This window comes from Ammospiza caudacuta, chromosome 2, assembly GCF_027887145.1.
Source record: "Ammospiza caudacuta isolate bAmmCau1 chromosome 2, bAmmCau1.pri, whole genome shotgun sequence".
NCBI classification, from domain to species: Eukaryota; Metazoa; Chordata; class Aves; order Passeriformes; family Passerellidae; genus Ammospiza; species Ammospiza caudacuta.
In genome coordinates this window covers 117,988,984-118,051,546 of record NC_080594.1, presented here as the reverse complement: position 1 = coordinate 118,051,546, position 62,563 = coordinate 117,988,984, and the positions used below count along the sequence as shown (strand labels likewise).

At 43.7% G+C, this 62,563-nt stretch overlaps 1 protein-coding gene across 1 annotated transcript; it reads left to right on the top strand.

Moving 5' to 3' along the window:
• Positions 1-4,639: 4,639 nt before the first annotated feature.
• On the top strand, positions 4,640-61,848 carry PCP4 (Purkinje cell protein 4). The gene is made up of 3 exons (XM_058825728.1): positions 4,640-4,698; positions 26,017-26,068; positions 59,855-61,848. The coding sequence occupies exons 1-3, from the start codon at positions 4,690-4,692 to the stop codon at positions 59,980-59,982; spliced, it is 189 nt and encodes a 62-aa protein (XP_058681711.1). The 5' UTR covers positions 4,640-4,689; the 3' UTR covers positions 59,983-61,848.
• The last annotated feature ends 715 nt before the right edge of the window (positions 61,849-62,563 follow it).

Genomic DNA, 62,563 nt, shown 5'->3' with positions numbered 1-62,563 from the left:
TCTTCGGCAAATTAGCTGATAAGTCTGAGATGACCATCATCCAGCATCTGAGGCTATGCTTGTTAAATCTGTTGCTACCATGCCTTTAATCACAGCATATTCTCTGTGATTAGGGCTGTGATCCAGATACTCTCCTGATTTCTAGTATTCAAAAGCACACATCTTTCTGAAACAAAAGCTTTCCATTTGAAATCAACATTCTTAATTTCACCTTCAACATGGACTTTTTTTTTTTTTTTTGCAGAAACTTTGTGTGAAATTGTTTCTTCTGTTTAAAAATTCATAGTGTAAAACCAGCAAGAGGCACAGGTTTCACTTCACTGTACCAATTTCAAATGCTGGGAAACTTCAGTTTTTGCAGTCATGGTCAAAATTCAAATATATTCTACCAAGCAGAGCAGTTCTGCTCTGATGGAATGTGGAATGCTGTTCAAGGCACAGCCATATTTTCATTTTGATCGTTTTGGATTTGATATGAATCAAATTTTGACTGAATAATACAGATCTCCTCTGAGGAGAGATCTTCCCCTGCACTCTGTGGTACCTCCTGAAAGGAGTTTGGAGCCAGGTGAGGGTCAGGCTCTGCTCCCAGGTGACAAGTGACAGGATGAGAGGAAATGGCCTCAGGCTGTGCCAGGGGAGGCTCAGGTTGCACATCAGGAGGATTTCTCCATGGAAAGGATGGTCAGACCTTGGCAGGGGCTGCCCAGGGAGGTTTGGAGTCTCCATCCATCCCTGGAGGTGTCCAAGGAAGGCCTGGAGGTGGCACTGAGTGCTCTGGGCTGGGGACAAGGTGGGGACAGGGCACACCTGGGACTTGATGGGCTGGAAGGTCTTTTCCAGCTAAAGGATTCTGTGATTCTGCCTCTTCTGTGCTTCTGATCAAACTTTGCAGGCACTGACAGGGAAAGAGGCACCTCAAAACTAAAATATGGTGCCATCAGACAGCATAAATGGCAGGGTATAAAGAAACTTTTTGGAGGGATCAAAAGCAAAGCAAGACTGTGCAGTTGTGTGTCACTGTCAGTGACAAAGTCTGAGCACAAAATCAGCTCTGTCCTTGTACAAATACAGCACCAGAAGGGCACCTCTCCTGTGAGGAAAGGCTGAGAAAGCTGGGGCACTTCAGCCTGAAGGACTTTACAGCCCCTTCCAGGGGGCTCCAAGAGAGCTGGAGAGGATTTTTCACATGTAGTGACAGGACAAGGGGGAATGGATTCAAACTGACAGAAGGCAGGGATGGGTGGGATACTGGGCAGAAATTCTTCCCTGTGAGGGTGGTGAGGTCCAGCACAGGTTGCCCTAGAGGTTGTGGACTCCCCATCCCTGGAACTGAAAGCTCTTTGGGGCTCTGAGCAGCCTGACCTAGTGGAAGATTCCTTGCCCATGGCAGGGGTTTGGAACAAGATGATCTTTAAGGTTCTTCCAACCCAAATGATTCCAGGACTTTAACACACACTTCTCCAGTTATTGATTGCTGAGTCTGGCACAGAAGAGCCATTTTCAGTCCCCTTAAACAGGTGAAGCTTCTTGGAAGCCTGAGAGCCTTTCTGTTCCAACACCCAGCTCAGATTCTCTTCTCCTCTCTCTGCTGAATTTTTCAGGTAAGTGGGAGTAAAAGGCAGTAAAATTGCAGTCATATGCCAGCAGACAAGATTGAACACACACTGAGTGCAGACTTGATGAATAAGAAGGTGGTATTTTAATAGTCAATTTTCAGAATATAATGGCTCTTGAAAATAGATTGCTTAGAATATTTTCTGTACTTAGAAGTGCTACTACTTAGATGTGCACTTAAGTAAAAGCAGAACTTTGGGGCACCTTTAAATTGAGGGATTGCCATGGGTTAGAAAGCTGACAGGGAAAGGGGTACCTCAAAACGAAAATGTGGTGCCATCAGACAGCATAAATGGCAGGGTATAAATAAAACAACTACTGGAGTTACCTTTATTGTAAGAACCTTTTGAAAAGCTCAGGTTGCTGCTGCATTCCCAGAACTTGGGATTTGTCCATTTAAGATGGATTTGGAGGCATCTGTGTGTCTGTGTTTGCAAATGGAATAATTAAGTTCAGTCCACACTGCAACTGAGGAGAGGCACAGAGCATTTCAGCCCAAAGTTCATGTCTGGATTGCTCTGGCTGGCTACAGAAATTTTTTTGCAGTGTATGAGATGCAAAGCTGGGAGGCAGGGAACAAGATTTAGAGGGGGAGAGAGAGAACAGCTGCATCTCTGCTGGTCAGAGGCTTTCCCTGGGAGAGGGGAGCTCTGTGCTCACTCAGGACCTGTCTGAGGGCAAATAATGCACCTTTAACTGTGTCTGCACACCACAAAATGTTCAAGCTGTCCTCAGAGCAGAGTCACTGCTCGGAGGGCACTGTCACACCTCAGCATTGTTCCCCTAAAAAGGCACCAGGCTGGGTGCTGTGTTTCCAGAGTGCCACCTCCCAGACACAGCTCAGCCCTCCAGGATGCCTCTCCTAAACTGTGACCTCTTCCAAACAGATCAGAAAATAAGAATTTTGTATGTTCTCCTGCAGCATTTAGTGCAGAGAGCTTTCTCTGCTAACCTGCTTCTCGGGGCACACAGCCTGAATTATCAGCAGGAGATTTTCTGCTTGGATTTGACACATTTATCTTCATGGTGAAGAGTGAGACCAACATGATTCCCCTCGGAGGCAAAGGGACCTGAACAGATTTCCTCTCAGTTTTCTGTGTCCCTTCCCATGAGATTGGGAGCCCTTTGATCAGCAATTCTCTGTTAATAATTTATGTTAGCATTGTGCCTGGGATCCATAAGCTGACAGACCAGTGGCACTCCTGTCAGAACAGGAATACTAATGCAATACACCCACAATTGCTCTTCCCTGGAAAAGGGTGTCACATGAAACACAGCTTCTTCAGGGGCTAAACTTCATCATCATCTTTATTTTGGGTCCTCACAGGGCAGCTCCTGAAGCTGCTCCTGCAATGAACTTTTACCATGTTTGTTGCCTGCTTGGGCCACTCACACCAAAAACGGGGACAATTCATGTTAATTTAAAAAATGCCAGATGCTGGTGGAGGTCCTGGGAATAATAGAATGATGAAAGAGGCAAAAATTGTGTTCAGTATCTCAGATTTCCTGTTTTGTTTCCCAGAAGGGTAAATTTTTTTTTCTCCTCCTTTTCTGGCCAACACACTTGTAGAAGCCCCTATTATTTTTCACATCCCTTGCCAAATTCAGCTCCAGCTGCCCTGATCCCATCCCTACATATTTGGCCAGCATCCCCAAAATATTCCCAGGATACACAACCCTGGTTCCACTGCCTGCGGAACCTCCTCATCCTCAGATGAAGGAGCCCAGCCCCTCCTGCCTCTCCAGCTCCACAAGAAAATGTGATTTCTCATCAAATTTATTTCTCTGCCTCTATTAATACTGGCCCTGAAGACAGGTGCTGGCGAAGAGATGAGGCTGCTGCAAGGTAGTCCCTGGAAGTGGGAGGGCTTGTCAAGCTTCTTGGGCTCTCCAATATAATACTTTAACTTTTTTTATTGATTTGAGAAAAATTTGAGGGAGCTAAGTGCATTCCCAGAGCTAATTGAACCTATATTTCTTCACAGATACGTGAGTCAGAGCATCTGAGTGTGTATTGCCAAATATAGCGATTGTGCTCCATCAAAAGACGGATGCTGGAGCACAACAGCACACATCCCAAAGTCCTGCTTTAATTAACCATTCAGAGAAATGATAGAAAGGGCTGTTTTCTGTGTATCTCTGGAAAAAATGCTGTAAATTTGAACAGGAATGGCAGCAAGACTGATGAGACAGAGAGGAAAGGCAGGGGGGAGGAGAGCAGAGATTCTATGCCTGGTTTATAGGATCACAGGATGTTAAGGGGTTAGAAAAGGATTTTAAATATCATCTTGCCCCAAATCTTCTGCCACGGGACACCTTCCACCATTCCATGCTGCTCAAGGCTCTCACCTGGCTTTGAACACCCCCAGGTTGAGGCACCTTTAAATTGAGGGATTGCCATGGGTCAGAAAGGCTGACAGGGAAAGGGGTACCTCAAAACTAAAATGCGGTGCCATCACACAGCATAAATGGCAGGGTATAAATAAAGCAACTACTAGAGTTATCTTTATTGTAAGAACCTTTTGAACCATCCAAAACCTCCCTGGCCAGCCTGTTCCAGTGCCTCACCATTCTCACTGTAGGAAAAAAGAAAAAAAAAGTTCCCCATTTAATTTATTCATCCAATCTGCCGCAATAATTCCCCAAAACCAGGCTGCCTCTAGTACACCTGGAGTTCGTGGCTCTCCCCTGTGGGGATGCCCGAAGCCAATGGTGCCGGGCACTCGGGGAAGTGCGGAGGGAAGGGGGATGAGTAGGAAGACGAGGAAAAGGAGGAAGAAAAGGAGGAAAAGGAGGAAGAAAAGAAGGAAAATAAGAGGAGCATGAGGAGGAGGACGCGGGGAGCGCTGCCGGCCGTGAGGGCTCTGAGGGCCGCCAGGGGGCGCCGCGCGCTCTCGGGATGGCGGGGAGCGCCGGGATTGGGTGGGGCCCGCGCGCGCGCGGCGCTGATTGGCCGGCGCGGGCCGGGCCGGGCGCGCGGCGCCGCTTCTTAACGGGCGCGTCGCGGGCGCGGCGGGAGCGCTGAGCGCCGGCGGGGCCGCTGCCACTGTCACACCGGGACACTGTCGCGACATGAGCGAGGTGAGCCGGGCTGAGCGGGAACGGGGGGAGCAGGACAGGGCAGGACACAGGGTCAGTGTCACCACACTGCGGGCATCCCGGGCTGGGGGCGCTGCGGAGGTCCCTTGAGGGGGGTCTCAACGTCTCCCATTCGGCGCATCCCCACAGGTGTGCGCGCACCTGCAGAGCGTGAGGCGAGGTGGGGGTTTGCTCTTTGGAGTCCTAATTACAAATCCGCGATGATTTTTTTATGCCTACCCAGCGCTTTCCTGTGTATAAAAGAGGGTTTAGTTAAGTTGTGGGAAAGTTGCCCACTGGAGAGCTCATGGAAAAAACCGCCCTGGTTTTGGTTGGGTGCTGATGTAAACTTTGTAAGTAGCGTCCTGACAGGGATTACAATCGAGGCGAAAAAATGTAAATAGTGCCAAACATGTAAGGATCACTTGTACCCTTGTAAATAAATAAGCTGGAATTTTGTACTTGTGGGGTTCTCTGCTTGCTTTTTTTTTTTTTTTTTTTGTTTTTCTTCCTCTGCAGTGAAAAGTTCAACCTAGAATATTTTTAGTTAAATGTATTGTTAGATTGAACGACTCCTTAGGTTCAGCTGAGAGATCGCACATTCTCCAGCTCGGCTCATTCTTTGGGAGTCAGCAGAGGTACCTGAAACCCAGCACCTATTTTTGGAGGCTGTTTGTTACAAAACACCTGCTACTCCATTAACAAATGGGATTTTCCTTTTTTTAGAAGCAGAATTGAGATTGACACGGGATGAGCTGCGACTCTGTGCCGTGCAGGTGTTACACTCAGCTGTGGAGGTGCAAAGCAGAGATGAAAAGCAGGAGCAGCCTGGGCTGTGGTGCAGGGCTTTGTGAGGAGCAGCTCCTCACAGTTTGGCTTTCAGGTCATGCCAGGTGGGGAGAGCAGAGGAAATCCTCATCTCTGCTGCCTGCAGGGATCTCTACATGAGAGTCCTCTCCTCTGCTGCTGTCTGTATTTCTGTCACCTGGCTGGAGTTCCTGCAGTGTTGGTTTGGGGGTTTTGTTGCCTTTTTTTTTTAATGTTTCAGCCACTGTGACTTTGCTGCCCAGTTTGGCTGAAGTGTGCTGTGAGATGCAGCAGCACTAAAATTTACTTTAAATTTATAGTTTAGGGGGAAATCTCATGGAGAGGAGTGATGCTTGGGTGGTGCTGCTGTAACTATATGAGGCATTCTTTTTCCAGCTTTTTGCTGGTTGTATTTGCTCAGTAATTACCTTTCAATAATTTGAATTAGACCGATTGCCTTTTGGATTTGAAGAGACACAGTGAAGATAAAGATCCTCCCTGCTACCAGCACAGGGGTTCTTTATTCCCAGTGCATTTGTTGGTGCCTGACAGAGCAAACCCCTGGAGCTGGGAGATGTTTCCCTGGTGCAGAGCTGCATCCTGTGCCTGTGACACTGAGCACTGTCTTCAGTGCTGCTGTCCTTCCCCTGACAAAACCGGGGAGTTAATCACCCTCAGCTCCAGTGAAGAAAAGCCTCCCTGCTGTTCTTGCCGTCAGCTCTTCCCCAAAAGGCAGAGGAGAGCAACTACACCACCCCAAACCATCTCACTGCAAAAATGAGGCAAAAAATATCCTGAGCAGAAAGGAAGCTCTTGGGTAACTGTTTGCTGTTGGGGGGGGGGTCTCAGTGGTTTTATCTTGCAATGCTGTAATTGAAAGATATTTTTATTTTTGGTTTAATCTGCTAAAAAAATAATCTATGGATGGGGTGATTGAAAAGAGGCCAAATTAGAGCCTTCAATAGCTTATCCCACATACAGCAGTGTTGGGAGGGTGGGAAGGTGGTTTTTTTTCTTGCTTTATGTTACCAATTGCCTGGATTTGAGCAGCACTGGAAATGTCACAGAAATCTCAGAAAAGAGCTTTCATCTCCCTGAGTTATTTACTGATACTTTGCGTGAGTTCTCATTTTAAGCAAAATTAACTTCTTTCCTGTCTATGGGCGGTGATTAGGGTGATTTATGAGTGTGGTGAGGCTCTCAACAGGTGGTGCAGAGCACCTGTGGCTGCCCTGGATCCCTGGAAGTGCTCAGGGAGAGGTTGGATGTGGCTCTGAGCAACCTGGGATGGTGGGAGGTGTCCCTGCCCATGGCAAGGGGTGGAACAAGATGATTTTTAAGGTCCATTCTAACCCAAACCATTTTGTGATCAGGAAAAAGCTGAAAAGGAAGCAGTTATTCATCTGCCTGTAGTACACTTCTATTTTCTAGCAGCTAGCTTATATTTTTTCCAAGAAGGATAAGGACCTTTTCTGCAGGAGGAACATGACATTCCTTTCTCTGCAGTATTTGTCTGAAAATGTGTTTAATGAGTTCCTTCTGCTGGGCAGAAGTCTGGCCCTGTAAGTAGCCATTGGGAATGTGAGGTGTAAGAGGTGACCTGGTGGCTTGGAAAATTGTGATTTATCCTTCCTGCTGCCTGGTTTGGTGGCAGACATGGGTGGGAATTCCTTGGGAATGTCAGTGTGCATTGAAATGCATCTTTAGCTGTGAAAGTCTGTCCTCAGATACCTGGGGAGCCTTTTCTGTAGGTCTGTGGCTGTTCTTTGTTGTTTTTAATGAGCCTGGAGAGGGGAGCTGTGCTGAAAAATATCAGCTGCTGTCAATGAGCAGCCATGAGAGGCGGCCTGGCTTCCATTAGAGATCTCCACTCACACAGGCTGAACTGGGGAAGAGATCTTGGGTGATGTGCCCACAGAGCAGTGCCACATCTTAATTTACAGTCAGTACTTGTACCAGTGAGCCTCTGGACTCAGTCTGGCACAAACTCCATTCAGCACAGGGACTCCTGTCATCTGGTCACTCATTTAACCACCCTGACACGTTGCAGATGATGTGGGGTCCTGGTACTCCCCTGCCACGAGGCTTCACAAGAAGCATTCAATCACACAGACGTTTTTATCATGTTCACTCCTGTGGGGAATGCTCGTGGTTGTCATTGGAATCAGCTGTGGGCTCAGGAAGGAGAGCACTTGAACAATGTGTTGTCACAGCCCTGGGTGCTGCTCCAGTGCTCAGGGATGAGGAGTCTCCAGCAGAGATTGCCTTGGATGCATTTAGTTCCTTTTTAAAAGGGTCAGAGTGGTGTTGCAGGTGTAGGGACAACTCAGCTTTAACACATCTTATTTAGGTGTGAGACTTCAGGAGCGCCATTTAGGAAATCTCTTTTTGATTGCCTGAGGCACCTATGATTGAGAAACCTGCCCTGGAAGAGCCTTGTGCAGCGTGAGTGAAGTGCAGCCCTGATTGCCAGGGTGCTGTGGTGTGTACTTTGTGCCAGCAGCCTTTTATCCTTGAGAGCCAGCCTGCTGACCAGACAGCAGCGAGAATATTCTGCCTTTCCTTTGCAAACAGGCGTCAAGCAACCAGGCACGTGAAATTCAGAGTGCTGTAAGGATCTGACTCTTAGTTGGGAAGGTGAAGAGTTGGGGACTTGATCTTGAAATGTGGAGTTTTTGGTCAGGCTTTGAAAGCAAAGAACACTAAATTTTTATTTATTTGAGCTACACCAGGCTCTTTGTTTTGGCTTAGGGTGGCTTTGGAACCCTGCAGCCTCTGCTGTGCTGTGCCCACCTTTAAAAGGCTCATGGAGGGTGTTTGTGTGTCCTGTAACTGGGAGGTGCAGGGGATGAGCTGTCCTGGTGGGTCATGCAGCTCTGCTCTGCAGCCTGGACAGCTGAATCTTTGCTCTGGAGCTCACACCACCCTCACTGGGAGGTGTTATGAATAAGAAGCTTGACTAGGCCAATATTCAAGCAGCAATCAATTTATTATTTAATATGGTAAAGTATGAGCAATACAGTGCTGGGTACAATGGGGGAAGTTTTCCCTCACACTGCACACCGATAATTGATGGTTACAAGTATTTATAGGGATACCCATCAGCTTTTTCAGCAGTTTCTATTTCCAATTTTTTTACTCATCAGCAATTTTTATTCCAAATTATTACATCATGGTTCTGTACACTGTTGTGATCTCAGTTTCTCAGGATGTATCTCAAAGGAGGATCCCAGATGGTGGCGGTCCAGTTTCCCTTTGGTCGAAACCATAAACCCTTGAGGTGATGTTCATCTTCCTTTCTCAAGCTGTTTTTCTCTGCTTCAATAAGGCATGAGATAAGCACATTTCCTTTATATATATTCCAAAGCTATAGTTTCAAGGATACAAGGAATATTCTAAAATTATACTTCAAAAGGTAATTATTAAATGAAGTCAAAAAGCAACATCTTTAACACTTTAATTCCAACGCTCCTAAATCAACCAGGGTTAATTGCAAACAAAAGATAGGTTCAAAAGGCCTTTTTCCATGCTTTATTCTCCTCAGTTATTTATTAGAATTCACAGCTCTCCCATTGTCGGGGTCCACACATTTTGCATTCACAGCTACACACATCGCCTGTTTGTACCTGACACGAAACACAGCTTTGCATTTCACAGCGGTGTCCAAGCAGCCAGCTCAGCAGAGATGCTGACAGGGGATAACTCTGGGGTTAAAGATGTTCTTCTGAAAAAGGAGCTTCCCCTGTGCCTGAGGTGTGTCTGTAACACACCCATCAGCAAGGCAGCCTTCCAAAGAAGTGATGCCCCATGGTTTGGGCATGTCCCACAGCCCAAAGGGAGTGTCCTTTCCTTGAGGGAGAGCCTGAAGCATGTCCCTGTCCCTCTGGGCAGGTGTGTTCAGCAGGAGGCTGTTGGAGAGGGACAGGCAATGTGTGCAATGTTAGGTGTCAGTGGAGGTTTTTGGCTGGAACTGTGTCTGCTTCACGTGGTTAAATGGTAAAACTGGGGTTCTCCCTGGGCTGTTCTCCTGAATTCCCTTGAAACCATTCCATTGAAATGGTGTTTAGCATCCTGGAACCCCATAAACACAAGGGAGGATTATACAACCATAATCCTGATGGCACTAGATCAGAGAACTGCTGTTTTAAGGGAAGGACACACCATATTTGTGTAGAGGAGCTCCAGTTCTCTGCTCTGGTGCTTCCAGCCCTGGTGGGTGTCTGAGCCAGCCCCTCACCTTGGGGGGGCCCTTCTGGTTGCATTTTTCAGATATTGCCACGACCCCAATTGTTAATTATTTCCCTTATCCATACCCACAGTGGGTACAGAAACTGTGCAGCTCTAAAAACCCCAGCTAGAACATGGCAGAGAGGAGGAGGAGGAAATTGTGCAGCTGTTCCAGGATGGGGGTGGGATCGATAAGCACATGAACATCAGTTTTTAATTTTAACTCACATCTATTTATTAGCTGAGTGGTAAATTGCAGCTCAAAAGAGGAGGAAGAAGGGAGAACAATAAGTTTTACATCTGTCACTTTGCCTACTCTTTCCATCAGTGTGGTTTCAGTGGGATCAAGCATCTTCTAAAATAGCACTTAGAAGTGATGTTGGAAATTGATCTTAATTTGATGACACTGGCAGAAGCTCACGGGTTTTCTTGCCATGTATAGAATGCCAACAGATTCAGGCAACACACTAAAAAAGGACATTTGGTTTTAATAGTGTGCTCTGGTATCATGTTTCCTTGTAAAAGAGTAACTTACTCCAACCTTCATGCTGCTGGACTTCAGAGTACAATATAATTTCAGGTTGCAAAGGAATATTAGTTTCCTGTCCAATATCCCTAAATTTGTAATGAATTGGCAAGCTTATAGGAGTCATCATCCAACAGTTATTACATTATCTAGATCATGCTAGTGATGAAATGTGAAGTAGCATTAACTTCAGCAGGAACAGCAGTGCCATTTCCGTTAAAGGTTTCTGGGTTTTTTTGTTGTTGTGTTTTGTTTTTTTTTTTTTTTTTTTTTTTTTAATTTGAATAAAATATTGATTTCCAAACTGCCATTTGCTCTTGTCTCAGTTTTTTTGTAGGGATGGTTTGGAAAATGTGTTTGCATGTTTTGCCTCTAACTCTGCTATGGAAGAGCTTGTAACAGAGTGGGTGAACACTGGGTATGTCAGTCCTGAGGCACCCCACTGGCTGAAGAGGATGGGGAAAACAATTCCTTCCTTCAGCCTCTCACTTGGCAACAGAGCCCTGAATTCCCTGAGCCATGTACCACATTCCCTACAAGGCACAGGGTCTTCTCATGGAGATAAACATGCATTCCTCCTCTTTTCTAAGGAAACATCTTCTGTTTCTTCAGTTTTTGGGTGTTGAGTTTCTAAATAAATAAAAAAAACACAGTACATACCTATAAACTAGGTCAAATCACAAATAATCCCTTTTTAACTCTGCCCTCTAATTTTAATTCAGAAACCAATCTCTAGCTGTCTTACAAAAAAGGTGTGGAAGACAGACTATAAACATTAGTCTTGTTAGTAAGATAAATGGCAAGTAACTGCAAAGGAAATCAGTTGTGAAATATTATAAATGACAGGATTTGGGGTCACAGTTTATCCCCACTCTCCATGTCTGCTTCCTCTAAGTCTGCTTAGAGGTAAATTGGGCAAGTGTCACCCAGAGCAGGGCTTGGCTGGTGCTGTCTCACCTCATCAGTTCATACCAAGAGGGATAAAGCCTTATTTATGCACTAACATGGAATTTGGAGGGAGAAGCACAAGTTTAGTCAGAAAAGAAATGAAAATTGTCTGCCTACATGACTTGAATATTAGTTACAGCTGAACTGTCTTTCCTCTTAAAAAGAAAGGTATTACTTTATAGACACTGCATGTTCTTGCATTATCACCTTAGGCTGGAGTGCATGAAATCTGACCTTAACCAGTGGTGTAGCTGACACTGTGAGTGCTGTAACAGCAGACAGAATGCTGTTAGAGAGCTCCTTTGTGAGAGATGAAAGGAAAAAGAAGAAAGTAAAAAAACTTACACAATCTGGTATCCTTCTGTCTGACCTTGGAGACCTCAGAGATGCTGGGCTCAGACAAGGAGCTGCTGAGAAGGGTGGCATCAAATCTTGCAGACAGACTCTAGCTCTGCCAAAAAGTTAGAGGTGTGTATTTAATATCTTTACCATTGAGTCTGGGTGTCCAAATGCCTGACAGAAAGGTCTGAGCTGCTTTGTCACAGCCTCACCTGGTGTTTCTTGGCTGGCACTTGGATTCTTGGTGGGTTGTGGGGCCACTGAGTGGTGCCAGCAGAAGTGGAAAACTGCAGCAGTAGAACCAGAGGAACCTGAAATGTGGGCAGGTTATGATGGTTTAGACTTGGGAGGAGTGAGCAGGGCTGTGGAGGTTCATGTTGGATTGCTGCACAACAGGAATCTCCTAAAGGTAAAAGGGAGAGATCCCTTTGGGGATCCTGCCTGGCTGCACACACTGCTGTGGGTGGATTTGGAGGGATTTTGGGTGCACCTTTTCTGGGAATGATGGAGCACAGTTCAGAAATGCCCAAGCCAGCTCTGGCCAGGACTGACCCTAGAAATAGGACAAATCCTGCTAAATCAGCTTGAGAAGAGTTCATGGGCTCTTCTGGAGTGAATCAGGGGGTGGAAGAGATCTTAAATGAAGACTTGGGGTCTGCACAGCTTCAAAATCCCTGGGCAGAGTGTTGGGAAGCTGACAGCACCCCCTGCTAATATCTGGGGATGATTTCACATCTCTGTGTCTCCACTGTGACCAGCAAAAATCAGCCTGGTTACCCAGCAGGTACCACAGTCTGAACAGCCTTTTCCCCAAATGCAAGTGTGAAACAGCAGATGAAGCAAAAATGAACAGATCTGAGGACATCAGTGATTTCTTGGGGATTTTATGGATATTAGACCTTTTCCTAGTGACACTCAGGACATGAAGGAATATCACTGATTTGTGAGAATGGTTTTCACAGACATCAGAGCATTTTCCCATGAAATGTTTGCCTCACCAGGGCGAGGTTGGTTTGCCAGGTGAGTATCAGGGTGCAATGCCTAGACAAATATGAGAACACATTTTAAAAGGCTGAAGTCCAAGTTTAGGGGAGAGGGTACAGAGGCAGAAAAATAACCCTTACAAAATCACAAGTTCTCCATTTGAATAGTAGTGATTTTCATTCTCTAGCCTTGATGTTTCAAGAAATGGTGTTCTTTTTTCTCTTGGGGATCTTTGTTTCTCTTTTTCCCTTGGAGGAAAAAGGCTTTTCTTTGCAATAGCCAGCATTAAATTACTCTTGTATTAAAATACTGAATACTGTGCATGTTGACTGTAAAGCACATAATTTTAACATTAATGGAAATGCTCTGAATAATGACTTTTATTTGAACTTTTTACTGCAGTGTTCCAAGAGGAAATCTGAACAACATGGAAATCTGTTTCTTGGAATTCTAAAAGAGTACTTAAAAAATGTGAGGTCAGAGGATAAACTGCAGAAATGAGAAGCATTAAGTTGATGGAGAGGAAGGAGGAGGAAGGATGGCTGGGCAGGCAGATGACATGGAGAGGAAAATGAGCCATGTGGCTTCATGGCTGCTTCACACTTACACTGCTGCAGTCAGAGCTGACAGATACACACCCCTGGAAGAGAGCAAACATATTGTTGGCTTGGCACATTTGGGAGTGCATGTGCCAGCACACATGTGCTGCAGTTTAAGCAGGGCAGCCAAATGCCTAAGGCAGGCCAGCTTGATGCCAATTTTAATTTGCCAGTCAGACTTGGCTAGTTATCACTTCTTTCCTTCAGCATATTTTGCAAGCTACTGGAGAGCACTAACACCCAAAGGAAGCTGAATGAACCTCTCAGGATAGATTACAGGAGATCCTCTCTTCCTCACAGGGCTTTTATTCTGAGCTTTGTTTTGTATTCCTTCTGTGGATCAGAAGCTTTGTGTTCTTCTGTCCTGGAATTGGACTTTGGGATGGATCTGCAGGTGTGGGAACATTGGTAGCAAAGCTTCTACTGTAATATTGTGAATTGTAGAGAAGCTAAATTGCAAATTACCTGAATTGTAGCAATAGCTTTTGCAGTCATGCCATGTAAGTCTTTAATAGATGTTTTTGTCTGACTGCAGTGTGTCAGGCAGCACAGCTGGATCTAAATCTGCTTTCTGCATGGAACTTCTAAGGAACCTATGTTCTCTCTAGTCACAGGATAAGTATGGGAAACTATTACCAAAATTCATGGCTGTTCTTGTAGGAGCATCTAAGGGCCATTTTTAATGGCATTGCAGCATGTTTTGCCATGTTCATGTGTGAATGAGGTGTAAATATTTTTTCTTTTATTTCATATGCAAGGCACAAAGCAGAATGGAGCATGGTTCATCATGTGAGACTGAAAACAGAATGAAAGAGGGCTACATGGAGAAACTTACAAATTTTCATTGAACTTGAATGGGAAAACACAGTTTATAGAATCACAGAATGGTTTGGGTTGGAAAGGACCTTAAAGATCTGTTCCAACCCTGCCATGAGCAGGGACAACTTTCACTATCCCAGGTTGCTCCAAGCCCTGTCCCACCTGTCCTTGGGCACTTCCAGGGATGGGGCATCCACAGATTCTCTGCCCAGCCAGGGCCTCCCCACCCTCACAGGGATGGATTTATTCCTAGGGCAGGTAACCTGGTCTGTCTGCTGGGGCCGGGGAACCTGGCAACTCTTACAGCTTTTCTGTGAAAATTGCTTTCTTATCTTCTCTGCTGCTGTAAGCAATGAAATGGATCGCAGCAACAATTTCCCTCAGCAGCTGCTGGGTCGTCAGAGCTTCTGATTTGTGAAAATCCCAATTTTCTGTCCATCTCTTGGACAGAGGCAGTGACCTGACTTGTCTTCTGCTTGCTGCATTTGAGCTTATTTGATCTCTGTCCCTGATTTGTGGCCATCAGGGTGCCCTTGTGCCTCACCCTGCCCATTTTCCTTTCACTGTGGCAGATTTCTTTCTAATCCCTTGGCTGTGGTTTTTGCTCCCAGTGCCAAGAGCTCTGCTCTCAACCACATGCCCCCCTTAACAAAGCATCTCCTCTAAAGCTCTCAGCAGATCATCCCCCATCCAGATGGGAGCAGTGCTGGACAGATCCTCTGTTGAGCAATGCCCCACATCCAGGGCACCTCCAGCAGCCCATCCTGGGTCCCCCTTGCAGGGATGTGCCCGTGGCATGGAGCCAGAGGTGCCAACTTTGTGTCATCCCCCTGGGCAAGGCTGTGCTGCCAAGGCTGGGCACGCTCTCCATCCAGAGATTCCCTGGTGCTGGAGTGACCCTGGAGAAGTTGCTGCCATCCCAGCAGATGGCTGGGTGTCAGAACCCAGGACATCCCTCTGGCTGTGCTGAGCAGCCCAGATCCTGCCAGGGGGCTCAGAGACCCTGGCACAGAGCCCAAGATGCCCCTGTGGGTTTGATTGTGACCCATGGAGCAAGTTACCAACCTCAGATGAAGATCTGCAGGCCATGACAGTTTAAATAGAATGACAGTGAATTTATCACGGGGTGAAAAAGGAGATTTTGGAGTTTTTAGAATGGTGGTTCAGGGGATAATGTTGAGGAATCTGAGCATGTCCTCCTGTTGGGCTCTTTAGCTTGTCAGATTGACATCGAGAAGAGTTTGAAAGTAGCTTTTCTCAGCCTGGCACTTGAAGAAGGAGTCTGGGCTTTTCATTTCTTGGTCTCAAGGCTGTTTATTGTATTTTATCTGTAAAAAATTTGCTCCTGTCCAGCTGAGGTCTGTCCAGCAGGACAGTCCAGGCACTCTGCCTGTCCCCGGGGTGCTGTTATGTCTTTATTCTAAAAACTACGTGTACTATGTTTACAGTTACTTTCCAATACCTATCATCCATGTTAGACAGTGAGCTTCTACTCTAAACCAATCTGTAAGTGCCAACATCACAGCAGAGGATGGAGGCCAAGAAGGAGAAAGGCTGGACACACCCAGATCCCTCCATCTTGCCTCTGTAACCCCCATACCAAAAACCCCAAAATCTACTTTTCCACCCTGTGGTAAATTCACTATTATTCTAGCTAAACTGCCGTGGCTTGCTGATCTTCATATAAGGTTGGTAATTTGCTCCAAGGGTCATAATCAAAATCAGAGGGGTCTTGGGCTCTGTGCCAGGGTCTGTGAGCCCCCTGGCAGGGGTCTTGGCTGCTCAGGACAGCCAGAGGGATGTTCTGGGTTCCCACGTTCTCCTTTTTCTTCTTGGCCTCCATCTTCTGCTGTGATGTTGGCACTTTTAGATTGGTTTAGAGTAGAAGCTCACTGTCTAACATAGGTGATAGGTATTGGAAAGTCATTGTAAATATTGTATTGTATTTTTATTGATGACATGGATGAGGGTTTAGAGTCCTTTATTAGCAAATTTGCAGATGACACTAAGCTGGGAACGTGTGTTGATCTGTTAGAGGGATGTAGGGCTCTGCAGAGGGACTTGGAACGGTTGGATGGATGGGCAGAATCGAATGGGATGAACTTCAATAAGTCCAAGTGCCGAGTCCTGCACTGTGGCCACAATAACCCCCTGCAGCGATATAGGCTGGGGACGGTGTGGCTGGACAGTGCTCAGGAGGAAAGGGACCTGGGGGTGCTGGCTGACAGTCGGCTGAACAGGAGCCAGCAGTGTGCCCAGGTGGCCATAAGGCCAATGCCATCCTGGCCAGTGTCAGGAACGGAGTGGCCAGCAGGAGCAGGGAGCTCATTCTGTCCCTGTACTCGGCACTGGTGGGGCCTCACCTGGAGAATTGTGTCCAGTTCTGGGCCCCTCACTTTAGGAGGGACCTTGAGATGCTTGAGCATCAAAGGAGAGCAATAAGGCTGGTGAGGGGCTTGGAGCACAAGCCACATGAAGAACGACTGAGGGAGCTGGGGTTGTTCAGCCTGGAGAAAAGGAGACTCAGGGGTGACCTTATCACTCTCTACAACTTCCTGAAGGGTGCCTGTGGTGAGCTGGGGGTCGGGCTCTTTCTCCAGGCAACAACAGACAGAACAAGAGGACACAGTCTCAAGCTGCGCCAAGGGAGACACAGGTTAGAATTAAGGAGGGAGTTTTTCACAGAAAGAGTGGTCAAATACGGGAATCATCTACCCAGGGAGGTGGTAGAGTCACCATCCCTTGAAGAGTTTAAAAAAAGACTGGATGTGGCACTTGGTGCCATGATCTAGTTGAGGTGTTAGAATATGGGTTGGACTTGATGATCTTAAAGGTCTCTTCCAACCTAGAATTTCTGTGATTCTGTGATTCTGTATACGTAGATTTTAGTATAAAAAGACAGCACCACCCAGGGACAGGCAGAGCGCTGGACTGTCCTGCTGGACGGACCTCAGCTGGACAGGAGAAAGAATTTTATAGATAAGATACAATAAACAACCTTGAGACTGAGAAATTAAGAGCTCTGATTCCTCCTTCAAGCTCCGGGCTGGGAAAAGAGACTTTCCAACTTTTCTCGGGGTCACTCTGAGCAGCAGAAATCCCAAGAGCTGGGGCTGCTCTGAGCCCCTCCCTGGGACCAGACCGACTCCCTGGGGTGGGTGCAGCAGTGGAGTCGGTGCTGCAGAAACATCCCTGCCACCTGGTCTTGCTCTTGTCTTGAAAATCAAAGGCTTTGCCCCAGGCTGAAGGCAGAAAGTTCCTTTGCATGGTGGCTTGAAACTGCCATAATTAATATTTTTGGAAATATTGGCTGGCCCAGTTACTAGAGCAGTCTAGCTGACTGTGATAATACCTGTTTAACTCTGAAATATATAGGGAAACAGCAGGGAAGTAAGAATAGATTTTCTTTTTTCTTTTTAATTGTACAACTGGAAATAAAAAACATGCCAACAGAAAAAAACCAAAACAAAACAACAAACACCAGAGTTTTTGCAGTCTGGGAAGAAGCAGCCTGTTTTATTAATGACAGCCAGTATGATCAGAGATGAAGCAATTTGTCAGCGCCGCTTTTCGCTGTGAATAATCCAAGCTGGCCCTTGAAGACAACCTCTAACTCAATTACAGCTGGGTTTAGAGCTCAGCAAATTGCATTACCCAAAACTTCAGAAGGGCTTGGAAGAATAACATATAAAGTAAATTTTTGCTACAGAACCACTCTCCATAATCAGTTATATTATGCCTAAGCAGGGACTCTGACCCCTTAATTGGCTTAGGACATTCCTCCTAGCTGGGGATGCTGATATGAAAGGATACCCAGGATATTGTCTGTGTCCAAATGCTGTTTCCAAATCCCAAAGTTCTCTTGTTCCCAATCAGGTGCCCTGCCTGTATTTCCTACACAGGGGACTGTCACAGACCTATTTTCTGAAAAATCCTTCTGCCAGGATCTTTTCTCCTGAGAAGCTGGGTAACTTCAGTTTCTCCCTGTTTTGCTGCTTTGGAATGTGATTTGGAGAATTGTTCACCCAGCATGTGAATTATTTTTACTTGATGACCAATGACAGCCACCTGTGTCGAGGCTGTGAGCAGTCACAAGATTTTATTATCATTCTTTTCCTTTCTTTGCTAGCCTTCTGATGAAATCCTTTCTTCTCTCTTTAGTATAGTTTATAATTTTCTTTTAATACAATATATTTCATAAAATAATCAATCAGCCTTCTGAAACATGGAGTCAAGATTCTCATCTCTTCCCTCATCCTCTGTGAACACCACCACAGGGGACCAAGGCTGATAATTTAGGTTGCCCTGGTACAACTGTTTGTGGATCAGAGACATCAACTACACGACTGAAATGATCAACAGAAACAGTTGAAATATGTATTTCTTTTTTTAGCTGGATCATTTCAATGATTATTTTCAACACAGCTCTGCTGAAGAGTTATTTTTAACTTGAATAATTTCAGTGCTCCTGTTTTCCGTGTGACCTTGCAAACAATTGTTTCCAAAGAAATGAGGCCTTGGGGATGGGAAGGTGTGGCTGGATTGGGCTCTAATGGGAAGCAGGAGTTCTTAAGGCAGGTTTCCTGCCCAAAAATGCCCTTTTTGGAACTATAATGCCAGGTCTGATGCTACCAATAGATAAGAAATAATAGGAGGAAAAAATGGAAGAAACCACCTTAAGATGAATATAAATAAAATAGGTAAAGATAAATAAAACCAGTCAGTTTTTATTTATGCCATCTAGCTCAATCAGTTTTTATGTAATTGAAATATTCCTCTTAGGTCACCTTGGAAATAGATAAAGAGGAGATCTCAGTGTGATGGGGATATGGGCTGGATCACCCATCCCAAGTGAGAAATGAGGTCATTTTTTGGCAAATGCTCTGAGAAGGTTTTTTTGTAGTTGATTTTACTCTCTTTGCCCTTTGCTGAACAAAACCCAACGTGCAATTCAGGGAAATTCCACAGTACCACACTGAGGTTCCAATTCCACTCATAAAATTAATTCTGCTGAGTTGAATTCAATTCCTTGTCCTTATCTGAGTTAGCCCTGTAAATAAACCATGCTGGATCAAATCTTCCATTTCCTGCAGGAAGAAAAAAAAGGGATTACTTCTCATGGCTGGCATGGTAATTAACAGGATTTGGGAAATACATTCTTGCAGCTGCTTTCAAAATTAACTTCAAAGATTCCATTAATCCCTGCCTCTGAAAAAAAAAATTAGAAATTGTGATTACAATGTCTTTGGAGAAATAATGTTTTAATTCAAAATATGCTAATAACCTAAATATTAAGCAAGCTACTGTTTGTGCTAATTACGTTGATTACATTTGGTGTTGGTGTAAATATTCAGTTTACAACATTATATGGAATCTGAATACAAAATCAGCAGGTTCTCACTGTGCTGATTTATAAATTACAGCCCAGCATCGGCAAAAGTGGGGCACAGCTAAAGTTCTTTTCTGTGCTATTAGAATATTTAAAACCAGCTCTGTAAGTAGGTTCCTCTATCCCAGGCTGTGATTCCCTCAGCCCATTTTCATCAGATGCCTCCTGATTTATGCTGGGATCTGCCCCAGCCAGGGAGGAGCTGGAGCTGCTGCAGAGCCCAGAGGAGGCTCCAGGATGGGCAGAGGATGGAGCAGCTCTGCTGGCAGGAAAGGCTGGCACAGCTGGCATTGCTCACCTGCACAGGAGAAGCTTTGGGCTGAGCTCAGGGTGGCCTTGCAGGGCCTGGAGGAGCCCCAGGAAAGCTGGAGAGAGACAATTGCCAGGGCATGCAGGGACAGCACACAGGGAATTGTTGAGTCTGTGAGGGTCTCCAGGAAGAGGGAAGAGATGAGAATCTGACTCCATGTTCTCAGAAGGCTGATTTATTCTTTTATGATATTAATTATATTAATTATATTATATTATATTATATTATATTATATTATATTATATTATATTATATTAATACTATACTAAAACTATATTAAAGAAAGAGAAAGGACACAGACAGAAGGCTTAACAAGAATGATAATGAAAAATTCGTGACTGACTCCTCACAGCTGATGGTGATTGGTCATGAAGTAAAAACAATTCACATGGAACCGATCAAACCTGTTGGTAAATAATCTCCAGCCACATTCCAAAGCAGCAAAACAGGGAGAAGCAAATAAGACAATATTGTTTTTTCTCTGAGGCTTCTCATCTTCCCAGGAGAAGAAATCCTGGGCAAGGGGATTTTTCCAGAAAATATGACAGTGACAGGGAATGGCTCCCAGTGCCAGAGGGCAGGGCTGGGTGGGATCTTGGCAATGAGGAATTGTTCCCTGGCAGGTGGGCAGGGCTGGGATGGAATTCCACCCCTGGATCCCTGGCAGTGCCCAAGGCCAGGTTGGACACTGGGGCTGGAGCAGCCTGGCACACTGGGAGGTGTCCCTGCCATGGCAGGGGTGGCACTGGGTGATTTTTAAGGTCCTTTCCAACCCAAACCATTCCACGGTTCCAAGTGTGTTCAGCTCTGAAGGACCTCCTGCTCTCAGTGTACACTCTGAGCATTTACCTCAAGCCAGAAGTTCTGTCTGGACAAAAATGAACAAATGACACCTCCTAAATTGAATCAATGCCCTAAGCCTATGAGCATCTCTGTGATTAAGCACTCTGTGTGCATTTTGTGTAGCCATGTAAATAAAAATGTGTGTTCCACATCAGCAATGGCCACACTGCAAACACCATTTTTAGTTATCAGAGGCTTGTTAATTTTGGACAGATAATACTGTGCTTTCCAGGATGACAGTGTGCATAACCATGTCCCTTCAGTCACTAAAAAAGTCCCAAAAATCCACTGTCCCTCTGTCAGCTTGAAGCCACTGCAGTTAGAATCCCATCGGCTCCTCTCAGCCCACCTGTGTGGTTTTAATTTATTAAAATAGCTGTAGGAAAGCCTTAATAAAATCAGGGACAATCAGGAGCCCAGTCAAGTAGAAAACTGTCTGACCCATGAGGATAATTACAGGAGTTGTCAGAGTGCCAGGGATCATTTAGCTTTGACAGCCAGTATGGAAAGATGGATTTTGGTGTTCTTGCTCTGGCAACATTGTGCTGCCCTGGCAAAGCAAAACAGACAGAACACTGGCTGTGGAAAACTGCCGTGGAGTAGAGAAACATGCAGGGAGCAGGGGATACAGAGGTGAGCAAGTATAAATTGATAAATAATTTTTCTTTCTGTCAGGCTGCTCGGGAAATGCAGTCTGTGGTTTCTCACAATGATGTGTAAGACAGAAGTAACAGAATAATTATCAGATTTATCCATCATTCCAACCAAATCTTGGCTGGGTGTTCTGTGCCTCTGCAATTCCCTTAAATGTGGCCTTTGAAGGACACTTCCATCTCATAAATATTTAGTCCCACATCTATAAAAATGTGTGGAAGAGTAGAAGAACTTGTAAAGGAGGCACAAGTAGACGAGTGAGGAAGGTTTATTTGTGAAATGTCTTGTGCAATTTTTATTGCTCCATCCCAGCTCCTGTCAGGGGTTCTTCAGCTCTGGCTGCAGATGTTCTGTAGGTGAGTGATGTGAGTGAACCTGTACGTCACTGAGCTGGTTTGGGATTTGCCATCTGTCTGTGCTGCAGACCAGTTTGGGGAAGAAATAATTAGAAGGAAATGATTGAAATGATAGAAGTTGTGCCTGGCTCTCCAGCAGGGTGCTTTATCTCTCCCAGCTGTTCATTTCCATGCTTTCTGATATATAATTCCAAAAAATACTTTTTAGTGGTGCTAAAATTCTAGTCCCATTACTGGAATCCTTTGCAGCTTCAGCAACCAAAATCTTTTTGTCACAGCAACATAATTTTCCCTGCTCTTAATTTTTATTTTTAAGCATTGTGATTTACTTCATCCATTTCTAAACCAAATTATTACTGTGTTGTGGCTAAGAGTAATGCTTTTCACACTTCAGGGTGTGAAATGCTGAGTGCCACAGTTTCAGGTTGGTCCATGACGTTAGAAAGAGGTATTGACACAGAAATCTCCAGTAAAGGAGAACTTACCCTAAATAATCATATTGAAATCCCAAATTCTGCAGTGTAGCCACTCATCTCAGGTCACACTGTTTGCTTCTTGTTCCTGCTTAAATTCTGGATTTTCATTTAGATTCTGATGTATCTCCTGATCATTCTGCTGTGATTGGGAAGCTTTCCTTCCTTGAAAAACACCACAAGTCCCTAAGCAGATATTTTCAGTGACATTTTTATTGCAGAAAGATCATAAACTCCATAAATCTTTGAAATTTATTTTTTCAGTACTTTTTTCACATTAAGGCTATAACAGCTGAGGTTTTTTTAATTAAAGCAGAATACTATTAAAAAATAAGCTCCTTATGAAATAGTTTAGTTGGATTCAATTTATGTTTCTTAAAGAGACATTTCTGTATGGGGAATGGGTGATGATGCAGAGGAAAGGCTTGCTTGGCACAGTGCTGGCAAAGCCACAGCTTTTTTGTGTTGTGTATTTCCTTTTGTCACACCTCAGAGTATCAAAACAAAGCTTAGGAAAAGCTTAGGACATGCACAAATTTCCCTGCTGCTCCCCTTGCCAATGCAGAACATCCCAAATAACATTTCATATATGTCACCCCTCTCAGTCTACGCTTTTTCTGCTGTCTTTCCACCTACTTCTATTCTTTTAACTCCACTCTTGGATCTTTTTTTTCCATTCTTTTATGTAGAAGCACATCTTGTTGAAAATCTGCAGCCACTGCTTTGCTGGGATTCAGCCTTTTGTCCCTTGTTGACCCTGCACTGAGGCGAAGCATCGACGTGATGTTATTATCTGGAAGAGCCCATTTGTCAGAACGTTCTGGCAGTTTCATATCCCTGATTTTGGACTTTTCTGTGGCTCACCATAAAACAAACAACCCTTCTGCCCCCAAAAATTCTCTAATCAACACCTGGCTGCAATCCCTAACACTGAGGTGCTAATTAAAAGCATCGCTGAAAAGGTCAGGCTATTTCAAGACGAGAACAGAATGTAAGATTAAAGGCAAAAATTAGGCTTGGGGGTACAGCAGGGGCTAGAAGAATGAGTCAAAAAGCTGCTGCAGTAATTTAACATTCTTCTTGGAATGTCCTCGTGGCTCAAAGTTCACTTTTGACCTCAGTTTGCTCGCCTTGGGGACTAATTTAGTACAGATTTTCATACCACATTAACTGGCCTCTGAGAGTTGAACAGGAAAGCAAACCTGTTCTTTTCTTACTGGGATTTGGAGCATATGGCAGAAGTCTTTTGAACTTCCTCTGCTGACAAATTGGGAGTCACTTTGATTTTTGGAGACATTTTTAATTATGTGTCTTTAGTGTTTTGTAAAACCACTGAGTTAAAAATTAATATAGCCCGAAGCAGTCATAAACTTTGTTTCCTCCTACACAACATAGCAGCAAAACTGTTTATCATGTTTTACTGTAAAATCATTACAGGTCTGCACTCGTGTTCATTTCAGCTCTGATGTTTCTTTGATGCTGGTGGAAAGTTTATTCCATGTTTCTGTCCTGGTGCTTGCCTTTAAAGATGCTGTGGAATTCCAGCAGCAGTCTCTGAAGGAAGGGAGCAGGCTGCAAGTTATAGGGGATGGGAATCCTCTGTTGGGAGAAAAGGCTGAGGGAGCTGGGGCTGTTCAGCCTATCAGATCCCAGAAATTATTGCTTTTCTTCTATTTCAGTGATTTTAATTTTATCTATGGACAATATCTGCTATCCCAGCATTTCATCCATTGCTTCTTGAAAATACCCCCAGTAACTCCTCCTCGTGTTTAGTCCCCTTTTGCTCTGAACCACGTTAAAAACCTCAGCTTTGTTCTGCAACCTGCAGTAGCACCATGAAAGGTGATGGAAGAAAAAAGAAACTCCAGCTGCTAATAATACCAACACCTTGAAATTGTTTTGAAAAGTAGGTCCACTGAACGTATTGAAATAACAGACTAAAGGCTTTGCAGAGGATGATCCCATTGTATCTGGCTTTTTCCTGACTTTCAGTGCCTTGTTAATGAGCAGCTGATTCTGACTTTCAAATCCATTGCAGTCACTTGGAAGACAGCACAGGGCTTATAGATCAAAATACATCTATAACCAAAGGAAAAGCTCTCAGAAGCTGCCTTGGCACACTTTCAGGTTTCTTTCTGTACAAGTTCAGTGGTCACCAATCAAACAAATGGCTGCAGAATATTGCAACTGATTTCAGACTTAAAGAAAAATACCATGACCTATGAATAGAAAAACCTTAATTTACCAAACCCAAATTTTTATTCTTTTTCTTTGACAACATTCTGCTTTCCCTGAGGGGAAATCTCAGGACACAAAATAAATGTGTGAATCCACATTCCAGCACTCCATCATAAGCAGACTGAACCTGACAGGTATAGCCTAGGGAGGAAAGAGAAGCTTTCATAAAACTTAAGTAGCACAGCCTGAAATGCTCAGGAAATAAGACAACTTGGAAAAGCATTTAAAAATATACAGGGGAAGAAAAAGGAATATAGGTATCATTTTATTGATAGGAAAAGTAAAGTATTTTGTAAATGAATATTAAAATCTTCTTTAAAGTGCAGTTTAGGGTTGAAAAATGGAATTGTTAACCAGACTTTAAATAAAGGCACAAAGCAAAACTGGCTGTTGGGTGCATGTATTGATTTCTGGCTGTTGGTAACTTAGGCTTTTGTCAAAGGTGTTTATCCCTTCAGAATCCCATTCTCTGTTATTGGCCAAGTTTTTGTCTTGGCTCAGAGGCTCCAGGGAGAAAACAAATATATTTCCATTTTCCATGTCAGAGCTAAGAGTACACATGAAGGTTTTGTCCTAACCTCATTATTAGGTCCATTATATACCAAAAATACTTTGGAAATACTGCTTGGAAAGGCAAAAGACAGAAACCATCACAGGGAAGATTTTAACGAGAAATTTTAGAGAAAATGCCTTCAGATAAGTATGGCTGTATGAATTTTCTTGGCAGAATCCACATGACTGTCCAGATACTGATAAAAACCATTTGGTTTGCAGTGCTGCTGTACCTGTTCACTTCCCTGGTGCTTGAGGATGTGCTGCCTCTGATGGCTGAGTGCAGCTGGATTATTCTCTGAGTTTAATATTCCCAGATTTTTACATGTACAACCCTAAAGGACTTTAGTTTCTTTAGTTCTATTTCAGTAACACACACAAGCATGAATAATTTTGCATAAGAAATATTAGTTTTGCCATACCCTTTAAGTACTTTAATCCACCTTGAGGTGCTTTCTCTGGGGAATAATTTTCACAGAATGACCACTCCTAAACTGGGAAGTTCCTACTCTTGTAACCACTCTGGTACTCAGCCACTGTGAATATTTCCACTGCCCTGGTGGAAATATGGATTTTGCCATCTGTCACTTAGCAGAGTGATCTAAATCAGTTATTTTTCATGGAAATTCAGGAGGCTATTCTTTGGACAAAGTTAAAGTGGGAAATTCCATCTTCTCTTGAAACTGAATCTTCTAGCCAAAATGAGATCTGGAGATTCTCCTTAGCCCTCCTTCTGTTGCTAGTGTATTTCTAGGGAACATTGTTGTTGTGTCTTTTTTATGGCATTGTCCAAATTAACTTCAGGCTGGCTTTGACCCTTATAATTTTGTCCCTGCAAAACCTCACGACTTCCCTGTAGCCCTCCTGAGTCATGGAAGGGGAGGCACAGCAAGGAGCTGAAGAAATGAAATGCTGCAGAGAATCTCCTACCCTTGTACTGCTGGGAACCTGATTGCACACAAATATATCACTCATGGTGCAAATTACATCCAGGGGCACCAGCAGTGATGCAGCTGGACCTAAATTTGAGATTTTTATATTGGAAAAGAACTCCAGGATCCCAGAGTCCAGCCTTGAAATGGAACTAAGCATTCCTGGTTCACTGGCAGTGTCTCAAAGCAGCTTTGCTTGAGGGTGAATGGATGATCCAGTGTATGGAGGAGAAATCAGGCTGTAATTGCCAGGAATTCCAAGGGGAAATGCATGTCCAAGTGTGTTCTAACCTCTTGTTTTGTGTTTTTTTGTCTCCTTTAACAGAGACAAGGAACCGGGGCTACAAATGGGAAAGACAAGACGTCTGGTGAGAATGGTAAGGGTTGTCTTTATTTCTGGATGGAGAATGATGAGTAAAAGGGAGCCAAAATTCATTTAACTGTAGTCTCAGATGTCTGTAGTGAAGGCTTTGGTGTCATAAGTTATCTTTTGATTGTGTTTGAGAAGCTGGAAGGGCTTCAGTGGGTTTGTTTTCTTTTTATTTGCACGTTTAAACCCTTTGCTAAAGTGGAGTCTCTTTCCTGAGTGTGTACTGTGGTAAACCAAAGGACTTCACAGAAGTCAGAGCAGACACAAGTGGGGCTAAAACAAGATTAAATATGTGTGAAACACCAAAAAACAAGGTGGGGTATTATGAGCTGCTCCATGAATGAGAAAGGTGAAGAGAAATAAAATTTCAAAGGATTTTCTCATAGAATTTCTGTAGTCTGATGAATCCTGCCTAACTTTAGGCCCAGTATTAAGACACCAAAGTTAAAATTCACTTGTTTAGAGCTCATTTGGTGTTGCTAGAGAGAAGCTATGGATGGAGCAGCTCTCATGGAAGGACCAGATGGCAAATTTCATCACTGGAGTGAGTCTGGACTCATCTCCACTCCTCCAAGGGGTGACTCATGGGGCTTTTTCAGACCTTAACAAAGGGGCTGGCAGAGACCAGGGTCAGCCCTTTAAGTGGCACAAACAATTCTAATTAATAAAGTTTTTTTTTTTTTCCCCTAGAAGAAGGCAAAATGGAATTTTCAGGAAAACAGTAATTGCTTGGGGTTTTATTAGCTGAAATCTCGTTTTATTTCTTACAGGAGCAGAAATGCTTTACACACAAGTGATAATTGATTAAAAGCTGGTTACCATCAGAAGCATTTTTCAAAGGAAAATATTTTAAAATATTTAATTTTTTTAATACACTCAGCTGAAAAAGAAGCAGCATCAGAAAGAGGATTGAACTATAAAATATGCTCTCTGCTTCTGTTTGCTCATCCAGTTCTAATTAAAAGAATTGTCCATCCCATGCCCTGAAAAGCAGGAAAGATCCAAGTCCTTCTCTGAAAAGGCTTTTCCAATGGGTCATTTGAGCAGTTATCTTGGATGTGTTTTGACCTTTTAAGTGTTGGTCAGATTAGAATTTCTGGGCCCTTTGAGGGAACACATCCTAAAGCATTAAGATCCTTCTTTATGGATGGTTTTCCTAGTACAGGGAGGTGACTTTCCCATAAGGGCTGTTTGCATAATGTTTCACTAAATGAAATCCATAGATGATGCTCCCACTATGATAAAACACAAATTGGAGTGGAAAAAAAAAACCCAACAAATAAATATTTTGGCTTGTTATAATGTCTTGAATTAGTGGGAACAAATGTACCCTGACAGCAAAGCAATTTGCATTTTCAAGTTAACAGGGAAGGAAAGCAAGCAAAATTATGTCAGCCATTCGGGCAGCATGGGGAGCATGTTTTTCTCTTTTCTGTTTGAGCACATTATGAACTCAGCTCATTTGCCTTGAATTTCTTTCCCAAATAAAAATTTCTTCCTGAATAAAATTGTCCTGTTGTCAAGTACAGCTTAGATTTACTGATTCTGCAGCCTTTTTAAAAGCAATTTTTTTTTCTTAGTGGGGATTTTGAGTGAGCAAGGGCTGCATCATTAATTCAAAAATATATATGGTTCTGGTTGTAGCATAATTTTAGGTATAGCATACACAGACAGATGCATAGTTAATCTTGGGTAAATAGATACCAATTATTTTTTGTAATGAAATTATAGCAGAAAAGCTGTCACCTACATAAAACACAGGAGCAGCAGGGGAGATGGAATAGAGTCCTCTGATCTCCCCAGCCCACATGCTTGCATAAAAATAAAGCAGAATCAGAACTTTGAACCTGAGATTGAATGCTAAATCAAAGAAGCAGAAACGTGTAATTCTTTGTCCTTATTAGCTCTGTGTGGTTCAAAATCAAGCAGTGATTTATTGCTCTGAAAATTGGGGTGTGCTGGAAACCTACACAGACAATATAAATCCTCTGTTCCACGTTTTTCTGGCCAGAAGTCTGCAATATGTCCATGTCTTAAATGTTATTAGCCTTTTCTTTAAAGTGTTTGTTTCCCTGTCAAAAGGAAACTTTCCCTTTTGTTTCCCTCTTGTTGAAAAGGATGGAAGGAGGAGAAACAAAAAAACCTCTTTCATCCTATACAAAGAAAGGAAAAAAAAGGAAAAGTCATGCTTTGACAATGTTTGCAAAGGCAAACTGGTCTGGTTGCTGTCTTTTCTCTTGTTTACAGATCAGGAAAAGCTGCTGAAAACTGGCTCAGACAACAAGCAGAGATGCTTGGCTTTTCTCAGGGTTTGGTTCACACAGTGAGACTCTCTGGGGTTGAGCTTTCTTCATGCATTGCAGCAGAAAATGAATTTTGGGTTTGCCTCTAGGTTAGGTCGAAGCTGAAGAAAATGAAATAATGACCATGGCAATCAGCAGTGTCCCTCTTTGAGACATGTATGGCCTTGCTGTCACCGTGCAGCGCTCAGGGAAATGCAGGCTCTGAGGATTCCTTTTATAGCAGGGGTGGTTTGGGTAGGCACAAATGCATGTTCTTGTTTGACCTTCCTTGGACAGGGACAGTCTATCCTTAATTGTGTTTAGTTCCTACCCCCACAGCAGCTCTTAGCAAACCTCCCTTCAGCAGCAGGGACTGCTCTGCTGCACACAAGGGTGGCTGAGGATGGCAGGGACCACAGGGGACAGCTGGTGCCACCTCCCTGCGCCAGCAGGGCCATCCCAGAGCACAGGGCACAGGGCTGGGTCCAGGTGGCTCTGGAATGTCCCCAGGAGGAGCCCCCAGAGCCCCTCTGGTCTCTGCTCAGGGCTGGGCACTGCCCAGGGCAGAAGTTGTGCCTCCTGTGAGGGGAATTGCTGGGCTCAGGCCCTGCCCGTGGCTCTGGGGCCATTGCTGGGCCTGGAGCAGAGCCTGGGCCTGCTCTGAGCTCTGCACACAGGGACAGACACAGGGACAGCCAGGGACAGACACAGGGACAGGCAGAGACGGACACAGGGACAGACACCGGGACAGCCAAGGACAGACACAGGGATAGCCAGGGACAGACACAGGGCCAGGCAGGCCCAGGCAGGGCTCAGCCCCTCTCTCTCCCTGGGGCTCCTCTCCAGGCTGAGCAGCCCCAGCTCCCTCAGCCTTTCCTGGGCACGGAGCTGCTCCAGGCCCTTGCTCAGCTCCAGGAGCTCCTGGCCCTGCTGTGCTGAGGAGCCAGAGCTGGGCACAGCAGCCAGAGGTGCCCCCAGGGCTGGGCACGGGGGCAGGGTCAGCCCTGACCTGCTGGCAGTGCCCATCCCAATGACCCCAGGGCACTCTGCTGGCCCAGGGACAGCTCGGTGTCCCTCAGGACTCCCATCCCTCTCCAGCAGGTCAGCCCCAGGCTGTGCTGGTGCCTGGAGTTATTTATTCCCAGTTGCAGGGTCCTGTATTAGCCCTGGTTGAGTTTCAGACAGTTCTCTGCCCATCTCTCCAGCCTGTCACAGTACCCCTGAAGGGCTGCACAGCCCTTGGGGGCACCAGCTGCTCCTCCAAGCTCTGTGTCATCACCCCAAGCTCTGTGTCATCATCAAACTTGCTGAGGAGCCTTCTGCCCCTTCATCCATGTCATTGGTGAACAAGTTTAATAATCTGGGCCCTATGTTGAGCCCATAACCTCTCTGGGACCTTGAAGGACCTCAGTGTAGCTGAAACCCAGGAGATGCTTGTTTGTGAAACTGCAAATGTAACTTGTAACCCTGTTCCATAATGCTGTTCTCTGTGGTGGAAAATCCAAAGGGAAGACAGCATTACTGTTCCCACACAGCTCAGTGTGGGACAAGAAGCTGTAATTTCTTTTATGCTCACCTGGTTTGATTAGCTGGGACAATCATATTTGCAGATGCAAATACAAATATGGAAACAGAATGTTCCCCCTTGACTATTCTTAGTGAATAAGTGATTCTTCTCTTTGACCTTGGCAATGTCACAAAGTTCCTTTGTAGGTTAACACTTGTCACTTCTTGTTCTGTTTCACATTGCTCTGTGTTTTTTTTTTTTTTTCTTGTGGTGTAATTTGCAAGTTGCTCTCATGCAATCTACTCTTTAATAGCCCAGCACAACTGCCAGGGAAACAATTGCATCAGAAGCAATTATTTCTGTCTTCAAATTTAGAATCGCTCTTTTTCCTATTAATAGATCTCGCCCTTTCTTCTCAAACTACATAAAGCATGTGATTATTAATTGGTATTAATATTTTTTTCTTGGAAGATGAGATTTATCATTCAGTAACATGAATATTTATGATAACAGTGAGTGTTTTCATGGGATGAATTCTGTGCCTTCCTGGCTCTGAGTGAAATGAAAATGAGTAGGTTTTGCATGAACTGAGATGTCATGGTGGATTAATCCAATCACAGCAAGATGGTCAGTTGTATTTTCAGTTTCTTCTCATGCCCAAACACTTGTCAGTGTATGAGCTCTGCTTTAGGGCATTCAGAAAATTATACATGAATAAATATTCTGTGTTTCATCCTGTCCAATGGGTTGCTTCTTCATACAAGATGAAGATACAGCAGATTTAATGAAGTAAATTCTTATATTTTACATCTAAAGTGGAGTCTCTTCAGTCTGAATGCTTCTAGAAAACATTAGGGGAAGGGAAAGTAATTGCAAACCAATTCTGTGAGGGAGAATTCTCTAGTATTCCTGGGCATCTTGAAGTGTTATCAACAATCCATTCACCCACTCCCTCTACTCAAGAAATTTGGGAAATTCTGCTCACTGCACTCAGGAATAATAATAAAAAAAATCTCCCCAGATCTGACAGAGTGAATACTGAACTTCTTAGTTATTTATGTAGAGTGCTTTGCTTAATAGAGCTTCAATTCCTGGCTAGAGGCCAGGATCATTATTGTAGTATGGGCTAATATAAATATCTCTTTAAGAACTCAAAATTAATTTTCCACTAATATTCTCCAATGACTGCATAAAAAAATGTGCTGTTTTTGGGAACAGCCCTACAAATAAACTTACTGGTGGAAAAAACGATTCTGAGGAGGGAGGGGAACACATGAGGGTAATTTGGATAAATATTCAGAAGACCTCATGGAACATGGTTTGCTGTATCTTCCCGGACCTAGAGGTCACTTTTTTTTTAGTCCAAGGAAAGGACAGAGCCTGAACTGCTGCATTGCAATGCTCCTGTATTTTCTTTCCCACAAAACATCACTTGTGTGGCAAGAGATGAATTTTCAGTATTGCAAGCAACTGCTGAATCAATGTAAAAAAACCCCACCCAACCCTTTCAAATTGCTGCTCTCTGATATTTCACCCCCACAGCACTAATCAGAAATTAGTATGAGGAGTATTGGATGAAGGTAATTAATATTGAGTTTTCCTGGGTGATAGGTTAAGAGCTGGCCGGGAAATTAGCTTGCCTTGTTGTCTCTTTTCACTGTGGGGTTCTAAAATTCTCTCATGCCTTTTAAGTGGTGCTTCAAGGGATATGATCTCCCAGTAATGCAGTGTCTCTTATTCTACTTTCAGCCAAATTCTGCCCTATTTCATCCAGTCTAACCAGTACTAGTGGGGATTTGGGAAGTGTAATGAGAATGATTTGTTGTACCTCATCCCACATCTCTTAAAATAAAAGTCTGTGCCTCAGCAACATTCCCAGACGTGTCTGCAACCTCCAAATACCATAACACCTTCACAGAGCCTAAATGCAAAAGTGTCTGAACCCTCAGCATGGTTACATAAGTTGTGTTCGGTCATGTACAGATCACTGAGGCTCAGAGAGAGGTGTAAAAATCCTGTGAGAACTCAACACTGATCTGGAGCTGAGGGTGGATTAGATCAGAGGAGAAAAAGTCCCAAGTGAACAGTTCTAGATGAATCCCATCTCAAGGCATGGCAAAAACACTGCAGGAAACTGCTGAGTTTCAGTTTGGGTGTTTTCCTGGGGACAGCTGCACATAAAATGTGCCCAGAACCAAACCAAAGATGTCTCAGGTCCTCTCTTGGCCTGGTTCTCTCCCTTTGCCCATCCTGGTGTGTCTATCAAGGAATGTCCCATCCCTTGCCCATCCTGGTGTGTTTATCAGTGAATATTCCCATCCTTTGCCCATCCTGGTGTGTTTATCAAGGAATGTTCCCATCCCTTGCCCATCGTGGTGTGTTTATCAAGGAATGTTCCCATCCTGATGTGTTTATATGGGAATGTTCCCATCCCTGTCCCTCCTGGTGTGTTTATCAAGGAATGTTCCCATCCTGGTGTGTTTATCAAGGAATGTCCCATCCTTTTCCCATCCTGGTGTGTTTATCAAGGAATGTTCCCATCCTGGTGTGTTTATCAAGGAATGTCCCATCCTTTGCCCATCCTGGTGTGTTTATCAAGGAATGTTCCCATCCTGGTGTGTTTATCAAGGAATGTCCCATCCTTTTCCCATCCTGGTGTGTTTATCAAGGAATGTCCCATCCTTTTCCCATCCTGGTTTGTTTATCAAGGAACATTCTCATCCTTTGCCCATCCTGGTGTGTTTATCAGTGAATATTCCCATCCTTTGCCCATCCTGGTGTGTTTATCAAGGAATGTTCCCATCCTGATGTGTTTATATGGGAATGTTCCCATCCTGGTGTGTTTATCAGGGAATGTTCCCATCCCTGTCCCTCCTGGTGTGTTTATCAAGGAATGTCCCATCCTTTTCCCATCCTGGTGTGTTTATCAAGGAATGTTCCCATCCTGGTGTGTTTATCAAGGAATGTCCCATCCTTTGCCCATCCTGGTGTGTTTATCAGGGAATGTTCCCATCCCTGTCCCTCCTGGTGTGTTTATCAAGGAATGTCCCATCCTTTGCCCATCCTGGTGTGTTTATCAGTGAATATTCCCATCCTTTGCCCATCCTGGTGTGTTTATCAAGGAATGTTCCAATTCCTTGCCCATCCTGGTGTGTCTATCAAGGAATGTTCCATCCTTTGCCCATGTTGGTGTGTTCATCAAGGAATATTCCCATCCCTTCCCATCTTGGTGTGTTTATCAAGGAATATACCATCTCTGTCCATCCTGATGTGTTTATCAAGGAATGCTCCCGTCCCTGCAGCAGCCAGCAGGGCTCAGCTAAAGGGAGATTGAGCCTTTAATAAAAAGGATCTGGGATTGCTCACAGATCTTCCCTGGAGAGGATGCTGAGAGGAAGAGAAGGGAATTATACATGAACTTTATTTCCTCTCCTAGGTGAATTTCCATTTCTAGAGGCCAGGGATGAGCATGAATCCTCCCCAGAGGGATGCTGTGTGCTTATTTATTTGGGGTGATGAAGGATTGTTCACAAAAATTCTGTGATCAGGAAGTTTTGGTGTTAATCCAGCAACAAAACTTCTAAAGTGATGATTTTTATGTGTGTTTGAGATAATGTGGGCACCTTCTGCACTGAAACTTCACCTACACCCACGTGTGTCTGTCCATGTGCAGTGACAATCTGGTTTTGTGCAGAATGGCCTCTGGGGGAGTTTAATCAATGTCTGATCTAAACTAAAGTAGCACTTTTGAAAGAGTAGATATTGTTCTTATTTTTCTGTTATCTGTCAAGTTGGCTTTGGCACTCTGCATTACAGCTGCACCTCATCTGGTAATGAGGAGCTTTCATTTTTTAAAAGTTTAGGCAGAAGCATCTTAAAAAAAAAAAAAGAAAAGATTGTATTAAAAGTTTCATCAATTAACAGCAGTGCTCTTGTAGTCTGGCTCATGCCCTGGCTCTGGAATTCCCCACAAGTTTTCATTTTGTGTATCATTTATAACCACTCTCATAACTCCCAAATAAGTCCATCTTCCCACACAAAAAAAATAGAATTATCCACATGAAGGATATTTTGTCAGTATGTTGCTATATAATGTTAATTATGCAGCTTTTTCTTGCTTTTTTTGGGTTTCTTGTCTTTTTTTTAAATGCAGAAGTCCCAGAAGGAAAAAAAAATGTGGAGCAGTACAGCACAAGCATAGAATAAAAATTTCAGTTTTTTAAATCTGCTTTTTAAGAACGTAAACATTGGGAAATTATTTCAAAATATAAAGCTTCTATTAATTGGTACCTTTGACAAGGAGAATCTTCACTCAGTACTCATGCTACCAGTGAATCTGTCCAGGTACTTATATGGTCCTCACCACCATAGTAACTGAGAGTCTTCCAAGTAGTTAAAAATAGAGATAACAATAACAATTCTTGCCCTGGTCCACCTCTTTCTTTCCAGCTTGCCAGGAGAACAACTTGATTAATTTATGGGATCTTTGTTTTGCACACAGTGCCTGCACACAGCTTGGGAACCTTGTGTGCCTGCGTGGATGCGATGTTCTCAAAGCCAGTGCATCCAAAAATCCGGCTGCATTTCTAAAAATGTGAGAGATGAACACACGTACAGGAGTTATATATATTTCTATGTGGTCCCTCACAGTCTGCTCCTTCGCAGGAGGTAGAATTCAGTAGAACTGCAGCATTCCTGCAGCACTGAGATCAGGAGAATCCCAGGGAAATCATCATGAGGTGCCTCATTGTGAATTTGCACACCTGAAAGGAGGTGGTAGCCTGTCGCATTCACATTTTCTGGAAAAATCCCTTTGCCCAGGGTTTTTCTCCTGGGGAGCTGAGAGGCCTCAGAGAAAAGGAAAACAATAATTATCTGATTTTAATAAAGCTTCTCCTGTGTTTTGTTCCTTTGGAATGTGTTTGGAGATTGTTTATCCAGCAGGTGATTGTTTCATTGGTTTCATGTGAATTATTTTTACTTCATGGCTAATCAGTGCCAAGCTGTGTCCAGGCTCTGGAAACAGTCAAAAGTTTCCATTATTATCTTTTTAGCCTTCTGTAAGTATCCTTTCTGTATTCTTTAGTATAGTTTAGTATAGTATTCTTTAATATAATATAGTACCATAAAATAATAGATTAGCTTTCAAGAACATGGAGTCAGATTCATCATTCCTTCCTGCCCCACAAATACAATACTAGCCCAGATCCTTTCTGAGAAACTGTCTAGAAAATCAGCCAAGGTCATTAGGGGGAAGAAAATATCAGTGATTAGAAATGAAGAAAAAATTAAGTTAAACAGAAGCAAATAAAGCTGTGCTGATGCTTTGGTGGGTTTTGCCTTTTGGATGAGTCATAAATATGCTGGAGTTCCCATCAAGTGTTAGCGAGGAAAGACAGAATTGAAATGATGCCTTCGACAAGTGCCATATTTCTTCTGGAAATCAGTCTGTAATTATCAGTGAGCTGCCTGACTGTGCACCAGGGAGAAGGAGCCTTCTTTCCCTGACTGGCACCTCACTGGCTGCCTTCCACAAACGTGCACTGCCTGGAAAATGTGGTTTTTGGGGAGCAGGAGCTTTTAGTTCTGCTTTGGTGCTGACCCAGAGGGAGAACACAGCTCAAGCCAGCCCCTCAAAAATCTTGGTAACCCCTCTGAAGTTACCTCTGAAATGAATCTGCATGTGATGGAGAGTGGCTTTGGGGTGTGTCAGGATTGGGATGTGGGAGCTGGAATTTTTACCTTGGGAATCCACAGAGCTGGGCTGACTGGCACAACTTGGAAATTCATCTCTCCTCATTCCCCAACACTAACAACACATGATTCAAAGGCTACAAGAGCTGCATATAGCTGAGCAGCCTGTTTTTTTTAATTTAGTGGAAGTGAAAAATGAAAGAGGAACACAATCAATGCCCAACAGTGGTTACCAGGATTTACTGTTGTGGAAACATCACTTTTCTTTTTGACTGTACACAGACCTGCTTTACTTCACACCACAGGCTTTTGTTTTCTTCTGGCTTGGGTTTGTAAATGGAATGAAAATACTTTCCTACTTAAGAGTCCTCCGTTAGCAATCGGTAAATGATTAATCATATTTTTTTTCCTGAAGTTTTTTAAGATTTTAATTTGTAGCACACAGCTGTCTTCAGGCACTTAGCTCGATGCTCCAAAATTAGCTTGTAATTTGGTGTTATCAGGCTCCCTTGTGCAAGCAGGCTCCAGAATTTAGAGCAGCAGGAGTGTTACAGACATGATGAAAATGTGGTCCTGTGCTGAACTGGTGGCCAGAACAAAAAGCAGGAAGGAAGTGGATGCTGCATCAGGAACCAGCACAACATTTCCCTTCAGTCCCCATGCTCAGAGTATTTCAGGACCTTATTTAAAATGTTTAGGTTGCCTGTGCAAGGGAAGAGAGGGGTGTCTCAAAGCCCCACATGTGTCTTGGGTTCTTCTGTCTCTCTCTGTAAGTTTGGGGTGAAATTCTTCATGTCTGGGTGCACATCCATGTGGGAGACCTAAAGCTCCTTTTGTTCTCAACAGAGGAAAATGTATTTTTTGGTGATTTTCTTTGTGTTTATCAGAATGATCCTCTCTGGAGAGCGTGGTGTTCATGGATCTTAATTTGATTTAGGCTTCTAATTTGCTTAGCTCTGTCAAGGCTGAGGAATTTGTGGGTAATACTAATATTACAAAATAAGAAAAATAATGTAATAAAAACACATCATAAATGTAAGTTTTTTGTCTATCTCTGGAGATAAGTGGATGCTCAGAAGGGTATTTAAATCCATCTTTTCCTTAAATCCATCTCAAACCATCCTTATTCAGATTTGACTTATCCTGACCATCTTGTGCCAGCTCTCACAGCCATTTTATCTGCGGAAAGATGGATGTGAAAACCAAATATTTTCTGGCTTGAGGATTTTGTTAGCTGGGATACTGGATTTGATGGAAACATTTGCTTTAGCCAATCGTTCTTAGTATTGGTTCATTTTTCCCCCAGCCTGCAGTGGGTTAGGAATAGGAAAGACTGAGAAAAATACAGATTTTCCAAGGAGGAATTTCCAAGAACAGAAGAAAGTTGCATAGCACCGGATATGGAAAAGGCATTTTGAAAGTCACAGTGGAAAAAAAAATAGGTCAGGGTGCTGTGGCAGCTCCTGGGAGATGGTGTGGGTATTCCAGAGCTGGAAATCAGCTCTCAGCACTTCTCCAGGGTCTCACAGTGACATTATTTAATCACCACTGATGAATGAGTTCTCTAACTGTATTTTGAGTATCTCATCTTTCATTCTAATTTATACCTAAAACCCCCTGAGACTGCTGGTTGACTCTAGGTGGAGAAAGCATTAATTATTCCTTAGGTTTTAGTGAAACACTGGCACTCCACAGTGACCAATTTACTACTCCTGTAAAAGCTGCCAATAAAAGATGGACATGTACAAATATATTCATTAGCACAAACTAATTATAAGCCAGGCTAATAGCCAGGAGCACAACACGTTCCTGCAGGATTTTGGAATTCATTTTGTGCCTGTGCTAATCCAACAGTAACTATCACTGCAGCTCCTAATCTAACTTAAAGATCTCATGCTGATAGATTTAAAATTTAGTTTATAGTGGCCACAGGCACTGCAGGGAATTTCTGACCCAGGTGTGTCTGTCAGGAAACGGGGATTGGGCATGGGGAAAATTCTGGGCTACAGAAATTAAGTGTGGAGAAAATTCTGGGCTACAGGAATTGGCCATGGAGAAAATTCTGGGCTACAGGAATTAGCTATGGGGAAAATTCTGGATTACAAGAATTGGCCATGGAGCAAATTCTGGATTACAGGAACTGGCCATGGAGCAAATTCTGGGCTACAGAAATTAACTGTGGAGCAAATTCTGGGCTACAGGAATTAGGCATGGAGCAAATTCTGGGCTACAGGAATTGGGTGTGGGGAAAATTCTGGGCTACAGGAATTGGCCATGGAGCAAATTCTGGGCTACAGGAATTGGCCATGGAGCAAGTTATGGGATACAGGAATTAGCTGTGGGGAAATTCCAGATTACAGGAGTTGGCCATGTGGAGAAAATTCTGGGCTACAGAAATTAACTGTGGAGAAAATTCTGGGCTACAGGAATTGGCCAGGGAGCAAATTCTGGATTACAGGAATTGGCCATGGAGCAAATTCTGGGCTACAGAAATTAAATGTGGAGAAAATTCTGGGCTACAGGAATTAGGTGTGGGGAAAATTCTGGATTACAAGAATTGGCCATTGAGCAAATTCTGGATTACAGGAACTGGCCATGGAGCAAATTCTGGGCTACAGAAATTAACTGTGGAGCAAATTCTGGGCTTCAGGAATTAGGCATGGAGCAAATTCTGGGCTACAGGAATTGGGTGTGGGGAAAATTCTGGATTACAGGAATTGGCTATGGAGCAAATTCTGGGCTACAGAAATTAGCTGTGGGGAAAATTCTGGGCTACAGGAATTGGCCATGGAGCAAATTCTATGATACAGGAAATTCTGGGCTACAGGAATTGGCCATGGAGCAAATTCTATGCTACAGGAATTGGCCATGGAGCAAATTCTGGGCTACAGAAATTAAATGTGGAGAAAATTCTGGGCTACAGAAATTAACTGTGGAGAAAATTCTGGGCTACAGGAATTGGCCAGGGAGCAAATTCTGGATTACAGGAATTGGCCATGGAGCAAATTCTGGGCTACAGAAATTAAATGTGGAGAAAATTCTGGGCTACAGGAATTAGGTGTGGGGAAAATTCTGGATTACAAGAATTGGCCAGGGAGCAAATTCTGGGTTACTGGAATTAACCATGGAGCAAATTCTGGGCCACAGAAATTAACTGTGGAGAAAATTCTGGGCTACATCCTTTGTTGTGTGGTAGAACCAAACAGAAGGGTGGGAGAGGTGAGATTAATTAAGCCTGAAGAATTTATTGTTCTTCTGGCCTTTGATTTCAGAGCTGAACGTAGGTTATCAGGTGTGGTGACTTTGAGGGAAGGTGTGGATACAGCTGTGTGTATTCCAGACCTCCAGCTGCATCCTGAGGAATGATGGGAGCACATAGATCCCATCCTGGCTTATCCAGGTTCATAGAGCACAGGTGAGAATCAGACAACCTCCTCCCTTTCACCTCTCAGGGGACAGAACCCATCAAGGGAGGGACTTTGGGACAGAGCTGAGCTGGATCCAAGGCTGTTTGGTGTCCTGGAGCATCCAGCAAAATAATTACCAGCAGAAAATGTGTATTTTAATCTCAACCAATGGTTGTATTCATCAAGCAGACAGCTGAATTTGTCACTGGCAGAAATTTCTTGGTGACCTTTCCAATGAATCTGTTCACAACAAAAGTCCACGTCTCTGGTGAGAGATCTGTGTCTCTCGTGTGAGCTCTGCCTCTGGCAGGCAAAGATGTGGAGAAATGGGGGGAAAAGCATTCCTGGCTCATTTTAGCCAAGAAGGTAAGAAGACAAATGGAAGATGTGGAGGTTTGGACCTTTTCTGTCAAAGGGTGATGGATGCTGTCAGCAGAGGGCAAGACACTGGCATTGCCAATCAATCATTCTCTCCATCAGCACCACTTGGTCTCATCTCAGATAAACTTCTTTGGCTTAAATTCCTTCCTCTGTCAAATTAAAGAAAAAGAAAAGGCTTTTCTAGACCCCAGTGGGAAGGAGTTTGGAGATGAATGGTCCATAAACAATGGTGGGTATTCCTGTGCCATTTGCCCAGCAGGACCAGGTGTGGGAGCCTTGGTGGGCATTGTCTGCTCTCACTGCTGGACCTCTTTGAAGCTTTTCCACAGCTATGCCAGAGAAAAGCATCAAAATTCTTGTACAAGTATTTATGGTTTTCACAGGAGTGACCACAGAAATAAAAAGCAAAAGATTTAAGTCATGAGATGGAATCCTCCAGAGGTTCCTCAGCTCAGAACCATTCCATTGTGGAAGAACATCAAAAAGAAAATGTAAATTTTGGCAATTCCCCCCCATTCCTCTCCATGCCACGGGCAAACCTTGGGGACAACACAGTCTAGAAGCTGTTCTCAGATGCAGCAGAGTTGTGAAGATTCTTGGTCTCTATTCATCATCTTAAGAAGATTACTGCAGCTAACATTAGCATTTTTGCCATTACATGGTGGACTGGCTGAAGTCCAGCCTGAGTTGGAATTAGAATACTTATTTCTTTCCTTTTATTAGTTCTTTTTCTTCTTGCAGTAGAAGATGATGGACACAAAAAAAAAAAAAAAAAAAAAAAGCCAGTGAAGAAAGCTGCATCAAGGGATACCAGTGCTTTGTAGTTTCTCTCCACATAATTGTTTATGTGAGCTTTTAATTCCAACTCAGTTTAGTTCTGTTTCAAGTTTAAATGAAATTAAATATAAGCACATCCACAACTGCCATGATTTTTGAGTGGATACTATGTGAGACCACTAAGAAGTTACTATTTTCCTCTCCAAACTATAAATATACCCAAATTTATTTGAAACTTGGCATGAAAAGATTTTATAACTACCATAAATTTGACCCTTGTTTTGAGTCTCCCACAACTCTTTGGACACCACAGTAATTTTCTGTGGCTGTAAGGAGTTTTCTGCAGGATTCTGTAGTACTGTGGTGAATATTTGGGGCTGAATTTCTTGACAGAACTTGCAAAGTAGAAACCAACAATTAACCTGAGCTGAGTTAGAGAGCAGCTGCTTCCATTGTGCTGTGGATTTCTGGAGGTTCTGGCCTGGCAGAGTTTATTTTTTCTGGCAAAAGGCTGAGTTGATTTATTTTTTTTTAATTTCATTGTAATTGCTGAGAGAGTGAGTGATGCAGCTCAGAGCTGCCAGCCTCATTTGCTGGTGTCAGGGATACCTTTTGTTGTAAGTGATGCTGTCTGAATGTGACAAAACACTTGATAAGCTTGGCCGAGCGTGCCAGAAAACAGAACAGAACACAAAAAGCAATGTGGACTTCCAGCCCAGGCAGTTTAAAAATCCCCCAGGGTGTTCTGCCCTCATCAGGGAGTTGTTTCAGGAGAAAATCTGATCGGTTTGCTTAAAAAAAAAGAAGAAAGTTTTGCTTTTGCTGCCCAGGAGAGGCTGCACGGCTTGAGGTGAGCACTGGAAAACTCTCAGTTCTGTGGTGCACGTTGCCACAGCTCTCCTGGCACTGCTTTCTGCTGGTTTTGCAAGGCCCAAGAGACATTCACTCACAATGTTGAAGTTCTAACCCGTCTCTGGTTTGTGCAAGTTGATATTTTCCTGCCACTGAGGGCCCTTGTTGAGGCAACAAGTGAGCGTGCTGTGGGAGGGGGATGCTCCAGGCTGAATCCAAACTCCTGGTCCTTCCTGCCAGGCCAGGCTGCTGTGATGGGTCAAGTCACTTTTTCCTTGCTTTCTTCAGAAAACCTCAGGTTTGCCTTTCATCTTTTCCACAAGTAAGGTCTTCTCTGTCTGCTCCTCTTCTTGTCTCCCTCATTTCTTCTGTCTCGCCTCTCATTTTGTGTCTTCCCAGCACAGCCAGGTGAAGTGCTGCTTCTCCCTCTGACTGCCTCATTTCCCCTCCTATTTTCCCAGGAAAATTTGCAGTCTGGGTCATTAGTAAAGAAAATTAATTTGCCATAAAGAAGGGTCCTGACTAACGCTCTAATTTGGAGTCATAGTGACCCCTCACCTGAAATTTCTCATTCCTCTCCAGTCTCACAAATAATTCCCTAGACTAAGGAAATTAAGGAAATTCAGTTTAAGCAAGGGCCAGGTGAGGAGACACCTGGAAGGAGAGAAACACAAGTAAGAAACAAAGCCGTTTTTAAAGTAGCAGAATTAGAAGAGGAAATGGGAAAGGAAATTTCAAAGAAAGGAAAGGAAATTTCAAGGAAAGGAAAGGAAATGGAATGGAAAGGAAATTTCAAGGAACTTTCAAGGAAAGGAAATTTCAAGGAAAGGAAAGGAAATTTCAAGGAAAGGAAAGGAAATTCCAAGGAAATTTCAAGGAAAGGAAATTTCAAGGAAATTTCAAGGAAAGGAAAGGAAAGGCAAGGCAAAGTAATTGAGTTTCCTGAGCAAAAGAGGAGAAAAAAAGAATTAATTGGTTCTGTTTACAGTCAGCTCTAAAATTTGAGCAGTAAAGACAATGATTTGGGGTTTAGTGGAACAGGGACTGGGGTGTGCTGTGTCCTGTGCATTCTGCCCATGCCAGCACTTTGGAGGCAGTGAGGGATGTGAGTCCCAGCTTCAGTCCTTCCTTGCTCGTGTTTTCTGAGGCAGAGCAGATGCATGAAAGGTTTAGTCCTTCTTCCAGATGCTTGTAAGCCTTTGTCCTTGCAATCCTCAGAAGCAGGGGGAGGAGGAATGGATCTCTCTGGATCAGAAAACACGGGCTGGGAGATGATCTGAGGATGGGCAGCCGTGTGTGGCAGCTCTGATGTTCTTTCTGATCAGCTTTATTGACAAGCTGGCATGTCTGTAAATCCAGGCAGACCTTAAAAAGTGCCTGGCAGGGTCTAAATTCACACAAGGGAGAATGTTTTCTACAAAATTTTTTAACTGAGTAGCAGAGATAAGTTGAGAGAAATCCTCAACACAGAATGTGTAAAGCACTACTCAGATTAATTTTTGCCTTCCGTGTAATCATTTTAAGTGACTCAACTATTTTCAGTTTTTTTCCCGTGCTTAAATCTTCAAGAATTCATTGGAAACTCTAAAAACACCAGCAGAGTAACATTCACTCTCTGATTTTGATCCCTTTTAAAGATTTTCCAGCTATCTGTAACTTTTATTTCATTTGGTTTACATTCCTTCACTGTTATTACATGCACTTATTTTGTTTATTGCAATCTGGACTGGTGGCAAGGCCGATTAACAGCTGCTGAACTCTGCTGGTTAAAAGCTCCCTTTTCAGTTGTACACAACCTTGCCAAAATCCAATTGCTCAGGCAGAAATTTGTCATTTTGATTGCTTGCCTCAAGCAGAATTATTTTGGAAGGGTTCAGCAAAGTCATTCCAGTACTTTCCAAAAATGAGGCTTGAGCAAAATGTTAGCACATCAAGAAATTAAAAACAATTTCTGGTGGCCTTTTGTCTGACTGCTTTGAGCCTTTGTCACTTTGAACAGAAATGTAAGATTTGTCATCTGGGATGTGACTTTTCTATCTCTTATACAAGTCCTGCATTTGTGTGGGTTCAGTGAAGCAGTTAATTCTTTTTTTTTCTGTGAAAATTTAACATCACTGAGCCAAATAGTAAACACTAAAGCAATTAAACCAACACTGTCTTTGAAAGGCTTAAGGAGATCATAGTTTTCCTTGATTGCTGCTACATTCAGTGATGCTTTGGTCAGGAGCTGAAGCCAAAGGCAGGGTGGTGCCCTTTCTGTGCTCCCAAAACACCACAATTGCTTAGGAAAAAAATCTTCCTCCTTGCTTGGGAGCAGAGGGTCCCAGAAGCTGGAGCAGGCAGGTAAAAAGGATGGGATGACAAAGGAGTTAATTAGGGGCTCCTCAGGAAGGTGGAACCACAGAGGATTAGGCAGGATTTGGTATTTTTGGGGTGGGAAACAGGACTGGGAGGGAGGAATATGGACTGGCTGTGTCACCATGATATTATATTATATTATATTATATTATATTATATTATATTATATTATATTATATTATATTATATTATATTATATTATATGAAATTATATGAAATTATATGAAATTATATGAAATTATATGAAATTATATGCTATACCTGTACTAAATAAAGAGAAAGGATACATCAGAAAGCTAGAAAAGAATTATAATAAAACCTGTGACACTCAGAGAGTCTGACACAGCTGGCTGTGATTGGCCATTAATTAAAAACAATTCACATGCTGGGTTAAACAGTTCTCCAAATCACATTCCAGAGGAGCAAAACATGGAGAAGCTGAGGCTTCTCATCTTGCCAGGAGAAGAAATCCTGGTGAAGGGATTTTTCATAAAATATCATGGTGACAGGCTGGGAGGAATATGGACTGGCCGGGCTGGAATTCTGATGTTAGGGAATGTCCTGGAGCAGTTTTGGGGAGCAGGAACATCCAAATAATGACACAGCATTGTTGGGGATCGCTGGGGGCTGTGGTGACCATCAGGGCTGGGGCAGAGCTGGGATGGACGAGGTGGAGCAGGAGCAGCCACCACATCTGAGGGCATCAGAGCTTTCTCATTGTTCCTTTCCTGACAGCTTCATGAATCCCACCCAAAAAATAGTCAAGGTCATTGCCTTTGCTGCTGATTCAGGAACAGGACAGCAGCCTCCCACCCCTGCCAGTTACTCCATTAAAACTGGTGTTGATTTAACAGTTCCAAGCAGCAGTGCTGAGGAGCCATGTGGCTGTCCATATGTTGCATCAAAATGCATTTTTTGTGCTTTAAATCTAGGAAACACTGTGCTCCTAAGACCATGGAAGTTTCAATGTCAAAAATTCAAGTTGCCCACTCAGTGATTCAGTTCATTTTGCCTAATGGTATCAGTTCTTTTTGTCATTTATTAACTTTCTCGTGTTCAACTTTGTAACCTGAATGTTCTTTTAAGATAGCTTTATGTGTGCAATAAACTTAGAGCTGAAGCAGGAGGGGAACCTTTATCCCCTGGCCTCAGTCAGATTTTCATGTCAATTAGTCTATCTGGCACAGGGTTTAATAACTTTCTAATTGCAATTGCAGCACTTAGCTGAATCAATGGCCACCCCTCCTGATAAAATTGATTTTAAATAGGCGTTGTTAAAAGGCACCAGGTGAAAACTTAGTGAGGTGAAAACCAAGATAAGATTAATAGGAAGCCTCATTTTCTTCTAGACAGCTCATATTAATAAAACTTGCTTTTTGTTTTGCCTTTACATGTTTTTGCATTGAAAAAAAAAATTGAAGTTACAGAGGAATCTTTCTTTGATGGGAGGATTAAAAGGGGGGACAGAAGGAAAGGAGGCAGAGGATGACAAAAGGGATTTGTTCCAGCTCTGAGGGCTGGAAGGCAGCAAGGCTGGAGGGCCAGTGTGGTACCTCACACAGCACTTGTCTGGCAGCTCAGAAATGCACCACACTCCCAGCACGTACAACCTTCCTTTGTGTCCTCAGTGTTCTGTGTGGGTTTGTGAAGTGCACCATCTGTCAGGATAATGAGACCATTTTCACTTCCCTGCTCCATAACCTCCTGATGTAGATGCAGAGCTCGGAATATGGACCTGCTTTCTCTTTCTTTTATTGGAAAAACATGCTTGCTTTTACCCACATAAAAAAAAATAAAATAAAAAGGAGTGTGGGTGTGATTAATCAATACACAGGCTATAAAAAGGTGGATACTCCTCCTTGCTACACACCTGAGAATAAGCCCACTGCAAGGCAGCATTAATGATCTACACTTGAGTCAGATGCTTGTCAGAACACAGAGCTGCACTCTTGGGGGAGAACAACCCTCCACCCTTTTCTGGAATAGCACTGAGTTCAAAAGAGGATGTTGCTGAGTCAGTGCCTAGGACCTAGAAGGTTTGGAATTCTGTTTTTTTATGAGGTGGGGGAAAGGGGAAAAAAAAAAAAAGCAGAAGTAGGATTTGAAGTACTGTCTAGTGGCTTTGGAGCCCGACCTTGCTCATTATCTTTGCTGCTTTGGAAAGGCTTGGAAAATTACATTACCTTACAACCATCAGTCCTCACTCAATAAACACAGAGGCTCAAGGCAGGGACAAGAAATCCCACAGAGCTTTGGTATTGACTCGTTACAATTCCAGGCTTCAGCCTCCCTGGGCAGAACTGCCTTTGGGTAGTGAAAGGGCTGCTCAGGAGGACACCTTGTCCTTCTGGATTCATCCCCCCTCTTTTTTAGGGTCTGCTCACTGCCATTTTTTACTCCCTTATGCTAAACAGTAAATTGTCCTATGTGACAATAAGGTCTTTTTTATTACTCTGGGACAAGAAATTAGTGGAAGAGCAGAGCTGTGCTCCAGTTCTGCATCAGAGCCAAGAGTCGTGTCCACCTCAGCATCAGTTTCCACAGTAGGGGTGGGAAAAGAGGAAAACATGGCAAGGATGTGTGGCGGGGCTGGATTTCTTCCATTAAGGAATGATGAAGCAGTAACTTTGTGTGCTTTGGCATGGAAGGAACATGTGAGTGTAACTGTGCTGTGAAATCAGAGCTCTCTGTTGAGTGCACCATGTTGGGGAGCTGCACAGGGAGGTGCTCACTGTGGTTTCCTGAGCTCTGCTTGCAGATCCCAGTGTGATATCAGTGTTCCTTGGCTTGGATCAGCCATGAGCATCATGGGAATACCTTATAAAGTGTTCTTGTCCTCTACAGATGGCCACCCAGCACATCTGACACCCACATTTTATTCCTCCTGCATTCTCAGGGCTGTTTTGGCTGCCTTGGCCACAGGCTGGGTTCAGCAAGGTTCCTTGGTTCAGGAAGGTTCCTTGGTTCAGCAAGGTTCCTTGGTTATGCAGGGTTCCTTGGAGCACCTCCACCCTCCAGGATGGCAGCAGCCATCCCCTGGCTCACTTTTAGCTAAGCAGCAGAGCACAGGTTTGGTGTTCCTTGGTTCAGCAGGGTTCCTTGGTTCAGGAAGGTTCCTTGGTTCAGCAGGGTTCCTTGGTTCAGCAGGGTTCCTTGGTTCAGCAGGGTTCCTTGGTTCAGCAGGGTTCCTTGGTTCAGCACGGTTCCTTGGTTCAGGAGGGTTCCTTGGTTCAGGAAGGTTCCTTGGTTCAGCAGGGTTCCTTGGTTCAGCAGGGTTCCTTGGTTCAGCACGGTTCCTTGGTTCAGCAGGGTTCCTTGGTTCAGCAGGGTTCCTTGGTTCAGCAGGGTTCCTTGGTTCAGGAGGGTTCCTTGGTTCAGCACGGTTCCTTGGTTCAGGAGGGTTCCTTGGTTCAGCAGGGTTCCTTGGTTCAGCAGGGTTCCTTGGTTCAAGGAAGGTTCCTTGGTTCAGGAAGGTTCCTTGGAGCACCTCCACCCTCCAGGATGGCAGCAGCCATCCCCTGGCTCTCTTTAGCTAAGCAGCAGAGCACAGGTTTGGTGTTTGCTGTAGCTGCTGAATTCAATTACAGCTCTCTCAGAAATTGTCATCTGGCTGCTTGTTCACATGAAGCATTTGATATTGCTTGTGTGGTGTTAGCTGTAATCCCTTATTAGAGGTATAGAAGGAGTCTTATTGATGTACACATAAAGGCACACAGTGTACACAAAAATTCACTATCTCTGAATTAAATTGAAAGGAGAGTGAGGGTGCTGATACAGTTTTTTTTTGTCTGTTCAACTATATTTCTATAAAAAGAAAAGTGTATGCACAGTGTTCAGTCAGCTCCTGAGGGAGCATGAGAGGATCCAGATCAGCTCCACAACTGGCAGCTTCCCTGGCCATCTCAGCAGAGGGAACAAATGTTCACTCTGACCCTCTGCTGAAGGTGAGCTGTTCTCTTCTTCTCCATCCCATGGGATCAGAGCACTCAGCTGGAGTTGTGGGAGAAGGTGTGCCTACCTTTATTTTATTTTCTTCCTTCCTGGAGCAAACAAGATTTCTTAGCTGCTGCAGTTTCAGTGTAGTAGTTTTTATGAGGGCTAAATAATTCATTTGGTGAGAAAGAATTTCTCATGAAATAGCAGATAAGTGTGTTCATCTGAAATTCTACAGTGTGTAGTCCAGGCAGCACTCAGGCTCAGGCAGTGTAACTCATTTAGAGAACAATGCCTACATCTGAACCAGTCCCTCTGAGCTGCCTTTAACACTAATGGAGAATTAAGCAGTATAGGAAGGGATTCAAGGGTGAGATTCATGCTGTCCAAAAATATTGGAGTTGCACCCTTGGAATCCTTGCTTTTCTCCATTGCTAAACACCTGCAAGTTTGGCTTCATTTATAGATCTCAAAGATCTTTTCCAACCTAAATGATTCCATAGTTCTAAGTTAGAATAAGGATTTTTTTCCCCCTCCTAGAAATTGGCCAGATCTTTTTACCTAGAATCTGGTTTTGAAATATTTGGCCTAATGAGCTTCTGCAGAACATGTAACCTGGCTTTCCAAGTGGCTCTTGGGCAAGACAGCCTGGAACACACTGGAACACACTCACAGTACCCTGCAGCATTTAATTCCTTCTCATCCTCTTTCAGAGCCACATTGCCACTGGATCTTCATTTATCTCCCCTGTGCTGCTGTTTCAGTGTTATCCTACATTTTCCTGAGCAGCCCCTCCTCTCTTCCTAAGAAAGTTAAGCAAGCCAGCCTGCAGGGGAAATAAACAGAGACTGTGGCTCTTTGTGTTCAGTGGAGACATGTAAACTCAAATTAATGATTCTGTTCGGGTAACAGCCCAAGCAAAAGAAAACAGTGGAAATTTCCTAGATCCAACCCTCCTGCAACAGGATTTCTTTGCTTTATGGTGGAAAACTACAGCTGGGTGACTGCTTTCAGGAGTCAGAGATGTTAAAATTCTGTACCTTTTGTGAGAAAATTTCATTCTGTGGAGCAGTCAGTAAAACTTCTGGTCAGACTGAATCTATCTGGCACTCTGGCTGAGCTTGTGGATGCTGGAGTGAAGTGGCAAAGCCAAGTGATGCAGGAGCATGTGAGAGCCAGTGGCAGGCCAGGTTTCATGGTAAATTGATGTCCATCAGAGTTTCCTGGTCTTTGCTCAGGCTGAACTACCTTGGAGCTGCTCTGGATTTTACATTCATCACATCTCTGGGGCTCTCCTGAAGGGATGAGTTTGGTTTTAAGGAGGGGTGACAAACTTCCTTTTGCCAAATGCTCTCCTAAAGGAATCTCTTAGAGCAGGTTTGGTCATCCCAGTGTGTTTTTACCCTCTGACAATTCTGTTCTGTCACTAAAAGACTCCAGGTACTTCCTTAGGCATTTTGAACCTCACAAGCTCCACTTCTACCCAATTATTGACTAGTTGCCTCCACAAGCATCCCCAAACTGGCAGGTAGTGCAAGATGTTAAAAAAACATGGTACATGTGTTAAAGCAGTGGCTTTTTTTGTGTGTGTGTGATTGTGCTAAATTACTTTATCCTATTGCATCCTGAGCAATAGGATAAATTATTTAATTTATTAATTTATTTAATAAATAAATAGCATACTCATATTTGTGCAAATAAAAGCTGCACTGCTTGGTCATTATTAAAGTTGTTTGTTTCTTGCACTTAATCTGTGCAGTAGAGTGTTTCTTATTGATAATGTTTACAAGGCTTAGAAGATACTGAAATAAAATCATAGAATAGTTTGGACTGGAAGGGTTCTTCAAGCTCATCTTCCAACCACCTCTTCCATAGGAATGGATATCCACTATCCCAGGATGCTCCAAGCCCCAATATCCAACATGCCCTTGACATTTCCAGGGATCCAGGGGCAGCCACAGCTGCTCTGCCAACCTGTGCCAGGGCCTGCTCACCCTGCAGAATTTCTCTGAGAAGAAGGGAAGAATTTCTCTGCAATATCTCCTTTGCTTCAGAATGTGATATTGAATGGCAAAGCTCAATTCCTGTACTTTACCTCTGAGTGGGATTAAGTCATTTGTAATTAAAAGCTGTGATAGATTTTACAAGAGGAGAGTATTTTCTCACTGAGACTTTCCAAGTGCTGATAAAGTAGTTTTTATTAAAATCACCCTGTAAACTTAAAATAGCCTCTCATTAGTTGCTAACAGATATGCTGGTATGCAGTGACTCCAAAAAACGCCTTTATTTTCCACTTTGAAGATGAGCAGGGCAAAGCCTCACTCTTCTTTGTGCATGGAAAAAACCATCTTCTGACTCCATAGCACGGCTCTTTTGATTGATTCCTCTCCTTTGTGTGACTGACAGGTTTTGCTCTGTAACCCGTGCCACCTTCCCCAGCTGCTGTCACTTTGGCAGGCAGGGGTTTGATCCCCCTTTCCTGCCACTCCTGGGTGGCATGTTGTGATAGCTGCCACTTCTCCGAGCTCCTTCCCCAGCTGCTCCTGAGGGAGCATCCCTGGAAAGCAAAGCTGAGGGAGGCAGTGCCACACTGGAAGATAAAATCCTCTGGTTCTGTGTTTTCCTGGTGAGTGCCCTCAGGTATCATCGGTCATCCCACAATTAGCAGTGAGTGCCAGCTCATTCTGAAGCAGTTCCTCTGCAGTCTGGAGCAGGAAAGGGTTTGGAAGTGCTGTGTGGGGGTACCAGCTGTGGGTTTCTCTGGGTCTGGATTGAAGGCACTTGAGATGGTGTTTCATGTTCACACTCAGGTGTTTATTATTTCTGATCAGTAAAACAGTCTCACTGCTGTGAGTTCTGCAGCTTTTCATTAGAAGGCACAAAATGGCAACAATCTCTTGTTCCAAGGGCTTTTAAGACTGAACTATCCAATGAAGAACTGACACCTGGATTATTTTCCCTTTTACCCCAATAACTGATCCCAAAGAGCTGCAATGGGGACTTTTCTGCCCAATTACAAAATGCCACCCAAACCCATGGAGAAGAAGGAAGAAGAAGCATGAAGAAGAAACCCAGGACAACACCCTGTGCCCTCCATCTTGCTTCCATCCACAACATACTAAAAATCCCCAAACCTCAATGTCTCACCAAGTGATACACCTACACTGCTCTCTATAATCTATTTCTCACTTTTGTGGATTCTGGTCTATCTTGAAGTCTGGGAAACTTTCTCCATGGATGAGGGTCAGAGTCAGTGCTGCCCTGGGGGTCAGGGCACCCCAGAGCAGACACAGAAATGTTCCCAGTGCCCTGGGCTTCCACAGTGCTGGGGGCAACATCCCTCTTAGAAAACAAAATGGGTTGAGAGCCTTTTCTATGGCTCTCTCTTTTCTATGGTTTTGATGCAAAGGTGAATCAAAAGGGCTGAACTCGGGGGTCCCATCCTTTGCTGCCACAGTCCCTTGGCAGAGTCTGTCTGGAACAATCCCAGCCATGCTCTCAGATATTCAGGGAAGCTGTGGATGATGCCTGAGCTGTGCTGGGGCCTTGGATAATGTGCTGGTGTCGAGGTAGCCCTGAGGAAGTTCTCCCGTTGTTATTTTAAACGTTACTGCTGAAGACACTTTTGCAAAGGTCAGAGCACTGAGGGGTGGTGGAGGGGAAAGAATTTATTGTTCTGCATTTGTAACCACATTAGGGCTCCCAGCTCGGGCTGGGAGCGCCTGCATGCTACCATAATAGGGAAATAACTGATCATATATTAATCAAGCAGTGGAGGAGCCAGTCAGGAGGGCAGCTCGCTTCATGCACTGCTGAAATGCAGCTCCCTCCACAGCAAAGATGGTTAAAGGCACAGTGTTTAACTGGGAAATGAGACCTGGAAATGGCTGAGGAAATTAAAACCACATTGTAACAATTCCTATTTCAAACTTGGCTGGAGCCTTGGGCAGCTGCAGAATGAGACTCTCACAATTCTGGGCTGAATTTGTGAGGAGGATTTTGGCATCCTGACCTGTAGGAGAGGCTGAGTTAGGGCTGGGTGTGTTATCCCTGCTGGTGGGTGTGGAAACCCAGGGCACAGGGAATATTTCTGTGTCTGCTCTGGGGTGCCCTGACCCCCAGGGCAGCACTGACTCTGACCCTTATCCATGGAGAAAGTTTCCCAGACTTCAGGGTAGACCAGAATCCACAAAAGTGTGAAACAGATTATAGAGAGCAGTGTAGGTGCATCACTTGGTGAGAAATTGAGGGTTTGGGGTTTTTAGTGTGTTGTGGATGGAAGCAAGATGGAGGGCACAGGGTGTTGTCCTGGGTTTGTTCTTCATGCTGCTTCTTCCTCCTTCTCCATGGGTTTGGGTGGCATTTTGTAATTGGGCAGAAAAAGCCCCATTGCAGCTCTTTGGGATCAGTTATTGGGGTAAGAGGGAAAATAATCCAGGTGCCAGTTCTTCATTGGATAGTTTAGTCTTAAAAGACCTTGGAACAAGAGATTGTTGGCCAATTTTTGTGGGGCTTTTCCAGCGTGCTGAGCCTGGTGTGGGCAGCATGCAAAACTTTAGATAAGATAACAATAAACAAGAACCTGAAGACTGCAGAGATCCAGTGTGTCTCTCTTTCCTGACACAAGACCACTCCAGGAGGGTCTCTCTGGCCCCAGCCAGAGTCCCAGAAGTCGGGGAATTGGTGACAGGTACCCTGACAGATGGGACATCATTCTGCAGGAACACAGGGATCAGACAGGAACTGCACTCTGTGCTCCTTGGGGTCCCTTCCAGCTCAGGAAATTCTGTGATTTGCGTCAGTGCCAGCACTTGATCCCCAGCACCATTTCCCTTCGGTTCCCAGAGCTGCCACTGAATTTGCCAGCTTAGCACCCTCAGACACAGCTTTAGCTGGTAAGAGATGAGATTAAGAGCTGAAAACAGGCTGGTTTTGTTTGATAGGTTCTCAGTTAAACTTGCAAAAAGTTTGATATCCGTGTGGGAATGTGAATTAGGGCCTCTGGTTTCATTCCCAGAATGCCTCCCATGAATTATGTACCTATCTGTGCATCAGTTATGTGTTTGTAAACCATTTTAAAAGGCTGGCAGTGATCCATTAATTACTTTGAAGATGAGGAATAATTGCTTAAACAGTATTAGCATTTAAGGAAAAACAATATTTGTCTCTATATTAATTGTTGAGCAAAATCAATTCATCTGTAGTTGGCTACAATCTAGAGAATGCAATTTCTGTAAACTGAATTTTATTGCTATTCCTTTCTGTTCCATTATATTACCCCAATGTACATATTTTTTATGCTACTTCATTTATCTTATGTCAGAAATAATATTCCTGTTCTCCAACATTATTACAACTAGGAAAAAAAAAAGATTAATCAGACATTTCAAAACCTCATGCTGAAATAACATTTTTAAAATTATAGAAGAACAACCATTATTTTTTGCAGCAAAACTAATTTTTCGAGTTTGAGATAGCAACACCATATTCTGAAAGTAAAGGTCAATTTGAAAAATAAAAGATTCTGCTTGCCTAATAAGGTCATGTTCTTTATACCAAATTGTAATTTACAGATGAATCAAATGATATTAATTATTTCTGGCTAGCTTTGAGTGATATTCTGGGGCCAATTGGTGTAGTAGAGATAAAAATAGATGTTACATTTAGTCTATCATTAATGATAACCTTTATTTTTTTTTTCCACATGGAGCTTTTGAAGTGTCAGGAGACTGCTGAGCTCCAGGGGTTGCTTTTCAGTTTCAGAGATGGTTCCTTTATGGACTTTGCATTTCCCCAGCATTTTCCACCTTCAAAAACCTGAAAACAAAACCCCCTTGTGTAAAGCTGTAATTCCCAGCCATCAAGTGCCTCTCTCCTGACAAACCCAACAGGGAGCCCTGGACTCTGGAAGGCAGCCCTGGAAGTTCTGGGTTCCTTTTGGAGTGACAAAACAGGAACAGCTTTAAGGATGGAGTCGTTGTCACAAACTGAACATCTCACCCTGCAGCACCTCTGATGAGCAGGAAGGACAATTATTGTTGTTCCTAATCTAATTAGAGAAAAATTCTGTGCTTATTAATGAAGAGGCTGAATCTTTGTGTCCAGGAAGGCCCCTGGCAGCTGGGCTGGATGGGGAATTGTGTGTGCAGCAGGAGCAGGGCAGGGATTGTCCCTCTGTGCTGGCTCTGAGAGGCCCCTCCAGGGCTGGGCCCAGTTCTGCTCCTGCAGGAGAGCCCTGGAGGGGCTGGAGCGTGTCCAGGGCAGGGAACGGAGCTGGGCAGGGGCTGGAGCCCCAGCAGGGGCTGAGGGAGCTGGAAGGGGCTGGGGCTGGAGCAAAGGAGGCTCAGGGGCCCTCGTGGCTCTGCACAAGTCCCTGCCAGGAGGGCACAGCCGGGGGGGTCGGGCTCTGCTCCAGAGAACAGGGACAGGAGCAGAGGGAGCGGCCTCAGGCTGGGCCAGGGCAGGCTCAGCCAGGGAGGAGCTGGAGCTGCTGCAGAGCCCAGAGGAGGCTCCAGGATGGGCAGAGGGATGGAGCAGCTCTGCTGGCAGGAAAGGCTGGCACAGCTGGCATTGCTCACCTGCACAGGAGAAGCTTTGGGCTCAGCTCAGGGTGGCCTTGCAGGGCCTGGAGGAGCTGGGAAGAGAGAGACAATTCCAAGTACAAGGGAGAACGGCTTCACACTGACAGAGAGAAGGTTTAGGTTAGATATTAGAAGAAATAATTTATTTACTGTGAGCTTAGTGAGGAACTGTAACAGTTTACCTAGAAGTTTTATGGCTGCCCCATAAGTGGAAGTGTCCAAAGGCAGGTTGGACATTGGGCTTGGAGCAGCCTGGGACAGTGGAAGGTGTCTCTGCCATGGCAGGGGTGGAGCTGGATGATCTCTGAGGTCTCTTCCAACCCAAACCATGCCATGATTCTGTAACTCCCCTAAAAAATGAGTCATTTACTTCCTCACCCTCAAGTAGATAGAGAAGGGAAAGAATGGCCAACATCACCTCTTGGCTTTTAAAACTGTTCCTTGTGAGGAGTAAAGTGTGGCCTCCACACCTCTGAGCATCCATATGCTTTCTCCAGCTGGCTGGTTGCTCTGTGGAGTCTGGGCAGACAAAATGACTCTTCCCATCACATAAAGATAATGCTGCACATGGATGTCAGCATCCATGTGATTCCTGCCCTTTTTGCTCCTCTTTAATTAGGGGCTGTCCTGCCTTATTGGATAGGCTGGTGTAATAGCTTGGGATAAAGATTGTCACAGCTTGAAAAATCTTTGGAGCAGTGGGAGGTAATGATCCTGCCTGAGGCAAACAAACTCTGCTTCTGGCCCTGTGATTCTGTCCCACACTCCATTGAATCTTTTTTCCCAAACGCTGCAGTTTAGCCTCTGAAAAATGCAGTATTTTTATGAGTGTATTCCATCTTTGGTCTGGCCCCATAATTCCTGTTAGATGTGAGCAGGGGCAGAGGATGGATCCTGAGACATGAAATGCCAGGGAGAGGCTTCAGCCCATGTGATTTTTCATGCTGAATGTTTTTCCAGAATGTGACAAGCAATTTCTGTTTCATCTGGAAGATGGGAATTTCTGAGAATAAAGACTGAGTCCCCTTTTCCACCCCACTAACCTTTTCCCTTCCCTGAGCAGTTTTGGGAAGGACTGGTCTGTTCAGGCTGTGTTCAAATGTCACAAAAGACTGCTTGAAACTTTTGGCCCATATGGAATAAGCAATGTTTCCTTTTCCCAGCATTATCACAATTCATTTTGCTTCATAGCTGAAAAGTAAATGAAAGAAATAGCTGGAGGCACATTTACACTGTGAATAATTACATTTGCACCACATTTCTTCAGAGTTTGATGGGTAGATTTATGTGTAAGATTTTGTTGTTTTCCTTCAGCTTCATCCAGTGTTTGCCATGGATCACAGGGCACTCTAGCAGATCATGGCAACAGCATTCTAATGCTGTTTCATCTGGAAAAGGAAAACACAGATCTTTCTTCAGCTGCAGCAGTGCAAGATGATGGGAGACTTGGAAAGCAGCTCATTAGCTGCTGCTTCAGGCTCTCCTGCTGGGATGAGTGCTGCCTGTGGTGAGGGAAAACCTGTGCCCTATAAATTGTGTCCCTTCAGCCCTGCAGTGTGGTGGTGCTGGGGTGTGGGGAGCCCCTTTTCAGCAGGCACTTCATGTTGTTTTCTGTGGCATTCACATTCTCTGAAAAAATCCCTTTACCCAGGATTTTTCTCCTGGGAAGCTGAAAGGCCTCAGAGAAAAATGAAAGCAATAATTATCTGATTTGCTTCTCCTGTGTTTTGCTCATGTGGAATGTGTTTGGAGATTGTTTACCCACAGGTGATTGTTTCATTGGATTCTGCTCTGAGTTGTTTTCACTCTTTGGCCAATCAGGGCCAGGCTGTGTCAGGACTCTGGAGAGAGTCAGGAGTTTTCATTATTATCTTTTTAGCATTTAGTAAGTAACCTTTCTAGATTGTATAGTATAGTATTCTTTAATATAATACAGTATAAAAAGTAATAAATTAGCCTTCTGAGAACATGGAGTCAGATTCATCATTCCTGCCTTCTTTGGGACATTTCCCAGCAAATACAACAGTTCTCCAAGGAGTTTTCCCCACCACTGATCAGATTTGCCTCAATTGGCACCAGAGCCAGTCCGTGGTTAAATGTGATTTTGGGAAATTCATTGGGTAACAATCTTTGGTTATGCCAAATCTTTTGGTATGCCCAACTACTGCTGGCAGTGATCAGGGCCCAGCAGGGACAGGCACTAGTTCCCCTCGTTTGTCAGGGTGTCTTTGGAAGAGGCCAGCAAAGTATGAAGAAATCTTTCAGGGAAAGCCTTGCAATAGCTGAGTTTAGTGGGAAGGGTTAGGAGGATTTATTTATTGTGGTGCTAATAAAAGCAGAGTCCCCCTCAGAAAGCAGAAAATGCAGGCCAGGGCTTATCAACCATCTCTGAATCCTGTAAAATCACAAGAAGTTCAGGAGTTTTAAGTCTGCTGACAACAGTTTTGGGGTTTTTTTCCCCTGGTTTTCTCCTGGGGGTGGGTGTAGTTCAGGTATCCTCAGATACCCACGTGGAAGGAATCATCATTTAATTTAGAAAGTGAAGATACCAACAAAAGGTTGTGTGTGGCAGAGGGTGGGGATGGAATCCTGATGCACCTTTATTGCCACATCAAGGCAGCTTGGGAACGTGGTTTGCTATCAGAATGGTTGGCCCCCACCAGCAGGAATGGAAAAATCAAATCCAGGAGTAAAACCTGTGCCAGTGCTTACCTGTGCTGTGGCCTGCTGAGAGCAGGAATTTCCTGGGTTTTCAGACCATTTCCAAGGTAATTATCCCTTGTGAAAGGAAAACCAGGAGGGCATGAAAGAGGAGCATTTCTACAGGCTTGCTTTCAGCTCTCTGCAGAAATTTAATGATTTGAGGACTCAAATCCAACAGCCTGCACGCCTGAGATATGTGAACAACTACTGACAGGTAAAAGTCACTGTGCCATGGGTGGATATGGAGTAGGAAGGGTGCAAAAAGGCTTTAATCTTTTCATCAGTGCACTGAGGTGATTTCAAATCTCTGCAGTTCCTGAGCCCAGACTGGGTTTCCATTGTAATCAATTGGTTAATTCTTAATTTGTAGAATCACAGAATGGTGTGGGTTGGAAGGGACCTTAAAGATCACCAGGTTGCAGCTCCCCTGTCACAAAGGAGTTGGAACTCCTGCTCCCAACCAGTAAAACCATGTTGTTTGCAGGGTGTGATACTTTTTAAATCACAAGGCTGCTTTTAGGGAAGCAGCTCAAGGTAAAAGCTAAACTTTTATTCCCTTAGACAAAGCCCAAGCTGGCACCCCACTGAATTTTCTCCCCAGACTGACAGTCCATCTGGTAAAGTGTCTGTGTTGTGACAGATATCAATAGGAAATGGTTTGGGGAGAACTCCAAGAAAATCCACTCCCAAAATTTGGGAAATACCCAATCCAGCTCTTTTCAGTTTAATATGGGACTTAAACTATATTAACTATATGTACTTAAACTAACTCTTTAAGCAAATGTGTCTGTGCAATTATATATTATTATATATTCTCTATGTATGCAAATGTGGATGGACCATCCATGTATAAAAATAGTGAAATATGGGCATAGGGAGAAATAAAATTATACAGAAATGTCCATTATATTACATTACTTACACAGATAATGCACATGTTGTTTTGTAATATATATTATGCATATATGTGTAATCATTGTATTTCCCTAACATCTGCTAATTATGAATTTCTCCTTTATTCATATAAATATCTTGGCCCATTTGAACACTTCTGATTTCTTAATTACAAGTCTAAGTCACGGCTGAAAACTTCTTGTCCTAGCATTTCTTAGTGGTGACAGGAAAATAGAAATAGAGAAGAGCTCGTGTGGAATTTTGATTTCGATGTCAACAACTGCAGGTTAAATAAAAGGAAGTTAGACCTTAAGATACTGTGAATTATTTATTACAGTTGATTTTAAAGCAGTGATGATGGCATCAAGCAAAGATTTAAGTGTCCTGGAAATTTAGAGACAAATTTCACTAAATGCTGCATTTTCTTAAGTGTTAATGTGAGATTGCTGAGTCACTGTTGCAAGTTAAGATAGTGCTAAAACTTGGCTGTAATAGGAAATGAGCTGTACAGGCCAGATTTCTTCAAGAGGTACAGACCCAATTGTGTCTGTTCATCCACCCATCTGGTTTTCCCAACTGGCATTTCCAAAGGACAGCAATTATTCCTCTGAAAGGCTAAAATCCATGGACAGACTCCACTTTTACTGTTAGGTTGCCTTTAACCCATAAATACCAAATGAAAATCAGTTCCAGTTTCTCCTTGGCTGTGTCATTTCCGACCTTCACGTCCCTTCCCCACGCAAGATAAACTATAATTGTATTTCTGTACTCAGGGTGGTTGCATTGCTTGAATAGCTACACAAACCATGCAGATTCTCAGATTTAATGACATGATTCTGTGATTTAATGACATAAAGTTAATGGATTGATTTTGTTCCACACAAGTCTTTGTTTTGATAGCTTAGCTTTTCATTAGCCTGTGTAATAAAATTTGGTGAGCTCTCAAGCTGTTCTTTTTTAATCCAGATTTTCTCTTTCTTCTTCCATTTTCATCTTTCTTCTTAAATGTTTTCTAAATAAAACAAAATACCAAGTGAACATTTGTCTTACATTAGCATAGCTACATTTATTTGATTACTGTAGTTAAAATAAAATCAATATGGGATATTGCAAAACCTTCCCTTTAAATGCTTCTTCTGTTTAGAGTGGTCTGTAGAAAATGGACACAAAAGCTGAGTTTTGGGTAAGAACAAGACGTAAAGGCAAGAAATCCTGTAGGACTGATGCTAAAACCATGGAATGGCATCCCTGTTTTCTAGTGTGCAGGACAGAGACTATAAGGGGGATAAGTTTATTTTCATCATTTTAATATGAAAATTAAAATAAATTGCCTTTATTTGCATTAACCGTACTTGGAGATGAGCATCCTGGAGGTAATAATGTCAAGAATTAAGAGCAAAGTGGTTCAAAATGGGTGAATTCCCCCAAGCAGAGCTCCCTGCAGACTCCTGGTGTGACGTGCACTGCAGGCTGGCACACAAGAGTGGCATCAGTGAGTTTAACAAACCAGTTTATGGTGAAAAACTCAATGCTGTGACAAGGTTAGTGGGGCAAACGTGCTCCCACCAGCTCAGTCCAGGCAGTTCAGGGTTATCTCTGCAACCAGGGCAGGAATTTTCCCAGGGCTGCACTTTTAACTTGTAGGTGGGTGAAGGAAAATTCAGCAGAGTCAGCTGGGTTGGCCACGTGGAGGCCGAATGCAGCTGAAGGGAAAGCTGGGGCCTGGGAATAAAGGAAGGCAAAGAGCCAAGGATTGAGGATGAAAGACAAGAGCAGAGCCTGGAGAGAAGTGAGGGAAGCAGCACAGTGGTGGAGAGATTGGACATAAATGATTCAGAGGGGAAGGGATGTGCGTGTTGGAAGGGATGGGGCAGGAAACGAGGGGAAAGGATGGAAATCAGCCTTAGGAAAGGAAGTATTATCTCTTCCTCTCATGTTGGAGGTGTGATAAGAACAGGGTCTTAATGCCTCTACTTTAAAATATTTTAATCTGCCTCTTTTTTTAGAGTAAACGTAGAATAATTTAGGTTGGAAAGGAACTTTAAGTTCTCCCTGCTGGGGGGCACAGAGTCGTTCCTGGGCTGTGAGGACTTGCCCAGATGCTGGATGAGTGCTGAGCACCCTTTGGATGTTGCTCCTCAGTGCCCAACCTCCCCAAACTCTGTCACTGGGAGGGGTTTGATGTAACTTGTGCCAGGTTTTTTCCCTGAATCTGCTCCCCCTTTCCATGTCTGTGTCTATTGATGCCTTTTCCTTGGTCTGAAAATTGAGATATGGTTAAGAGATAACGGGCTTTTACCTCAGTATTTAATAAGGATCTTTAGGAAGAAGGAGAAAGCAGCAGAATTTTCCACCTGTGTTGTTCAGTGATCATCCCTGTGTGAAAAAGCTGTTGATGTTTTTTGTTGTGTTTCCTTTGAGCAGATGGGCAAAAGAAGGTCCAAGAGGAGTTTGACATAGACATGGACGCGCCAGAGACAGAGCGGGCGGCCGTGGCGATACAGTCCCAGTTCAGAAAATTCCAGAAGAAAAAAGCTGGCTCCCAGTCCTAGTAGCTACCTCACAGCTCAAAACAAAGTAATCCTGAGATGATTTATCAAGATCAGAAATAACACAAAGATGCATGTACAGAAATTATCAATATTTAAAACCCCATTGGCAGATAACAACCCATGAGCTTGTGTGCGACTTCATCCCAGATGTTTCACGCCCATTATCCTCTGTAACTCACCATTTTACTTGATGTTGTAATAAAAAGTTAGGGTGAAGTAATTAAAGTGTCTGCCTTCATCTGTCTTTCCATATTAATCCAGCAAGTGCAGCGTTACAAATGAACCCAGCCCAGATGCCTGTTTCCCTCTCCACCTAAAGCTCAGAGTCATAACAGCACCGTATGTGCAGGGATTTTTGCTGAGGGATGAGATAGATGCATCTCAGCCCTGCTTCCCTCATTTGGAGACTTCCAGCTGCCAGCAAAATGTAAAAATAAAATTACTTTCTTGTAATGAGTTGAAAGTAAATAAAAAAGAAAAAAGTTGCAGACAGAAGCTGGCATGAGGGGTGTAGGAAGCAGGGAACAGTTTATTTTTGTCTTGCAAGTGTGTCAATGAAGTGGTTTGAGTGGGGAAATTTTGCCTGTCCTTCCTCTTTGCATGATAACATTCAGAGATCTTGGACCACGTTGACTGTTATGGAAAGAAAATAATAAACCAGACACAAAATACCTTTGGAAATTTGGGATTGATTTTTGTCTGTAAAAATAGAAACTGACCGTCTAAACCCTATTTCTTCATGTGGTTTTTCAGTCTCTACATAATCAACAACTGTTTCTGTGCCATCTCTCTCTTTCCATATTATTTTCAGTGTTTGAGGAGTAAATCATACCAGGCTTCCTGTGTCCATTTGCACTGTTCTGTATTCAGCTTTGAGCCCCTTTATTGGTGAGTTAGCCCAGGTTTGGATCGACAAAAATCAGCTACAACGTGTCTGAAGTGGGGAGGTGAGTGGTGACAGCTTGCCAGCCTTGCACCCCTTCAGGGGCACAGATCCAGGGGTCATTCCCAGCTCTGCCCAGGGGATTCTTTTCCTTCCTCTCCCACCTTCCACAGGAGTGTTTGATCACCAGGGCAATGGATAAATGCATCATTAATCACATTTAAACAGAAATCCAGAGCAGGGGCAGGAACAGAGGGAAGGAGGGGCCTCATGGCTTTCCCAAGGAGCCCATCAGGGCAGCAGTGCTGGAGAGATGCAGAGCTGGGGGATTACAAAGGAAAAGGGAAAACCTTCTACAGGTTCAGGCACTTGGGGTGCTGGGCATCATTTTGGAGATGGTGCAAAAAGTTCTGGCCCTGTGCTGGCTACAGGGAGCCCTCAGGGATGCTGAGCAGGAGAAATCCTGTGGGCAGAGAAGAAAGCATGTGCAAACATCATTTGTGAGCTGCTTGAGGCTGGGGAGGAAGGCACAGAGAAGATTTTAGAATTAATTTTTGGGGGGAACAGCCAGACCCTGCCTGTGGCGTCTCTTTCTATGTCAGGTCCTAGGCATGACTTTCCCACTCATCACCTGCAAAGTCAGCTCAGTGCTTTCATTGTTTATTTTTCTATCTGCACTGTTCCTCTGCATTTCAGAATTTCACAAATAAACCTCAAATAACAGTGCTGCTGTGCTCAGAGTGTGGTTTGTGGAGGCCCCAGTTCCCCCACTCGTCTTTCACAGCAACTGCTCACCATATAATGATAGCCTAAGCATAATAATCTAAAAATTGTAATGGCTTTGGATTGTTTTGGTGCCATTTTGTTTAGATGAACATATATTTGTAATAAAAGACTGCATTTGTGTTCTGCATTATGTCATTTGAAACAGCATGAGCTCTGTAATGGCTACTTAATTGAATAAAAACTATGGGTAAGCACTAGGCTTTTATATTTGATCTGACATTCCTTGGACTTAAATTTCCTACACAACAAGAATAATCATATGGTTGGGACACAGAGAAAATGATTGCATTATTGAAGCACAGCAACAGGGGCTGTTAGTAAATGAATTGTGGCTCTTCCAGCAGCAGGGCTTTTCTTCAATGTGCAGTTCAGAGTGCATCTCACAGACACAGCCCTAATGTACAGAGAAACATAATGAGGAAACAGTGATCTGGCATGAGATTTGGAATAATTGTGGCTGCCCCTGTCAGACAATTTCCTTTTCATGTAAATGTGTTTGCACACAGATTTGTGTTCCCAGGAGAGCTTTCTTGCTCCTGACTCCTGCTTTTCACTCATCTTTTGCCCATATCCAAGGTGACAGCTGTTAATTTCTTTTCTTACCACTAACTCACAATTTTCAGAGACCTCTCTGGGTTTGGCTGAAGTGAGAAAAGGAATGGGATTCAACCAGGATGGGTAAGAGGACAGTTAATATTCCAGGGATAATGTGGGTCTTTTAATTTCCAGACACTAAGCTCTGCCTAGCTGTGAGTAATGCAGTAATGGAAATAAAGATTTAATTTAGGGGGATCTCAGTGCTGATAACCCCAAAGTTCCCATAGGTAACATGGAAGAATACTCAGAGCAGTGGATTTTGCAGGAAACAGGGTTATGGCTCCCACCCCTGACACCCAGACACATCCATGCTGC

What these genes read in the sequence shown, in the direction of transcription:
- PCP4 (XM_058825728.1), top strand. An exon ending in CAAGACGTCTGGTGAGAATG is followed by an intron (nt 26,069 to 59,854) that starts GTAAGGGTTGTC and finishes TCCTTTGAGCAG; the next exon opens with ATGGGCAAAAGAAGGTCCAA.